The sequence below is a fragment of the Barbatula barbatula genome, assembly GCF_947034865.1.
Source record: "Barbatula barbatula genome assembly, chromosome: 10".
Classification (NCBI taxonomy): Eukaryota; Metazoa; Chordata; class Actinopteri; order Cypriniformes; family Nemacheilidae; genus Barbatula; species Barbatula barbatula.
This window is the reverse complement of record NC_136773.1, coordinates 22,550,304-22,622,392: the sequence shown is the minus strand read 5'-3', so window position 1 is coordinate 22,622,392 and position 72,089 is coordinate 22,550,304. Positions and strand designations below refer to the sequence as shown.

The following is a 72,089-nucleotide window of genomic DNA, read 5'->3' as shown; positions in this document are numbered from 1 at the left end:
AGATATTTTGAGGCAACGTTGGACCACGTCCATAACAAAGACATTTCTCAATTATCTCCTTTTGTGTTCTACAGAAGAAAGAGTCACATACAGGTTTAGAAAGAATAGAAGTACTTTTTTTTACTTTTAAATCTTATTTGAAAAACAGATATATACAAATATTACATATAAATGTTATATCATATTCAAATGTTCTGTTTACAAATGTGTTTCTAAAAGGCAGCAAAAAGCAAGCCATCAGAAAAACATCCATTTGGTTGAGTCCTGGATGGTGTTTCTACCTTTCCCCGTATCAAAATGAAAAATTGTTGTTCTTGATAACTGGTTTTGACACATGGCCACCTGCACCAGCGCCCACTCGAGTGACATCCATATACTGTACCTCTCTCTCTCTCTCTCTCTCTCTCTCCGTTCCTTCCACATCGAGGAAGAGTTAGTTAAGAGTAGGCGTTGAGAACTGGAAGTTTTGACAGCTCGGGAAGGAGAAGTCACTGGCTGAAGAATGGAGTTTGTCAATAACAGAGCATATTTTTTATTTATTTGGACTTTTTTCATCTTTATTAGGGTTATTCAAGGTCTTTCATTGACTCAATAAATCTTTACCACCACAGTCATTAGACAGCGGAAATTGATCCATTATTTTAAAGGAATTCATTGGCAGCCGGCCACATCTCCATGTCCCCTGATAGCACGTCCAGAACAGTCTGCCGAAGAAAGAATCCTGACGCTGTCTTGGCTGAACTGTTTCTCCATACAGACTCAATCACATCTTTTTGTACTTCTACTGTAATGTTATTGTGTGACTCTCAAAAATAAACGAGTAACTAGACCAACAAAAAACGTACCCTACGCAGTTTAACCTGATGCACAACGAGTCTTTAAGTCGGGTCTAATGAGAAATGTTTAGTGAGAGAGTGAAGCAAGCAAAGAGCCCACAATAAAGAGGATGATAGACAAAAATCTGAATCACAAGTTAAGCTTCTAAATCTCAAACAGCAGGCAGACTTTGGATTTACCCCTTCCAACTGTAAATATTACTGTGAATTAAATTCTGACAGTCAGAACACGACACTACTTTGAAGGTTCCAAAGAATTCTGGGTGCACATGTAAAGTTTACCGTACACAAAAAATGAGGACATCCATTATCTACATTACGGAAGAGCTGTGACTGAACCTATTGGAGGATAAGAAAGAGTCCCTCCCACTTCCATTGTAGGGAACCAGAAATGATTCATCAGGGAGGAGTTTCGCATGGACGGGTGCCCATCGGCTATATAAACATACGAGTGTTGGAGAAGTGATGCATGACGTCGTAACTTGTCTGATTGCTCCGCACCATTTCGCTGTTAAACATACATGCCGTAGAGACACGACCGTGTAAATCACAGGACCTGTTGGGTTAACTGAGGGAACATAAAGTGAAGTAAATTAATGTGGTTTTTCATCACCACAGAGCTTGTTGGGAAGCAGTTCGCTAGTACTGACAAAGATGTATTAACTTCTTATATGGTGCTCAAAGACTGGGGCCAAGGGTTTGATGGCTGAGTTACATTTGTACAAAGCTATGAAAGGGTCTGCTGATGTAGCGATGTGAAGACACACCTGAGGTGGATGGGGTTGTGTTTTAATTTGACATGGCCCTCGGGTCGTCCTGCTTTTTAATGAAGCGGTGCAGACTGGAGCTATTTATGGGCAATAAAATGGTGTCGGGGTCCCACCGAGGCACAGACTGTTCTCCACACTACCGTTTAACTAGCATCCTCTTCTAATTCAATTAGAGCCGTCCTCCTGTCTGTGTGGTTAAGTATATGTGGCCCAGTATGTAAAAACCCAGCATGCTTTTTTAATATTGACTGAGCACGGCAATGTCAAAGATTAAAATCAGAGTGTAATGGTTTGATGCTTTGATCTCAGAATTAGATTTTGAGACTTTAGCCTGGTTTTCATTTTTAGAATGACTCTTCAGTGAAGTGCATTGGTAAACCATGACCTTGTTGATATGACTAAGTATCCGAAATATAAGAAAGCAAGTGTACAGTTATTTCTAATTATTGCCATGGATGGATAACAACCCAACATCAATTACTTGAAAAAATTCACGAGATGTTTTATGTTTATGTTCAATGTCCAAACCATATTTTGTGATTTCTATTTTTTGCAATAAATTTGCCATTATGATTCATCCTTTGTGTTTGTCACTGGGTTTTGCAACTATCTAACCATTACGAACTATTTGAAAATGCTTGTCATGTGAACTACAGTGAATTTGGACAAACAAGGTTTCGTAAGGACAGCAACGATATACAGTATGTAAAGAGTATATAAATATGTTCTACAAATACTAATTATTATCCCCCAAAAAATGAATTATGTTATCATGCTTTTATTGTGTTAGTTAGCTGTATTTTTTTAGTTATTGTTGCTTAAATCCAAGCAAACCGACTGCAAATTTAATCTATTGGAAAAAATGTGCTGCCTTATATTTAGAAAAGCATGTTGACTTAACTTAACATTATATTAGAACACAAATACTAACAAATGTACAGACGTAAGTCGTTGGATAAAAGCATGCGCCAAATGCAAAAATGTTAAAGAAAATCCATAAACTTTTAACCTATCTTTTGCGTTCTAAAACCAACAATAAAACATTAAATTGCATTTTAGTTCACATACCTCTTGTCAAACTGACATGACACTTCCATTCAAATGTGCCCGACGTCTAATGAAGTGATTAATAAACATTGGGAATCAGGGTGAGGTCCCAAATAAGTATTTTCAATGCTGAATCTATGTACTTGCTCAATAACTAATTTGGTTATCTTTTTGCAGCGTTTAAGTCTTTAAGACTTTTGTATAACATTTTGTATAACTTCAAAAACACACGTCCTTGTGGCAAAAAGGCATTTGGAGTAATGATTTATAAATGGGATGCTCTGAGTATGATGTTTGCATTTAAATCAACACATGTTTTCAATTAAAGTATCAAAAGTTAATTGCAAAGTAGTAACCACATGGGGCCTAAAACACACACAAAGGACTCATATCATCCCTGCAGCTAATTAACGCTGCTAATTTGAACATGTGTGTATTCAGCCCAGCAAACACAAACCCACTCTGTCTCCGGATTCCCATCGACCAGTAGCAACACAATTCTATTCTTTAAAAGCTGAAAAAAATCCATCCGTTTGACACATGGTGGATTAGTTCAATATCCGCAATTCCGCCACCATTGTTCTCCTGCAGGAACGTCCCGCATTAACATTCCAAAGAAGAACGCCTTTGATTTGTGGAGTATCTGTCTTCAAACTGGGAAATGCATTTTACATATTAATTGGAATCATACAACTGGTGAAGAAGAGACCCGTTCAGGCTCTGTTGCCCGCATGGTCCCTGTCCTTCAACCCCTGGCACTTATCCACCCGGGCTTGCACATAGCAATGAAAAACATGAAAGGAAGAGGAAGCTTAACGGAAAATTAACAGTTAGGGGATGTAAAGGCAAATTTCCCCATCACGGGACGCCTACCATTCACATTAAAAATGAGTTTACCTGTTCTCCTTTGCTCAGGTGTCCCAAACAGGTTGTGCGGTCCAGGGAACTGAGAGACGGGCGCTCTTCATTCGCTGGTACCTTGCAGAAATTCTTTTGTTCCCATCTGGCTGGAGAGTTTCTCTGCAGCTTTAGCAGTCTTGAGGACACTTTTATAGCTGGGAGAGCTCAACAGCAACATCCTACCAGCTCTGTGTTAACATGCAGAATGTTGCCACCAAAACAAATAACATCATATGGTGCTTAGAAAGGCATGCAGAGGATTTGGAAGTGATCGGACTCAATAAAGAGCAAACTTCTTCAAGTAAATTGGGACACTTTCGGACATGGAGATGATGGTCAAAAGTAGGGATGCACGTTAAATGGTCATTTTTAATGTTATCGGTATCAGCCGATAATAAAATTGATGCCGATATATCATAGCCGATAAATCATAATTGCCTCTGGTTAAACTCTGTTAGCTGCAAACTGCTCACAGTTAAAATACAGAACAGTACAGTCAAGCAGTTGTCCACTTTATGCCTTTTGTTTCAGACTTAGGGAATTTTATATGAATATGTTTATGCCATATATCGGCCACATATCGGTTATAGACTTCCAATGTTAAAGAATTATGGTTATTGAATTTCGCTGAACCTTAAAAATACTGTATCATAGAGACTGCAAGTCCTTGGACCATTAAATAACAGCCTACCAACAACAATACATTTCGTTGCACTGTACTTGTATGTGTGTATTGACAATAAATTGAATCCAAAAAACACACCGTCCATATTTTGCACAACTATCTTTTTTGGTAAAGTACATATTTCGTATAGTAAGTACAATGTGTTTGCACCATAATGACATGAATACAATACCCACCTACCCCCTTGGCTACTGTCAAGTGCATGAGACACTAAAAAATGTTCTTTACTACTGAACTGCTCCTGTTTCCTTCAGGGAGAGACTCAGCACAGCCACGGCTGTGATCTAAGTAATAATTTGTCAAATGAGGGGAAAGACTGAGCCGAACACTTTGAAGGTGACCCTCGTACAGCATGTGGACTTCACTCATGACTCTGCACACTCGGAGGGCTCACCGGAAGGTTGTCCTCCAGAGGCCACGCCACAGGACCGGCTGACAGATGAGAGTTCAAACAGAGAGTAGAGAGAGAAGACAGACGCAGGGACATCAGGCCTGCGAGAGCGGGTGAAACCGAGGACGAGCGAGCAGAAGCCATCAATAATGAGTGAGTGGCAGTTTTGACAGCTACACAGAGGCTTGTAGGAGAAAAGGAAGCAGACCTGGTTCATTCCTGCCAGGCAGTACATTCTGAACAGTAACTTTTAAAACGTGAAGAAGGTGTTTTGTCATATATGGAAGGGGAGAATGTTTCTTCTGACGTTCAGAAATATGTTAAATAAAGCTCACAAATCATTATTAACAACCAAAATATTTACACAATGGCAAGGAATGTAAAATGCTTAACAAGATTGAACCGACAACACCAGAGATAAAGAGCCCGCTACTAGTGAGTGATAAAAAAATAAATATCACCAAAAATGATGTAACTTCCTGTATAATGACGTCATGGGGCTTTTAATAGTCAAGATATTATAAAAGACCTTGTGGATACAGAAAATGTACCAGTAAAAATAAACCGATTACCAATGAAAGCAAAGGTTGGCAATATTTTTCAAATACCGCTGCTGTCCTTCTGAAACCGCGTATTTCGTGAATCATTATTATTAGTCATCCTTTATGTCTGTCACTGGGTTTTGCAAATATCAACCCCTAAAAAAGTATGAAAAGTGCTTTACTTTCTAAATGATTAAATACTGTGTTGTCCTGAAAAACAGCAAATCTGAGTTTTTGAAAGGACGTTGAAGATATGTTTTATTTTTATAATGGTTCAGTCTCTTTGCATCCTGATAGCAGTCGAGAAGTAAAGTGGTCTAAATATGAATATATTATACTTTACTTTACTAAGATTGTCCCTTTTTGACTCAAACATGGGTTGAAAATAACCCTGCGTTTTTAAGTGTGTATTCTGTGGAAGTCTCAGTATCATAACATTTTCATTCAATCATTACATTCGGTCCACATGCAGTGACAGGATATCATACCTTTCCGTCAACCGATTCATTTGTATAATAGTTCCGATGCCTTTCTCCCCTCACGTCTCTGCGCAGGTGTGCACGACACACAGCAGTCAGTAAGTGTGATGCATACATGATCGACACATCGCAGAGAACTGCAGAGTTGGCTTCGTCTTGGTGTGCGCTGAGTGATGATACAAAATATTAAGCTACCAGTGCCTCGAATTTACAGCTAATTATCCCAAACATAAAAGCAAAATATGAGTAATTTGTCTTCCTAGTAACTCGCTACCATTTAATAAGTTAGCTAAAGTTTAGCTTCCGCAGCCTTACATCTGGCAAAACAGGCTAAAATGAGCTCATTTTCATACATTTGATGCAAGGCATTGCAGATGAATAGGATAAACTAAATAACTAAAGCACATCACCTCAGAACTTCCCAAGTTATCAGTTCCATTATTTCAGTTATCAAGATAATTTTTCCTTTGAATGTTGTTGAAATATGCATATAGCAGGTTTTGGTTATTTAAAAGAAATCCACAGAAGCAAACAGATAGTAGGCTTTTAAACAAACACCTTCATTTGTATTTTTGTAATTTTGCAAAAGAAGAAATGGAAAGTGAATCAATGTATATACCAAAATCTCAAAACTGAACACTACACGAAGTGTGCTGCCTTAAAGGCATGATTAACGGTGTAATAAAATGTGTTTTACGGTTGAAAAAACTCAATATCTTTTACATTAGATAACATTAGAATATCTTTCTAAAACGCTTGGATTTTGACCAAACTCATCGCTTTGAAAAGTGCGGTGTGCCAGTTGCCCAGTGCATTGTTATTGGCTGAATATCTCAAGCGTGTGGTGTAAATGTTACGCCCCCGGACGAGACCGTTTGTCCGTGCATCTCTCACTCGAAGACGTGGAACGGATTATTTTGAAGACATCTGTTGAAAGATTTAGCAACATGAAACAATTGGAGTGTGGGGGAATTAAATTAAATTGGTAAATTAGAGTTGTGTTAACATATAACAATATGTTTAGTAAAATAAATAAATAGGAGAAGTGCCCATTTTCCAATTGAGCCCCTGCCCCTTAAAATGTTTGTGCATATCCCTGCACACCATAAGCACGCAGAAGCAACAAGCTTACAAACCAAAAATGTAAATAAGTTGTTTTTGGTCATTATTGTTGTAATATTAAGTGTTTTGTCTTAAAATGTTGTCTCACCGGTCTAGTTAGGTAATTTAGCGCCATCTAGCGGTGAGGTTGCCAATTGTAACCAATGGCTCATTCCGCCCCTCCCGTTCGAAGCACTGCGGAGGCTGACACAGGAGGAAGATGTGGTCACGTTTTAATAACATTAAATAATGATAGATAATGTCATTACAAAACACGCTCTGCAGGGCAGTTTGTCCATTAAGTGCTACTGTAGAAACAACATTGCGAACTCCATGCAAGGGGACCTGTGTTGTGTGTGGATAGAAACAGCTCATTCTAAGGTAATAAAAACATAACGTTTCATTATATAAGCGTATTATGTTCATTATACACATCTGAAGAAGTAGTTCATGTAAATGATATTGCATTTCTGTCAATAGATCCTCCAAAAAATGACACATTGGGTCATTAATGACGTGAGGTAATTGACATGAGGAAAAGCTGTGGATGGCCTTTCTCCTTTTCATTCTTTCTAAACTAGCCTTTACAAATCTGTCTACCCTACCCTTAACACAACATACCCAGAAAACAGTTTTGTTTTAAACATTTCGTGACATCAGACCAGATTGGGAAACCTCCACAAGTATCCCTGCCAAGTTTTCATTTTATGAAGTCATGCGGAGCACCTGGGGCAAAATGGCAACATCCGCTCGAAACAAAGTAATGATTTAAGTTCACCCCGCGATCACTTAATTGTGACATTCTGCTTAAAGAAAAGTAATATGATTTACATCCTTAAATATTTCATTCGCAATATTAAGACGCATGTGATGGGCAAATGAAAATGCACGGCACAGATGCGCCCACAGCGTGAAGAACAAGAGTCGAAAGACAGAAACCAGGAAAAAAGGAGAAAAATAGGTGCGTTGAGCTACAAGTATACTAATGATCATCCCGCTCACAAAAAAAGAATCTCTTGTTGGCTAAATCTAACTCTTTTCAGTGTGATGGTGTTAAAAAAGCCATTCATAACTCTTTTACAGCCATTACAGTGACACTGCGTTTTATCACGGTGATGAGTGATTTCCATCTCATAAATATGATGACAATAACAACTACAGTATTATAGCAGCCACCGGAATGATAGCGCTAATGTGAATATTAAGAAACGACACCAGCCATTAATCATTCTCCTTTCAGCTCATATTAATTTAAGAAGCAGGACAGCGGTGAAATACATCAGCATTTTGAGAAGATTCAGAAAATACATCTTGGTGAAAAGGGGGATGGATTATTCTGAAAGCTCACAGTCAATTTGTGAGGAGTGAAATTCATTCATCTCTGTGGGAATCGAAATGGAAGACAAGATTGAAAAAAAGGATGTTGAGGAGGACAGATGTGACGCTCTTAACAATTCGTTCTTCTGACAAGAGTGCGTGAAAACGCAATAAAAAAAATACATCATTCACAAACTGGTACATCGTAATATTTTTTTAAATGCACCTGGTCCCGAAGATTCCTGAAGAATTCAGATTTTCATACGGAGCAGAACAGAGACAAACAATAAGAATGAAATAAATTGCTTTCTAGTTCTCAAGATTACGGAGTGTGTGCGTGCAGGTGAGTCTTCTCATCCCCGCGGCTGCTGACTCGCCGGGTTGTTTCATCAGCGTCCTAGCGTTCCATAATGGTGAAACGGCAGGAGTGAAACGTTCAGAGACTGAACACACAACACTGACAGAGAGAGAAAACAGCCAGACGGAAAGGAGAACCGCACTGCGGGACTGCACAGCGGTGAATGCACAAAGATATTTACGAATAAAGAGAACTGGGATATTGAGACCGAGAAAGAAATCGAGGGGATGGAGAATGTGGATGAGAGCCGATATTAAGACTGAACGGAAAACGTTACAAAAATTATTTCATCAAATGTGATCGCAAGCCCTATCAGAAAAGAAAACCACTTCATAATAACAGCATAACCCATTTCATGTTCTATGTGGTGGAATAAAGATGTTTCAATGGGTTTCAATGTGGTTTACGTTTGAACAGTATTCTTCTAATTCTGATTCGATAAAAAAGCATTCGCACACGGGCCTGAATTCCTGCTCTGAAACCCACAGGCTGAAAGAAGATACGTGTGAGCGGCACACGGTCGCCTCATTCATGACAATTGGTGAAGAATGGTGAATGAATCTGACAACATGGATACGAAAGATTTGCTTCTTACTTGTGACAGCTGCATGGAGAGTATTTGCACTCAACACCGTAACATCTGCAGGAAAAAGAAAAGATCGCTGATGCAGCATATGGATGTTGAGTCATCGGCATAAGAAATGAAGTCAACTAGCCGACAAAATGTCTTTAAATAAGTAGCCTTACTTTTCTTTACAAGGTGTTTTACATGCACAGGTCAACAAAAACATGAAAAAAGATTTTTACAACTTAATGGTATTGAAAAATTGCCTTTGCAATGTGCATCAGCAATGATCATTTACAGACTTTATAACATACAGTAGTGATATCCGAACGCATAGCTGCTGATATTATTTAATATAATATTGTGTAATATTGGCTGATATTGGTAACTTGGTCGAGGGTTTTATTTAGCAGTTATTTGGCAAGAAATAAAAACAGCGTATCAAGGGTTTTATTCTAACATAGACCTCTTTGGAGGACGTAAACAACATTGGTATAGCTCTGGTCCAGAAGAACTTCCTGTTTCAGTTTGTTAACACTTCGCAAACATTTGAACAAAATACAACCAACAAGATATTTATAACCGATTTAAAATGTGAAGTCTCTTTAAAGAGGAGGTCTGATGGAATTGCTGTTCTTTAAATTTAGTTAGTGAGTAGTATAGATCGTTGAGCATAAACAACACCTTCCAAGTTGTAACACTCAAAGTTCACAAAAAAGGAAGATATTTTCTTTAAAAGAAATCACATTTTAAAGACAACAATGAAATGTTCGGGACTTTTTCATGGGATAGTGACATTATGAATCCCAAAATGTACATTGACCGATGAGCGTAATGGGTGGGACATCTCAAAACACACTCTAATCAGAAGACCAATCACAGAAGACTTGCTCAGCTTGATCAATCAGAGCATTTCGGTAGGCGTGACTTCATAAAACCAGGAACTCAACAGCCTGTGTTCCGAGGATCGAGACGACGGTGTTAAACACTCCTGTTGTTTAGCACATCATAAACATGTTAAAGACTTATTGGCTAGATAAGACCCCTTTTAACAATATTAAATAAATAAAGACTAAACCGGAAGTGCTCTTCTAGACCAGTGTTTACATCTTGCAAAGTGGTCTATGCAAAAAAATGCATATAAAAACAAACATATATTGTAAATAAAGCATATTTTGTTGATCCTCTCGCATGATTATATTGTATCCATTTACCTGGGCAAGTCAGCCTTGTGCTTCTGTTTACACTCCAAACTACGAATAAGAGGTGAAGATGTCAGTTTTCCAAAGTTGGACATCACTTCTGGCTACTACTGTACTTGCACACTTCATATGTATTGTTTAGGTATAACGGCAGCTAACAGAAAACCAAAGCTTCACATTTAGACTAACAAAGCATCAGTCACAAGTCCCTCATTTATTAGCACACAAGAGTAATGAAATAAAACATCATAAAGAACATAGCTGCGATGGAAGAGTGTAGATTAAAAATGTCAAACGCTCTTGCGCTTTCGGTGCTCAGCATGAGGCGGTCTGCCATTACTAAATTAGCTCTAAATGAGAGGTTTGTTTCATAGATGGCAGCCGTTCCGCTGCGTCTTTTGCAAATCCCCCATTACGCCAGCTAACTTTTATCATCCAGCGTTCCTAATGACTCTCAGATTGTGTAATTACCAGGAGACTGTTAATTAAAACCCAGAATGCCATAATGAAGGACCTCGAAAAGAAATAATGGATTAAACAAGAGGGTCTCGAAAATGAGGGATGTTGAACCCCAACCTAGCGTGTTTCCTCGCAGGAAGGTCTCTAATCAACGTGGTGAACGTCACGGCACATTTGAAAACATTTTCCCAGAGTTGAGGCAACATGTATATCATCTCGGCATCTAGGATATTCATCTGAAGAACCAGAAGCATGCTTGTGGCCTAAAATAACCAAAAGCATTGGCTAATCGCTCATTTAATCCCTTGTTATCGCTAAAGCTAACAGCAGCACTTCACAAAAAACGTATATAAATACACAAACATACATGTAGCCTACTCTATAGAGATTCAAGCAGACCAATCCCAGTGCTTACGGTACATGTCGAGTTGGTGTGTTGTTGAATTTTATAGGTGCATTTCTGGCTACATTTAGGTCTAATGTAGGCCATTTAGTGTTTATAAAGCAGAGAACTGGACACGTTTAAATTTTTATATAATTGTCAAGACACACTTCATGACTCTGGGCCGTCTGACGCATCGTAACCTCTCGTCCAGACAGAAAGGCAATATTTTGTAAATCGGGCAGAAATGCATTGGTTTTTGTCACCCAAGGAGGCATCATAAATCACGAAGGACAACGCTGCTGTTCAAAAATGGAAATAAACAAGCAGTTGCCTGACTGTCCGCACGTCCTCTGCGCAGCTGCTAATTGTCCTGCTGTAGTTGGACCGTACGTCCATCCTCTGACCCACTGCAATGGTTCCCTGCTGACGTGGATTCCGTTGAGCTATAAAGTAGAATGTTGATCTCAAAAATGAAAAAAATCAATAGAGGGGATAATTAGCGAGGGCACAAGAGAGCAATTCAGAGTAGACGTTTTTTTTTTATTTGATACGAATGAAAGAGGCTGCGGATATACAGTCCATTTAACAAGCTGAACTGAGTTCAGTTTGTAATTCGTATTCTAAATAAAGCTTTTCTGGGTAATGTCAAATAGTTAACAAAAAGGCACTTAAGGGGACGGTTCACTGAAAAATGAAATTTCTGTTATGTACTCGGCCTCGTGTACCTGTACGACTCTTTCTCACCGGAGCACAAAAGAAGATATTTAGAGAAATGTCAGTTTCAGTGTTGTTTGCTGACCAACATTCTTCAACATATCTTCTTTGTGTTCTGCAGAAGACAGAAGGTCAGGTTTGATAAGGGCTAGTAAATCATGAAAGAATTTTTGACACGTGTGCGTGTGACACAAACACACGAATGAATGAATCCTCGACAACGTGTACACTACTGTATTAAAAAAGCTTATTTCTGCTGCGTGATGAGTCAGGATCACACACACACAAACACACACTTGACCCCCTTGCCTTCAATAGACTTCAACGCAAGTAAACGTCCTCTATCAAAGCAACAGCTCAAAAGCTCCACGCACAAAGCATTTCCCATGAGATCTTCATCCATTATTTAGCAGTACAGGCTAGAAGCACAATAAAAGCAAATTATTTGACACCGACTGTATCCAGGAAGAGGATGCGCTGGAGGGATCTGGCCTTCCTGTGTGTCCACTTGTACATCACAGCATTAATTAGATCTATACTGCCATCCTCAGGTCAGCCATTATAACAACATGACAATAACTGCAACATAATGGTGCCAGACGGCCGCAATTTTCAAACAGCGACCACAAATTTGGATCCAGTTTTGAAATCGATTTCAGAAATGTATCTGCCGATACCGTATGCCCTGTTGGCTGCTTGTCACCAAATACTCATGAGGGGAAAATATCAGTGTGGAATTACCATTAACACTATCAAATCGGTCTTAGACACAATGTCCACTCACCCTACAGTATTTTACACATCGCTACATCACTGTCAGCGCTGAACGAATATTCCGGTCGGAGGTGGAGAGAAATATTGCTGCTTTCACACTCTCCTCTGAGACAGAAGAAATGAAGAAAAAATAAACAAATATTAATGAGGATAAAAAAATGAAGCCACGGGTTAGAAAGATCTGGCACAACATAAATCTACAATGAGATTACATGAAAAACAAAAGATCATTATTCATTAAGTGTTTGGAATCAGCGCCCATTTATTCTAACATAAAATATTTAGGATTTTGATAAAACGGTGGCAACGTTCACTTTTCAGTTATTTCATCAACAAAAGATGTCAATCACGATGGCATGTTACAGTAATATCATAAATGTTTGCTCATATAAATATACAAGAGGATTGCTAAAACATACACAAAATTCGAAGAGGTTACGTGCACATTCAAAATCTTTCCCTTAATCAAACCAACCCAACTGCAGGTTGATGGATATTTCTTGGAATGCACAATTAAAAGTTCTAATCAGTTTTGGCAAATGAAAAAAGCAAATTACAAGAATAATAAGAGTACAACATTTTCACTGTGGTTATCCATCTCCCCGCTCTCAGAGATATCTGTCTCCGGGCATCACGCAGGTAAGGCACAAGGTGTCTCGCTCTGTGCTTGGAGACCCGCCTCTCAAAATTCCTCCATTCTTAATTACTCACCAGTTTCCTTCCATGTGCCGACACCTGTTCACAGCCCTCAGAGTCAAAGTGTCACGATCAAACCTCCCCCCGCAGGGCTCCAAACTCTCGGCAAAGTCAGAGCTGATAGACTCCGACTGTAGATTACCGGTTGCTGAGTTGTAAGACTATACATACGTATATAAGAATCTAAAAGCCGTCATTATAGGCAGAAACCACACAAAAGACAAATGTCTAGTAACATCAAAATCTCGTGACTTCAAAATCCTGCTTTCATTTCTGATGTGACAGGTGGCGGAGATCGCCAGCAGGCATGTATGTTATCTCAGCGGAGACGGTGAATGACACCACGCCACCGGTTCTCCTTACGGACACATAAAGCACCCCTTAGTGCCATCGTAAAGCTTGGAGTATTGAGATGTGCTTAATGGGGGGGGGGGGTTTCGTTTTCTGTGATTTGTGTTTGTCATCATACATCATCGTGTTCTTTGTGCAATTGTTTTTTGTTTCTAAAAAGCCAGTCTTTCTCAAACAGATGCCGACATCGCTGTTATGACTAAACCTAGCAACTCAAAGCAATAGAATAGATCCAGTCAAGGTTTCCTGAGAAAAATGAATGTTGAGGTCCTTTAAGAGGAATGCAGAAGGGCGGTGTGAAAACAGCAAACTTTACGTGCACAATGTCAGGATGATAAAGGTTCTTTCACACCCAACGAGAAAGTTCAAATTCAGCAAAAAACAGAGGGCTGGTCTGTAGAGACTCGTTCACTGGATTCAAAATGTGTTAAGTTAGCCTTAAACAATGCTTACCTAGTGGAGATACAGTCGATATCTGCGGCCTGTCACGGGGGACTCGGCATTACTCATTGTCTGTGCCTACGATTGCTTCTTTTTGCATCTCGTCTTACTTTATTCTGTCTTCTTTGGTTCTTACCTTCTTGAATGAGATGCATTTCAGTATCTCCGTGTATGATCTGGCATTTCAAAAATGAATGTCTCTAAATCAACATGCTTGTTGGTTGTGGAACAACACTGATATCAACAAATACGATTCTATCAACCATTCTTATGAGATAATTCATCCAAAACTGAAATCGGTTCATTATTTACTCATTCTCATGTCGCACAAACCTGTATGACCTTTTTTCTGCAGAACACAAATGAAGATGTTTCGAAGAACAATGACAACCAAGCAACATTGACGCCCATTGACTTCCATTGCATGGCACGGAGACATTTCTCAAACAGACAAAAAAACTCATAGAGGTTTTGAACAACATGAAGGCGAGTAAAGCATAACAGAACTTTTATTTTTAGATGAACTATCCCTTTATCTTGACAACATTTTCACCTTAATGTATGTCCTATAGTTGCCAGAACACAACCACACATCAGAGAATTGTTGGCTGATTGGAAAATTGTTGAAAATGTCATGTTGGGTGGGCTGCGGACGGAAAAACACAATCGCTTGTTTTATGTGAATCTCAATAAAACAATGAAATTTTATGTGTCACACTTGCAAAGGAGCCATTTTTCACAGTCATTCGCATCTGCTAATTTCACATTCCACTGGCATTATAAAATCAGCGGTTTCATCTGTGATCATAGTTATGTACTGAATGCAGTTAAACAGACGCGTTGCCGAGAAAATGTGAAGGATAATATTTTGCAGTCTGAGAGAGCAGTTGAAGGATATTTTAGCATTCGGCCCCATCAACGGAGAGCCTTGCCTCGCTGTCAGTTACCAGCTAACGATTTCTCCCCTCTCTCGATCTTTTCTGCTCACTTATTTCCTTTTCTCGCCGTGACTTTGATATCATCAATCAAGGGGAATGTGCGCGAGCAGTCATTTAGAACAGCATCGATAAGATGCTAATACTGTCATTTCCAGACAGGAATTTCAGATGGATTCCTCTTCAGCAGCTTGATTGGAAAATAAAGGAACGGTGGGATAAAGTCTCGATGGATATGTGAGTTACAGCCGGCTATCTGAGCGAAAAGATAAGCCGCGTACCCAATCGGTTATTTACGTCACTGTGTAGATGTCTGATATAAACAGTAAACGCAGCCGAAGGTGCACCACTGAAGCATTTACGGTCAAATTAATTGAAAAACTTTTATCCAATGCGGCCAAGGATTGATCTCTTCACTGAGGCAAACAACGTCTGTCAATGTTCTTTAAAGGAATATTTCACTCAAAAATTTAAATGACTCTTTCTTTGGAAAGCAAAAGAAGATATTTTGAGAAATGTCACAGTCGTTTTGTGTTAATTCAATGGAAGCCAATGGGGTCCAATGCTGTTGGGTTACCAGCGTTCTTTAAAATATCTTGTTTCGTGTTCTGTAGAAGAAAATAGTTATAACGGTGTGGAATGACATCAGTGTGAGAATTGTATTTTTTGAGGACGTTCTTTCCGGCGATTTGTATAGATTATGTTTGTACTGTCTATCGAAATGAATAAAAAAATAAGAGTCCATTCACAATTTTCATTCATATATATATATATATATATAGAGAGAGAGAATTTTTGAACTTTTCCTAAATACAAGCACAAATGTGACTGCAGTATTTGAAGTCTGAAAAATACAGAGCATCTTTTCTGTTATTTTCACCTGTTTCCCGAGTTTTCATTTCTTGCAAATAAATGCAAATAGAAACAATATTTTCATTTGAAACTTAAAAATATTGTTCGTAGTAAGCAGAATAAAACTAAAATTATAATTTTACCTATAAGGTATTTTACCTATAAGGTTTATATATAAGGGAATTTCTATAATAATATAACCCATGAGTAGTAAATTCAGAAAAAGTGTTTTTGAATTTTGAAATTGTAGTTTCTTTCTGCAGCTGTATATGCATTCCTACCGTAACTTGATTTGAACATACTCGCAGGTATACATTAAGCATATTTGGCTTTCAATTATACATCTGCAAATACACACAAAAACACATGCACATCATTCTGCTGAATACTTAAAAACACAAAAACTCAATCGAGTAAAACCACTTAAAATATTCAGAACCTGAGGCGATCCATCTCTAATGTACTCTATCAAATGAGCACATTCGAACAAAGCAGACGGGTTGTGTGCCGTTCAATTCTGGCCGACTCAAGTCAGACACAAATGCAGCGGCTCGTGGCGTATCCACCGGGCATCATTTAAGATAACTGCACTTGAGAAAAATAGCACCAGTGGCATAAACTGAGGTAGTGCGTCATTCATTGATTTGTTAGTGACGGATGCTGGCATTTCTCTGATGAAGGGCGACTCACGTTTGGTGCGTAATCGATTTTAAGCATTAAACATCTGTATCGCTAACCGGCACACGTCTATGCTAAAAGTTGGCAAGGGGTTATATTTGACACCCAATGACGTTGATATAATGCAGGCCAGTCAAGATGGGGTCATAGTTCAGAGATAACCGCTCTAAGCCGTCACGGAGTAGTAGTCAAGGGCGGGATGATTCACTGTTCGGTTTGGCGTGTAACTGGAAGTGAATGCTGTTCATGTGTTTGTCTGACAGCAAACAGATCTTTCGACGTTGTGCCACGTGTCACAGTGTCGATACGAGTGTGACAGAGCGTCTTGCTGATGTATGACTCTTAGAGATCAAGAACATTTTAATCTCACCAGCAGGCGTTTCATAAACCTTCGCAAACTCATAAAGGACATTCCACGTCTTAATCATATTTTGCCGTCTCCCTCGTCCTCCGCGCGATTTATTAATTCAGTCTACTTGACCTTCTGCTCTTCTCTCTCTCGGGACTTTAGTATTGAAAGCTATAATTAACGGCTTCCCGGATGTGCGTGAATACGGTCCTCAGTTGGATCTCGGTGAAAGGAGACTCTATTGACTCTGTGCCGTGTTTAGACACCCGAGTCACAGCACACAGAGGAAGGCAGCGACGCCAAAGAAATTGACTTATATTCCACCTTGTACGGTTTCTCCCAACAAGTGTGACTCCGGTTTCAAACGCTGAAGGTCGCGTGCTTTGTTCTGTAAAAAAAATGGATGATGAAAGAATTCAGTGTACCGTCTTTTGTGTGGTCCTTTTAAGGCCGTCTTCTCATTCTTGACTTTCCTTTGTCCATTAGACTTCTTTTCTTCCTTCGGATGAGCAATTGAGCTGGGGGAACATCAAGGTTTGGTCATGAAGGTTATTGGTTAATACTGAAAAGTCACTGCAGAATGTTGCAGAATGAGTTTATTCATGAGAAAACATTTTCCAATCCGGAAAACATACATTTGCGTGCATTTCTGCAAAAACAAATGTACGTTTTTAAAATAAACTCAATATGTCTGACTTCTGGTAAGGTAACACAAACCAACAAACACTATTCAAATCAACCCAGAAATACATGTTAAAGCTCACAATGATACGTTATTAAAAAGGAAACATTTACCACAGTCGCCCTAAATTAAATTTCTGTCATCATTTACGTTCACAAAAGACCTTTTATAAACGTGAAGCCATCGAGCTGCAAACATGATAAAAAGCATGCCTACATGAATTTCTGCATTCTTCATTGAGCATTTGTTTCCACGTTAGAATGTTCTTTTTCAGTAAAAATCATCATCATTATATCATAATTTACTCATCCTTTTGTCATTTCGAACCTGTCTAACTTTCTTCTGCAGATCACAAAAGATATTTTGAAGACCAGCGCTGTTGGTACCCATTGACTTTGGCATTGAATGTGTTAGTTTTTCGGTCACCTACATTCGTCGAATGTGTTTCGCTGAAGGAAGAAAGTCATACATGTTTGAAATGACAAGAGGGTGAGTATATTCATTTTTGGGTGAACTACCAGTTTGAGTTGAACCTTTTATCATCATTATCGCATGTTTATCAAGAACACGGCTGAAAGATGGACTGGAAAAATAGCGCTAAATAATGTTCGGTCCACCATGTGGTGAGACTGGAGTGATTTATTTAGACCTTCACTTCTGTTATCAATTCAATCTCTGCTAATCTCTCAGCCAAACAACAGTCATCAAAGCTCAAGTGCCATCGATCGGTAAGTTAGGTGGAGCAGTCGTCTGTGATTTTATATTTGCACAAACTCACAATGGAGTTTAAAAGTACTGTCAGGCATTGCAGTACAAAAACACACACATACACATGAAAACGAACTCAAATGAGCGAAGCTTTTGCCTATGACGTGTGACTACATTTAAGGTAAGAAAGTCATTGTCAGTGTTGGTTGCTAGTAGCCGTTCCTATCTGACTGCAATATCCCACATCATCAGAAAGTTCAGCATGTGATCTTTACTATCTACAAAACCATCGGTAGTCATGTTTACATTATTAACTCTTTATTTTGTCACATCACCAATCAGGGCTGTCACACAGGTTACTCGCATGTTTTATAAAAGATGGCCGTAACGCTAATGCATTAGCTAAAATCAACTAACAATCAACAATACTTATACAGCATTTATTAATGTTAGTTCATGTTAATTTCAGCATTTACTTACAGTACATATTATTAAAATCAAACATTATCACTGTGAACATTAGTTACTGCAGCACGGAATAACTGTTTTGACATGAACAAACATTAACAAGGATTAATAAAGTGTTACCAAGGTGGCCAACATTGGCAATACCCCAGGGCATCTATTTCACACAAGTACAGCCCCCATCCACACTCCTAAAAATAAAGATTCTTAAAAGGTTCTTTGTTGGGATGTATTGTTCCCCTTAACATCCACAGAACGTTGGTGTTGCAATTCAAAGTGGAAAAACTATAAAATAAAAGATGGAAATGTGACCCAGTCTGTGAAAACCAACCTGATCTCAAAGGAATTCGTAGCTTTTTTCGAGCTGGCAAATGTATATAAATGCGGACGTTGTGCCATGCTGTATCGCAGTCGCTAACCCTGTCCCTAAACCTAATGTTACTGACGCGAAAGCAAATTGTACTAAAATGCACGGATGAGATTGTATGAATTCATACGAATTAGCCAAAATGACCCAACTTGTAAAACAGTTTTTAAATGAATGAATAACATATGTGAAGATATAATTATAAAATAAGTATTCCATCTCAAAGACTTAAAGCGATGTTACGGATGCTAACTTTCAGCTTTCTGTGCAAAAATAATCATAAATCATACATTTCAAACAGAAATCTGTCTGTAAAATCAATTTTTGTCATTTGTATGGCTATAACTACTTGATGCTCCTAATCTCATAATTTCAGAGACAACTGGATATTTTACAATCCTTTGACCGAAATGTTCTTTGGAAAACATAAACTCTTTGAAAATGAACTGACTTGACTGAAATTACTTCCCAATTTGATAACATGTTTACAGTGTGGGACAGTTCTAAAAACACTTTACGTTTAGTGTACATGGCAATGGGAAAAGACTAAAATGTCCAAATCGGTCTGCCAAGGTTACACGCATTTCAACAGCAATACTATCCGGCAACAATATCACACATTCTGCTTATTGTGCTTATTCCTTGTGTGCAAAAACATTGATAACAATCATTGTGTTACAAGTGGCCCGTCTCGACACCTTATAATCTCTCCGTTTAGTCTCGGGCAGATGGCTGTTGTTAGAGAGGTCCTGTAATTTTCTTAAGAGCTGGACATGACTAATTTAGCAGCGTGTTAATTTGTTGACTCGTTGCATTAAGCATCCGAACATTAATTCAAAGCTCGGCTCTCGACTCGAGCGCCGTCCCGTCAGCAGGTCTGATAGGGTCTAGAATGACGGTTACAGTAAGTTATTGTCTAGCTCCCTGTGGTCCTAATTAATTGGCAATAGAAGAATACAATATGTGTTGCTCTCGCTTCACACACTCTCCTGCTGGTCGAGCTGAATTCAAGTCACTGCCTTCTTTAGTTCTTCTTTCAGTCAGAAGGAAATTACACAACCAGAGGCTGTCTCGCAGCATGAAATTCGTGCATTAGTCAAGAATAAAAGGGTAGAAAAGCAGGGGGGAAATTCAGCGACGCTGTTTTTTCTTCCGCCGGGCGTCTTTGTTTAAAGGCGTTTGGTGGAGTCCCCCAGGCTATCTGCGAGTGGACTGCTGATGTTCTGACATTAATGAGGCCGGAAGGTTCCGGCATCCATCCCACGCTAGAAATCATCATTTCTTCAGCTCTTTACTGCCACCGCCAAGGACGAGATCAGCTTTTCAAGAACAAGAGGACAAATTAAGCATTTTAGCTGCGTGCTGGATTTTTCAATTTAGTGACGCCACAGTGTATCTGAGAATGAAAAGATTATTTTTGGCAGATAAAGGTGAGTTGGATTCAATAGTGACTTCTGAAAAGGAGTTTGGGTCGAGTGCAATCGCATGATGAAAAGAATTTCACCATGAGACTTATCATTCAAATCAATGTTATCAGAATGTAAACCTCTCTCTGTCTTGGCTTATAATGGTGGTCAGAGCATTTGAGGTTACATAACACATTTACACTATATATGACCAATTTATTTCCATGACCTTAAATCACTTTACCAGTTGATTTTGACTCTTGAGATTGAATGACTTATATTTTCAAGTTTTTCATGACCCTGTGAACCCTGTCATGAGATCAATATAAACCCTGAACATCTCCTCCGCTCTTCGTTCACCTCCTCCCGTTCCTCCATCAGCCAGGTGTTCAGAGGTACACTCAAAACGTATTCCAGAAGTCGACCGGAGAAGTTGTGTTCACTCTTAACATTAATGGCCGAGCTCCATTCCGCGTGCTGAATATTTCACATGATACAGGAAACTGTTCCCGTTTGCAATTAACGTGCGCCTGTAAAACAAGAGGTGAGATGGAGATGTCAGCCTAGTCATCTCATATACTGTAATCTGATTCATAATTGATCTGTAAGTAGTTTCCTCCGCATTCCCAAGATAGAGGACACGTGCTTTGACATTTTGGAAATGAAACAAACATTAAATTTATAATTAAGTGTATGTGGAGTTTTGTATATGCTATATATTACTATACAGACTATAATGCAAATCGTAGCAAACCCGAAAGAGTGAAAATACAACCGATGCATTTGTTTTTGTTCTCTGAGCACACGTGTACAAATGCGTTATGAGTGAACTTTATTTAAACGTAAAGAAATAGTTCACCCAAATCTAAAACAAATTCCATGACCACATAAAAAATTACCCCCCATATGAAGTTATGTGAATTATATCAGATAACTCTGTTTTAAAGATCAATGTATTCAAAAATCATTTATTTTACTGAGCATTCGAATTAATATCATATAAACTGCAGTCAGGTTGATTTCATTATACAATAACTCAAAAATACAGCTAACTGGCACAATAAAAACATGATAACATAGAAAACATGATATCTGAACATTTAGTTTTTGCCAATAAACTCTTTATGTACAAAAATTATATACAATTAAAAAATATAAAAAGATTTAAACTGAATACAGGAAGGCATATACAGTACATCTGGGATGGGACAGTTTTGGAAGGCAGCAGAGATGTATCCTTTACTGCTTATGATATCCCACAATTCTATGCATGCGTGTAAAACAGGTGCCTGAAATAAGTAAAGCCTATATTTTATTATAAAAAAATGGTCATTTTGACTTGGTTTATATCATGGGATGCAACGTGGCGCTTGTAAACCCAGGTTTTTCAAAGCTGCCGTCATACAAAAAAATGAGGCCTGTTAAGTTATTGACCGTCTGGGCATAAAGGCAGCTGCCTACAGTTTCAGACACCGTCTGTGTTAACCGGCCAATTGTGCCGATATTGACGGGAAACTTTCTCTGTGTAGGTTTTATCCGTAATACCGCATCCTATTGACAGGAAAACCGCCAGGGCCAATTCTTCTCCTCAAAAATCGAATGCGCGTCTAGCTGTATTCGCACGATACACATCTGAGAGGTCAGAAGAGCTTCAAGTGTATCGGACAATAGGGGGAAAGCGCTGGCTGTTAACTGACGTCCACAAAACAGCAGATAATGAGTTTGGTTATCTGAACTAAAGGGCTCAGGTGCGACTCAGAATTGCCTAAAAGCACGAGTGGCATCCTGTATTTATTAAATGAACGTTTGGCAAGCACAAGCTACTGGAAATGAGACCGATGGAGAACAATAAAACAATATATGAATGTCTACAGCTGGGAACGTCAGGACATTTTCCGTAACAGCATTTGGAGGGAATAAATTCGGGTTGAGGTTGAAAGCGCCAGGGAAGACAGCCGAAACATTCAGGAAGATGCTTTTCGTGATGAGACAGAACAGATATGTTTGGCGAGGTTAAACTAAAGATGCGATGGCATATCAAAGAAATCCCAATGCACTTCAACTCACATTTTTCCTGTCTCCCAGATGACACACTTGATTTCTTTAAGCTGAAAGGCGAGCAAAGTGCTTATGGGACCATAACTGAAATGTCCGTCTATTACCTGCACGGCTGGGCTCGCTGTGGCTTCAACAGTCCGCTGGTTCAGTTGGGAGTTTCCCTTTCGGTTTCTGCCTGTCTGGACGTCTGAATGATGACTTTTTTCTCTTCTCTTATATGGTTGCTAGATATTTTTCCTGTTTAAACTCATTTATTAAATGAAATACCAAAATGTTAATGACATCCATTTTCTTTGCCACATAAACCATTTTTTTATTGCACCGTTCTTAACTACAACATGAAAAATAAACATCCATTTCTTACCAGCTAAACATTGGCCATCTATAATCTATTAAAAAAAAAAGATTATATTCACTGTGTGTTAAAATAAGATAATACGCCACACTTCAGTATGGAGGCCAATTCTTGCTATTAACTAAACCATTAACTACGATTTTTTGCTCCAATAAACTCTTCATTTGTTGCTTATTAATAGTAAGTAAGATAGTTGTTGGGTTTAGGTATTGGGTAGGATTAGGGATGTAGAGTCTGGTCATGCAGAATATGTGCTTTATAAGTACTAATAAAACAACCAATATGCCATTAATAGGCGTGCTAATAATAACTAGTCAGTAGTGAGAATATACTGAAGTGTTACCGATAATACTCGGTGATCTTCATGAGAGAGGTCAAATAATACAATCTTTGAGCCGACATGTTGTGAAAAGCTCAACAAGTTCAATGTAACGACAGACGCTTCAATCTATTCATCTTTAACTTACAAAGTTTATAAATAGGATAAAGTCAGTAAAAACATTCATGCAGTAGTGCTTTTGTACAGTATATTTACATACCGTAAATAGGCTTTAGCCGTGCCTGTCGCAAATCAAATCACTATTTTATGTCATGTCACAAAACACTATGATGCATTAAAATGCTGTGTATGTAGGCCCTAGGTTATAAAACATACACAGCAGAATTTTAAAGGACAAAGGGAGCTACAGGAGGTACTCTGGAGTGTTTTCTGTCGAGAAAGACGTTTGAAATACTTCCTGATAAACAAAGACAGAGACAGGGCTCATAATGCCCAATACTGTACGGTATCAGCGTGTGTGAATGGTTACTGTACAGAGACAGTATGTGTAGAAAGATTTGCAATAACTACAAACAGGGAAAATAAATCATAGCTGACAAATGATTGTTAACATAGTTCAACAAATGAACACATTTAATCCTGTACACTCACCATACCAGACAACACGAGCACAAAAACATCCGCGAACACAGAATGGGTTCTTGTACTCAAAAACACCTAAAGAGGGCACAAACGGCACAAGTCTTTTTTAGAACGTCACCTGTTTAACCTTCACACAGCGTCTCGAAAACAGATGCGTTAAAGGGGACCCAAAAATCCTTTCATAATTTACTCACATGGGATATTTTGAATCTTCAGATCCGCTTTCATCAAAGTGTTTTTTTCTGCAAATATGAACAAAAGCAGATTAATTCGACTGTATCACGAATCTTGAAATGAATGAGACTAAAATCAGCATTGATTAACAGCCCTATTCGAGGCCCACTGATGAATGTGAGTGATCGCCCATCGCCTCATTGCCCCGTCAACTGGTTTTTGATCGGGCTAATCACAAAAGCGCTTCGCTTTCTACTGTGTAACACTGACCAATAGACCTCTCATCTAATGTCACAGCCGGGCATCACAAAACCACTTCAACTCTCAATCCACACAATCTCTCTCCCTCAAACATTCACATACAGCGAGTGGCGCTCTTGTGGGCTCTGGCAGCACACATGGCATGGCCCTTTCCTGGCACCGTACCCAGTCTGAATGAGGTCTCTTAATTAAAATCTCTCCAAGCTGTCTGGTTCCTCAGGTGGACGGCTGTGTTTTAAAGCGCTCGATTGCTCGCTCAAAGCGGCCCAAAGACGAGGTTTTCCAGATTCTTTATAATTGCGATGAGAGGTGAAACGCAGCGAGTGGGTGTTAAGGATCAAAGGTTGGGTCGGGCTTAGTGACGGTTTGGACGGAGAGCCCCGCTGGTGCACGACTATAAGGGCTGAGCTGTTCAGTCGATAGCACTTTACGAGTAAAAGTCAATCGATGAACCACAGAGGTAATGTAGTGCATACTTCTTTCCTGCAGAGATGGACGGATGACCGAAAGGATTTAATGGAGTAGATGTTGCAGATGGACTATGTTGAAGGTTTTGAGGCCACAGCATGAAAGCTATTTCGTGCCAAATATGCGATGCAAGTGTGTGTCGAAATCACTTCTCATTTTTATATGATTTAAGATTTGATTAAATAGATTAAAAAAGGATTCAAAATCTGTCTATTCTGCGTCAAGTGTGACATCATCGTATCTGTAAAACCAGAGCAGAACTGTGCGTGTTTGTCCGTTTGCTTTGTGGCAGACAAATCCAAGTGCCACTCGTCTCGTGTAAAACTTCAATGGTAAATCCAAAGGGAAAAACACTTAAAAGTGAAGCGTGTCATTTCAGCAGCACCAAGTAAAGCGGGATGAAAAGCTGACAGTAGTGTTCAAGTCAATGACGCAATGGTACTTTGGTACCGAAGTCAAAAAACAATGTGACAAGAGACCTGCGTGGGCAGAGGGTGGAATCAAACTCGGGTTCAGACCAGGCAATCTTACCTAACCTAAAAAAAAACGTTTCAAGTAAAGTCTGTTACTCGAAATTACATCATCAAAGTACCGCTGTGAGCGTTTTGCGTCGCTGGGTCGAAACACATCAGGGTTTGGCATGTACCGGCCCCCTTAGTGAGGGTGATTAATGACACCTTTTAATTTTTATAGGGTCTGTCGGCCTAACCAAACATTGGCTTTACACGCACTGGGGACGACAGCGCTGACCCCTTACTAAACAGCTCTGTGTATGGTACAGAAGGGCACTCAGCGGTGGGCCCTGGACCAAATTGATTTGATCCCTGAGAAGCGCTGGAATGGAAGGGAACGAGTGGGGAAAGAAGGGTCCTTTAGAGCCGATCTCCCGGAACGTTTGAGCGGCAGAAAATGGCGGACTTCTTTAGATTCAATTAACAGGACTCAATTCAAGTTCGTCTTTGTGTTACTGCACAACCTTCCTCTGCAGCCCCTGGAGTTTTTAATTAGATTTCTGCCGTCCTTCAAGCCTCTTATAGTCAACTGCCTTCTGATGGATTTTGGACCGAGAGCCGGATGGGAATTTCGTGAGAGCACTTGACTCTCAAAACTGACAATCGACGCCAAAGAGCTTCAGGACATTCAGAAATACAGCGAAATGGAAGATGACCATCCGGATGTTTCGTGTTTTTAAATGACATTTTAACATTTTCAGAAAATGAATCGATGAACGTGATTTTAGTGCAGATCTTTAAAAACTCACCGGCTTTATCGTGAAGGGACAGTTCAACCAAAAATGTAAATGATGTCATCAAGATTGTTCCAAACCTGTATACATTTCTTTGCTCTGATGAACATGTGGTGTAGCGGGAAAAGAGTGATGAAACTGATGAGGTTTAAAGAAATGAATGTGCAAATTTGCCTCATTATCTTGTTATTTTAACTGTTTTTATTGTATTCAAAACGTTGCATTATTTGTATTATACATGAGTGTAAGGCATTTATGCGTGTGGTTGGTTACGTTGATTGCCTTACGTGATCACGTACCTGCGTGTCGGTGTCGTCAGATGCTAATATAGCAAACGTGCCGAGATGCGATTTATTCAAAGTAAAGCATCATAAAGGAAGCACTGCATTCGCTCGTTCTTTCAGTAACTGCTTTTCTCTCCTTTAAGGAGTACTACAAACACAGAGAAAGATTTTTTGAAGAATGTCAGTAACCAAACAGATCTCATCCCCCATTGACTCCCATAGTAATTATTTCTCCAAATATCTTTCTCTGTGTTCATCCGAACAAATGACTTAATACAGGAGGTTTGGAGTAAATGATGATTGAAATATCCCTTTAATGTTCCTTGTTTTCCAGTTCTGGTTTACATCAAAACCCTCTTATCATGAGATGCACTACACTCACCTCACAGACAGTAAATACATATTTGGCATCTACAGGTCATGTCAGAGTCTGCAGACACACCAAATCCATATCCAGATACACCTTGAACAGAATATCAAGTATACTGGGAGTTAAAGAGCATTAAGTCAGAGAAACTCCTGCAATATATGGATCGGCATTTTGAAATAATTTCATATTTCAATATTTGAGCTCATAAAAAACTAATATTTGTTTATTCAAATGACGTAAATAAAAACTTAATTTTTTACGTCTTCATTTAGTCACAATTTAATATCAGTCTTATAATTATTTTAAAATATTCTTTATGTATTATTATTACATCCTGTCTATAGTTTTTTATGTTGATAAGATAAGCAACTTAGAATTCAAACCTGCGCAGAACGGTGTAATAGAAAATGAAAACACAAAGTAAATGAAAACATTCAAGACAAAGCGCAATGTAAACTGACAGTCTTTGGTATGTAATATAATGTATATGAGATATGGTTATCTTGTTTATTTTGATTTGTAAAATAGCATATAGGCCTCAAGTTCCTTAACACGTGATCTGGGCATCCGGTGTGTAATGAGTTAATTTAGGAACACACAAATGATTTTTTATATTTTCTGTATATTATAAAATCTTAGCAGAGGAAGTGAAGAAGCGTCAAATAAGACGTGACAACTCGAAGGTCTTCTGTAGTGGCTACTTAATCCTGTGGTGACGCAATTTTTATTCTTATTAAAAATATGAATATTCGAATAGCATTTTAAATTTTCGAATTGTTATTTTGGATCGAATATGCGAACATTCCTGCACATCCCCAGTGCAATAGTGGCATTTGTGCCCTTAATTCCTGGTTAATTTTGCATTTGTGCCTTGAGATACATGATTAAAAAGTCATTCAAAGGATTTAGTGTATGGGGTTAAAACTATGCTTGAATCCAATTATAACATTTCACACTTTTGGTGTTCTCCACATACACTTTTGCTTCTCGTATTCTGTAGTAACAATTACATAAATAACACTGGTTCGGTTGACACAAGGTAGAATGGATTTCTTTGTGCTGCTGGAGATGAGAGACTTCAACAGGATTGCCAAGTCCATTGTCTTATGTTTCTTTTAAAATACTATCTTGCTTTTTTATTCATAGGTTAAAACAATGCACAAATCAGATCTGAATGTTAAGGTTTCTACCTCAAAGCCATGGGTGGAATAACCAAACATAGACAAACCCCAACACAAGGTCGGGTCAAATTTGCCCATTCTTTGGGTTAGTTTAACCCAACGGTTGAGTTTGTCCATATTTTACTCAACCGTGGGATTAGACAAGCCAGCACTTTTTAGACTTTAGTATCAATTATGTTTTATAAAAGGACATTTTGTAGGCAGAACTAACGCTTAGTTTTATCCAAATCTCTGCACTTTGAAGGAACAAACTGATTTAACAACAAATACTATTAAGAGAATCCTTCAAAAGCTCTTTTAATGAGCTGCAACATCAAAAGTTAACATTATGCTACTTACTTTCAACACTGAAAATAGCATGTCAGGTTATGTTAGTGGATAATTACATTCAGCATGAGAAAATTAGGACACATATATCTCGCTCAGTCTATTTTAAATCCTCATCTTTATCTTTCAAATATGTACATCGTTTCAAAACATCATCTTTTCTAGTTTCTCTTCACACGTTCAGGTGCCTTTGTGTTTGCACTGAAGTACCTTTAAAAAGACCAAAGTTTTCTGAAAGTTCTTTGTTAAGAAGAGAGTAAAGAGAAGATAAAGCGGTAGAAAGTGGAAGAAGGTTGTGATTCTCTCTGGTGGTTGGAGTTCAATATTTCAGGGTCTCATTAGAAGCGGCGCTGTGTGATCTGTATTCTGGAAAAAGATTCGACGAGGTCAGAGGGCAAACCCAGCAGCTCGGACACTGAGTCAAGTAGAGATCATGGCCTCTCGCTGGGCCTGAAATGAAATGTGTTGTCTGCACTACACTTGATTCTTCATCTCATGTCAGATTAATGCAGCCTTGAGACAAAAAATTGAAACATTTGGATTTCCTTTACCGCTTTGTTGCTTTCTTCCATTGACTTGTCTTGGCTACAATGGTTGTTTTGTTTAAATGATCGTTCCTCTGATTGAAGACCCATTTAAGAGCAAACGTATAAATATCAAGATATAAATTGAGTAAGATATCAGCTTTAGCTCAAGTCTATTTAGCTGTACAGAAGTTTGCGATGCCAGTAATGACAGAAATTATTTTTACTAAATAACACCACAACAAAGAAAAACACACTTTTAAAGGTCCAGTGTGAAACTTTTTTGAGGATCTACTGACAGAAATGCAATATAATATTTATATTAATAAGGCTAATTGAAGCAATTAAACCAAGCCTAGTCCAGTGCTTATATGACAGCGTGCTTTGTAATACAACGTTTAATAACAGCAGAGTCTGAATAATCGTGACTTTAAATCACAACCTTATATAATGAAGCGTTGTGTTTTTATTAACTTAGAATGAACGATTTCTATCTACATACACCCGGGTCCCATTTCGTGGAATTCACCATGTTGTTTCTACAGCAGCTAAACGGACAAATCAGCAAAGAAGCAAAACGTGGCATTTAAAAAAAAACTAACGACATTTTAGTTCTGTGTCAGCCACCGTAGTACTTAGAAAAGGAGGGGTGAGTAGTGGAGTGAGCCATTGGTTGCATTACGTAATCTCACCGCTAGGTATCGCTAAATGTCATACACTGGACCTTTAAAATCTTAGAGTTAGGGTTAAACTTATACATTTCATATTTAAAGCTTAATCACAGTTTTTTGTACAATGTCGATTGTTAGTTCAGAGGAAGGTCAATCTGACTTCCACAGCTTCTAAAACCGATGTCTATTTTCTTTCTTCACTATATCTTTTTTTATTTGGAAATGCATTTTAGTCCAAAAAGGTCAAAGCAACCAGGAGCAAAGAATCTGTCTCTAAAGATATTATCCTTTTGTAACACTGTACGCTCAGATCAAAGCACAACCCTGCGATAACAGCTGGAGACACACTTGAGTCAAATGAAAGGAAATAGAGAAGGAACATTATAAAACATTTCAAATAAAACACTAGCAACTAAAAGAACCATCATTTGATGTCAAATGTTTTATGGTAAAACTAAAAATCATAATGCCGTTTTGCATCATGGCATCAGTAACCAGCTATTTTTATACTAAAAGACCCTGATAATGAAACGTAAGTAATCAAAACTCCATTAAGAAACATTTTGGCTAAATAAATAGTTTGAGAGCGAGAGCGAGAGCGAGAGCGAGAGCGAGAGCGAGAGCGAGAGCGAGAGCGAGAGAGCTAGAGAGATAGAGAGCTAGAGAGATAGAGAGATAGAGAGATAGAGAGATAGAGAGAGAGAGACAGACAGACAGACAGAGAGAGAGAGAGAGAGACAGAGAGACAGAGAGACAGACAGACAGACAGACAGAGAGAGACAGAGAGACAGAGAGACAGAGAGACAGACAGACAGACAGACAGAGAGAGACAGAGAGACAGAGAGACAGAGAGAGAGACAGACAGACAGACAGACAGACAGACAGACAGAGAGAGAGAGAGAGAGAGAGAGAGAGAGAGAGAGAGAGAGAGAGAGAGAGAGAGAGACAGAGAGACAGACAGACAGAGAGACAGAGAGACAGAGAGTAAGACAGACAGAGAGACAGCGTTCTATACATGTTTAATCAAATTAGCTCTGGCTCACACATGCCGCTCTCACATGCACCCGTCCACCCGCTGTGACCCCAAAAGGCATTCTTATTGGTCCACAAGGCCAGGTTGGTAAAGTGAAGCAGGTGCATGGGTCATGAGGTTGAGAATTGCCAGAATGAGTAGGCCTATGTGAGAGGGGTTAATTGTCAATTACCAGGTGGTCATGCTGGAAAAGGCAGAAGTGATAAGGCCCTTTGGCATCTCTTAAAGGTCCAGTCAGTGAAATCTAGCGGCAAGGATGCGGATTGCAAACAACCGCTCACTCCACACCTCCCTTTTGAAACACGACGACACTTGACAGAACATGGCAAAATACATGCAAAGGGACCCGCGGTGTGTGTAGAAAGATTTACTGTAGCTCCTTCTAAGGGAATGAAAAATTGCGTAAGCTCTTTATACACCTCTGAAGACATAGTCACAGTATCTATATTATTTTGCATTTCTATCAATATACCATCCCAAAAATTACACACTGGACCTTTAATCAAGAAATGATGAAAATTCTTAATTTTTTCCAAATGAGCAATAAATCTTTCTAGTTATACATGTCATTTCTGCAAATCACTGCAGAATTTATCGCAATTAAAAAGACATAAAAAAAGAGCTACAGCGAGTCTTAAGAAGCACAGGAATATTTGTGGCAAAAGCCAACAAAACACTGTATGGATCAAACTTTTTGATCCATACAAAAAAGTTTTTTCTTTTATGTCAAAATAATTAGGATAATAGGTAAAGATCATGTTCCATGTAGATTTTTGGAAATTTTCTACCGTAAATATATCAAAACTTTATTTTTGTGAGTGGATGCAGCAAAATTGCTAACAAATGGGAAACTTCACTAGCTGCTGTCCGCTCTTTGGGAATAACCCACTCAAGTTTGGTGTCTATGTTAATCTTAGAATTAGATTTGTAAATACCTTTCTTAATTGACATTTTATGTTCAAATTCTGTTATGTTTTTCCATTAACAGACCTATTCAGTTTGTATTATTTTACATTCATAAGGTTCGATTCGACTTTAGAATTTTGTCAATTCAACAACTAGCTGTATTTACGTGCAGTTAAAATTGACTAAAGATGAAAAATTCTCCCTGGTTTTTACAAGAAATAAAATCTCCATCACAGCTATGTGAGGTCTTAACCAGCAGCTAAAGATTTAGGTCAGAAATGGAAGCGTTATACATGTTTAAAAAAAATAACTAATGCAGTAAATTCCAAATCTTTATCATGAAATATACATATTGTATCAATGAGCAAGATGCAAATATTGGTGTTAACCTAGTGGTTAATGATACATGCGTGAAATTTATAAACCAAGTTAAACACCTCAATGGTGGATCCATGAGTGATCCCCACTGCACCGCTCCTTGACCCCAGTGTCCTGTAATGAATGCACGGTCTGCACCTTTAAATAAAAACATCAGCTATATGCCAAATTAACAAACAGTTCCCATCCATGGGCTGTGAGATCATTTATATTATTGTGACCATCCAGTGTTTCCCCCCTTTGTACATCACTAAAATTGTGTGTTTAACCAGATCTGCCCCTCTCATGTACATTGGCACAGTCCAAGTTACTGCCAAGTGAAAGGAACGGGGGAATCAAGGGTTAATAAGCTGGACTGGACATTATCTTGGCAGGAGATACGTCCATCCAACCATGACTAGTTATGGTTAGGTCAAGAAAAATCATGTAAACATAAAGCTCTCCTTCACCAGGTACAGTATTTTTATAAGCAATGACCCCAAATAAATCGCTACACCAATAGTAAAAACAGCACGGTACAAATGAGTTTGCTGGCAGCTGAAACACATAGTTCTTCTCTTTCATGACATTTTGTTTTCTCGTGTTCGTCTCTGTAATGAAAGGCACCTCTGTCTTCAGGGCCCATTATGCTGGCACACTTCAGTTACTTCAGTCTAAAGGGAATGCCAAACGTCACACACCCCCGTCCATTAGCTCTTCCTTCCTAGAACACCTGATTGAAGGAAAATGAGACACAACTATTCGCGGTCATCTCAGACAAATAAATCGCCTAAGTGACCTTGCAGTAAATGTGGTTGCTGTAATGAAAAAACGCATAAATCGCTCCTGTTCTTATCCAAGTTTGCTGAAAGCATTCGGAACCTTGTGACTTTAACCCCTGAGATTTCAATAAATGCTATCCTTTCAATAACAACTAAATGTACAACTTCCTAGATCTGTAAAAACAGATTTCATTCCAGTACAAACGTTTATTGAAAATTGGGACTTACAGGTGAAAAAGAAGCATGAAGACGCAGCAGAAGACTGAGCAATGCAACGTGCAGACGTGTCTCTTATCTAACAACATACAGGTATTCACGTGCCTGACAATATAACAATTTTACATTTGTTATTACTTCAAACACTGTGGTAATGATTCGTTGAATACTGTCTACGTCTCCGCCATGTTAGTCCGGTTGAAGTAAACTGCTCTTGCCAGGTGTTCTGGGAATTTATGCATACTACTGTTACCCATCAAAATGGACTTGGACTCGCACTTGGACTCGTTCCAATGCAAAACGCAGTTGAATCTTTAAGTGTCCTTTAAATATGAAATAAAACAAAAAATAGCTAGTGCTAAGTGTAGAAGCGCAAGCTTACCGTGTGAAGTGCACTGGTGACTGTCCGATCGATTAACCTCCGCCGTCGTTTCCGCAAACTGAGCGTCATTCGAAAATCGCTTGAAATTATTCGTTCTGTCGAGTCGTTCAGTCAGGTTGGCAAAAAAGTTCAATTTGGGAGATGATTGATTCAGGTCAGTCACCTCAAGGGATGATAGAGTATCTACCTATGAAGGAATGGAGCTGTTCTTCAATGACAACACGTCAGTCAAGATTGGATGGATAGGTCTTATACTGTTTTATATATTGTACTTGGACAGGGTTTTATAAAACAAATTATAAGTAAACAAAGAAAAACGGCTAAAAAAGACTTGGGATTTTATTTGGATCAATACGCTATAACGCTATAATGTACCTTCATGTAAACATCTAACAAAACCTGTGGATTATGGTCTGTAGGTGTGACTCACATCTGCCAAAGTAACAAATAACAGGCCTGAACCTGCAAAACACATGAAACAAATGAATGCACAACAACCCTTATTCATAGACATCTGTGGGTTGAGAAGGCAGAATTTCTATAAAATTAGGAAAGATTGTTATGACGGATAGCTTCAATTTATTTTCTTTAATAATTTCATCTTAATTGAAAAGTGCTGAAAGATTAATCGCACTCATCAAGTTTCTCCGAGAAAAAAACGTCCTTCTTGGTTATCACAGAAATGAGAAGTGACTTTGGAGCACATCTCTGCTCAAGCAGCAGTTCGAATATCAAAAATGTAATTAATTTAAGGATTTTCACACCGTGATCTGTGAGCTGTATTTGAGAAATCAATTTTTCAGCTAATTGAGTGAATAACTTGCGTTCGCAAGTCCGAGGCTTATCCAACTTTTCTCCAAAAAGTGAAAAATATCATTATATATATTCACAAATATTCACTTCACGTTTGATTAAGGTCCATTTTTCCTGGAGATAACGTTTGAAACGTAATGACATTCAAGACATTTCATTTTTCCGGATTTATTGTCACCCACTGAAAAATCAATCAGATAGCACCGGACAACTACAGAGCTACAGTAAACATTTAACCCAAACATTATGGATAATTTGGTCACCGTTGGTTCTGCATGTCGTGTTGCAAATAATCTATGCGGTAAGCAAGTCCTGTGGGCCAGAGACCAATTTCCCATAATGCACTGAGAAGTGAGAAATGAGACTGCGGTAAAAGCACAATGGTAGTGTTTTAAGATGTAATAGTGTGTATTCCTCACAACAGCGCTCCTGGAAGCCCTTCTCTGATAGGAGTCAATGGAGCAGGTCATGGGCTGCATCTCTTGTGTCTGCACTGAAAAAACACGTACCCGGCGAAGGGTGAGAACTATAAAAGTCATTATTTTCAGAGAACTCAGATACACAATTGCAAGAGTTAACTGCCAAGGGAGAACCAATTTGGCCCAGCACTTACACTGGTTTTGCTGGTATTTCAATATAAGAATTGACTCTTTTGGGCAAATGTTCTCATTTTTTTAATTGCTCCGATGAAGCGCATCAGTTGTTTTTCTGCCGAAGGAACACAAGACAACTCAGAAATTGTGAGCTCCAAGCCTCTAGAAGCTCTCTGTATGTGATTTAAATACTAGTAATAGATTTGGCAGTTATTTTCAACAAAAACTGTATGCTTTTGACATGTGATGTTGAACTGATTTGGTTCAATTGGAGAATGTTGTGAAATGCTTGTGGAGAATTTAATGGGTACATTTATTTTCAGAAAACACCGGTCACAGTCAATAATGTCACATGGTCACTGGAAAGAAAGCCTCGCTGAATTCAAGTGAAAACAATCAGCTCTCTGCTGTCCTTAAATGAGCATTTTTCCGTTTCTTCCTCTTACCTCCCGTGGGAGCCCTTATGTTTCATTATTGACATTCTCTCTCTCTCTCTCTCTCTCTCTCTCTCTCTCTCCTAAAGAGGTTTATCTCTCTGATTTTGTCAAACCTTCATTTGTAGCCTGTTGTTTGTAAAGTCCTCTATTCATCTTCACTTTGATATGCAGAAAAGCGTGTGGATTTGTCCGGTACGTGGCTGTAAGGACGGATCGGTTATTTTTCACGAAATGTTAAGTGAAATGTTAAGCCACGTGAATCTGGAATCTGAGGTCTTTTCAACGTGTTTCTTGGCGGATGCCTGGGTGTAATGAGTGGCTGCTTGGTGACCCAAGTCAAATTCTGGCAGTTCTGTGTGTGTTTGGGGATAGAAGACATGGCAGAACGCTCTGCTTCTTCTCTTCATCTGTGTGACCTCAGAGCAGCAGAGACACAGAAGAATCAGCTCCTGGAATCTATAGCTTTATTCACATGTTCTCATATACATGCAAAATACGTCTTCGTTCCTGGATCATACTTCTTACAGATGCTACAGATAAATACATGCAAACTCAATATGAATATATGTAAAACATAAACATCGTTTTTATCTTGAGGTTAAACATACTCTGACATTTCTTGACAGTTTTTGAAAGATTCACACATCGGCTGCCCTGCCATGAATAAAACATGAGCAGGGTAACATAAGTATTCAAATTCTGACACTTGTTTCTGAAAAAACTTTGCAAAATACATGGGAAAAAGAGTCTAGCTGACACGTACCTGTAAATATGTCTTTTGTGTGGCAGTGTATGTTTATGTTGAGTTCGTAGCTGTAAGGGGTCGATCTGAAAATGTATAACAAGCCGCACAAATTCTCAATGTACTGTAGCCCTTATAATCCTATTACCACAACATACAAGCAGCATTCGGCCTTCAGCTGAGATTTCTCTGTGTAATGCACAAACACACACACACACATAGCACGCAAACACACAGAGATAAAACCGTTTCGCAGGCGACGCTTGAGCCACGGAAGATACAAAAAGTGCAACGAAAATATGCCAAAGCCTTTAGACATGCTTCCGTTACATTAGACACATAATGTTGTCAGGCAAGGTACAGCAGCAGCACTGCTGGAGGACCAACATGTACCATCGACACCATCATTACCGCAACACGCACACACAGTAACACTCACAGTGTTGCTTAAAGGAAGCTGTCATGGCTGAAGGTTTCACAACTGACGCGTTAACAAAAGCAATCTTGAATTTTAAGAAGATGTTGTCTGATGGATACAGAGGCAGGAGGAATCTTGAGATGGTGAGAGAGGGATGAGAATAAAGCTCTTTACCAAAGCCTAGGGACATCAATTTACAAAACGGCAACAAGAAATACGATGCAGTGTTTGTTATACATTTATTAGTTGATACGTCCTAGCACTGCTCATTTGGACACGTTCAATGTCATCGCTGCATGTCTCCCAGAATGCAATGCAATAAATCTCAAATGCCCTTGAGTTATATATATATCATTACAGCATTTATATCTAAATCTTGCAGGACTTTGTGTTTTGTAAAGCAGTGCGTGCATTTGCGTTAATGTGTGCGTGACTGCTGAAACAAGCAAATGATTCAAAAGTGGGTGTGTTGGGTTGGAGAGGCTTTTTTTAATGAGTGTGCAGTCTGAATGTTAATGAGCTCACTTTAATAACGGATCTAATGAGTGAGTTGCCAGGGTAGCAGGTACCCAGTGTGTGGTGTGTGTTGCTGCCCGTGTGGCTTGCCCGTCCTGTCTGTCAAAGTTGCTAGTGATGTTCTGAGAGTAAAAAGTATGGCAATATTTATTGAACACATTTAGATAACAGGTCCAATAAAAAGAAAGACTCATAAGCAAGTCACTAACAAACATCAAGAGCTTAAGCTGTATTGTACATGTGCATGTGGACCTGAGTCATTTCTCAATCCCACCCCCTCCTACAAAAATAAACTCAAAACCCCACCATTAAATCAATAGTTTTATTTCTCAATACAGAGACGATATGAAGCGCATGTGTGCACAGATGCTATTAGCCTACATTGTTATGAAAATGTGCTATGATTATCATAGAAATATTAGTAGATATGAGAACTTACTATGGATTATTACTCAAAAGGCAAGTTTTTTTCAATTCTAAACTTTTCAAACTGTAGATATCTTCAATGTAAGCGTATAAGTCCTTATATCAAACTATGTCGTTTATAAGCATTTTTATTAAAATAGATTAAAACACTAATCTAGAAATCAAAGTCATTTGGGTTGTTGTATTCATTCTGGTCACATGGCGTGCAGCTCATGTTTCTGAACTCTTCCTCCAGGCAGGCCAAAGCCAGACAGTCCTCGTCTTCCTCGTCTGAATTCCGGGCTTCACTCTTCTCTACGGTTTGGACCTCCAGGATCTCCTGGGCTGCACGGGACAGGGGGCGTAAAGATGAGCTGGGCCGATGAGCGCTGGCGCTCTGGATGCGAGAGGAACTTCTGCTGGAGATATCTGCATGTAGCAAAGAAAAAAACACCATAGATGATACGTGCAATGCCGAGAAACCAGAAGAAAATCACATCTTCACATTTTGTCATTCTTTTGATTCTTGTCCTGTGTCAAAATAACAAATGCTAGCGCTGCATATTCTCCTAATGAATTTCAGGAGAATTCTTTGAGAAAAGTTGTATTATTTAGGTCTTCTGAGCTATGAAAGAGCAACACAGAAGCAACAAAAAGGTCCTCGGGTAGTGTTTAGCAGAGGTGGCGTAACAGGAGCGAGCATGCATCAGCTGATACGGTTCCTCCAGGTTTGGGATCAGGGGCCATCGGCTTTGAGAATCCCCTGAGGCATAAGGTTCAATCTGGCATGTCTAACCTGACAGGGTTTCGTGAGCTATAGAGAGAACGAAGGCGACAGAAAAGAGAGCATGCGGGGATATCTGACGATTTGATTTGCACCAGCCGAAATCTGAGCTGTCATGCTGTTAAACAGATTATTTTTTCCTCCTCTGCAGACCTGCGATTGATGACCAGAGAGACAGAGAGGAAAATATGTTGAGCTATAGAGAGAGAGAGGCTGATGAAGCCAGCGAGCTAGCTTAGCTGATCCGAGCTGAGCCGAGCGATTGAGGAGCGCTCCGTTGGCTGCCATCCCTCCACTCTGCTCGCACACGCACTGCATCACGGGAATCTCTTTATGAAACCTCTGGCTCTAATTACCGGCTTTGGACGCTAAATCACGATTATTCCGCAGTCACGTTATTGGTGTTTGCTTGTCCAGCGGGGTGGTGGAGACGTCTGGTAAATGACCGTTAGCCAGTTGGATATACTGTATAAAAGATATGATCTTTTATCAGGCCATTTATTTTATATTTTGATATATGTTTGTATAGGCTGTGTGGTTTTAGGGGAATGCCCTCTTTGTAAATAAATAAAAAACTACTGATACATGCAAACAGCAAATGTAATGTAACAGTTAAAATGTGATATAAAATCTTAAACAGACAACTTTCCGTGCCATTGTCACCTTTTTTCTTTCATACAGAACTTCTTCTATCTTTAAATAATTTCCCAATTAAAACGTTGTTCATGACAAAATGCGAACCTGCTTGTGAAAACCCAGCAAAAGTTGTTTATAAAATCATCCTACAGAATATTCTGTGAACATATAACAATATCTTCAATATTGACGGAATAATACCCAAATCTTAGTGAAATAAATGCTTAAAATGAATCGTTGATGCTTGTTATAATAATCAATTAGATTCTGAGATGTTAGCCTGGGTTTCACAGGGTCACAAATGTTTACATGCCGATCAATAATGCCAATGCTAAATGTAGATAAAAACGTTATGGTCAATAAAATATCACAAATCTGGTTGAAAGGTTGGAGACATATAGCAAACAGTAAACAGACTGACGGATACAAATGCTTTAATATTTGCTGCATTTTGTTTACTGTTGTGTGTCCATTTACCTGCTCTGCGTGTCTGCACTAGTGTTGTTAAAATAAGCATGTGTTTGCTGCTCTTCATGCGGGAGAGAAGCAGCGCACGTGGAGCGGAAAGGGTTCAAATGTAGGGCGTTTGGCGCTAAATAAAGATATTAGAGGATAAAGCTGCAAAAGATTAAACACATAAAGTGATTCTCCGTTGTGAAGACGCGTGGCTCCATTTAAACCACCAAAATAGTCAAAAGTTTCAAATGGTTTATTAGGCTATGTCTGGCGGTCCGGAGGGAACGAAGCAGAGATCCGCATCCGCCTATCGAGGATGACTGCTCTAGGGTGACATCTTAAGCACACGTTCAGCCTTATAAATCTGGATTAAGCTGGAATTCACACATAAAATGTCTCAACTACCTGACAGATGTCAGGCGTCTTAAAGGGACACTTTGATGAAATGATGTCATCATTTATAGAGTTGTAAACAGGTTTTTCACGACGTGACGGTGACTAAGTGATGACAGAATTATTATTTTGGGGTAAACTATATAAAAAAATGTTTTCATCAAATTACCTTGATGCCTCTGTGATGTGCCATGATTTGCAGAGACCGGATGAAGGGGACTTCTGATTGGTCGACTGTTCACCAGCACATTCACTAACCCTTCCTCCGCGTTATGCCGAAGACTGCTGCTGGGTCTCCAAAAATGTTGGACTGCAATGAGAATGAAATAAAAAATATTACAGTGATGAAACAAATTTTTTAATAAAGAAATGACAATGGGGTGGAGCTTCACACTGACAAACATCCTAATGGTTCCTAATGGTGAGATGCACTCATTTATTTCCATTAAATGACAGTACACTTTTAGGTTAGACCTTGTACTGTAACCTGAGGTTAAGTGTCTTGCTCATGGGCACAGTGGTGATAGCTCGTGTCTCACTCTTAATGGGGTTGGAAACAGAAATATAATTACCAGCCCTGAGCCCTGAACGCCAGTCCAACACACACCCTGAATCTCAACACTAACACAAGCAGTCAGACATTCAAACATTGAGTGTTTGAAAGTTAAACATTTGTGGCTTCTAGCTGCATATTAAACGCCCGCTGTAAATTAAGCCTCTTTCTAACCGAAGGACCGTAGGCTCCGTCACCGCCCGTCCGGGACTGCAGATGCACAGACAGAGACGTATAAGCCAATAAAAACCGAGATGACAGAGAGATGGAAGTCGAGCGGGAATGTCATTAAGGCTTATTTTTCCTCTGTCTTCACTTGACGCCAAATGAACCAAACGAGACACTTTATATTTATTTACAACTGCCTCATCTGGATTTGTATTAAAATGACTTTATTTATTCAAAGAAAGGTCATAAAACAATCGAGCACATTTTGAGATGCTAACAGATACGCATTAAATAGAAGATGACACCAGCATCCATTATTTTGAATGTTAGGAGTTAGAGAATTTTGGGGTTATATTAGTCTTTTGGTTTTGATATCAACTCTTAATTGTATTTGGATTTGACAAAACAGTGAGTTGATGCCATGCTGAAACATGTCCTGCGATTCTGACAGAACAACAACATTTCCATCAATAACAACAACAGCTTGGAAATGTTCTTTCAACAAACTCCATCTATCCTAATGTGAGAGTTAACCCATCAAAATCATCAAATAAACGTTGCAGAATAAGTCTCAAACGTTCTTAAAAATGCAAATGCATTCACATTCACGGCCTATTTCAATACAACGACTCGGAATTGATTTGTGACCTCTGCGTATTTGTCAAAACAGTGTATTATATAATAAACAATCTGTAATTCGCAGCACTCCTTCACGAGAACCTGTCGCTGTGACTCAATTAAAGCGAAATAAAACTGACTTATTCAGACACACGCTGTTGTTGTCTTCCTCTCATCCTCCGTTCCTGTGCATACTTTTACATTTCCAGAAAGTGTGGTAAGAACTCATCATGGGTAGGGAGGTTGTCACGGCACTTTAAATCGAGCTGTTTAAAGAGAAATATTAGTGTTTACACTCAGTCTAATGGCCTCGGCAAGGTACAGCATTAAATCTGAAGAGCTAAAGGATAATACCAGCAAATAAATGAAAGTGTGAGGCATAATTTACACTCATCTGTGAGCCAGTGGCTCTCTTCAATGGCCAATCCATCTAAGTATGGAATAATTAGGTATCTAAATAACACGCGCTGAACAAATGTACTGCTAAGAGAGATGCTCTTTATGGTTTTCATTAAAGCGCGCACACATATTTGTGCTGGAGACTGCATCCCTGTCTTGCTTATAAAATCAAAGCATAAGGTATTATTGCATTTTTATTTATGCATTTGGCAGACTTACGTTTGATCGGTTCGTGGGTTACCCGAGAGCACTGCATTAGCGGTGTGAAGGTCATGGGTTGGATTTCCAGGGAACGCACAAACTGATTTAAAAAGTACAATTTGCTGCAAGTCGCTTTGGATAAAAGTGTCTGCCAAAAGCATAAAAATGCATTGGAACCGAACACACGCTATTTAAGGTGCAAACAATTTCACCAATATTCACATCTATGTTTCCAGAAGCTGGTTTTAGAAGCCGGTTCTGCTCCGGGCATCCGAGTTCAGGAAGAAGTTGTGAACCTCTGAACTATACCCTAAGATGGGGCGTTTTAACTCGGGAGAACTCTAACGTAACTTCAGTCCGCCTCAAGAAGATTTATATTCTGTACGCTTTTATAACGGTGAACAGGGGGATGACCTGCTGTGAGCTTTATAGAGAATAATGTGCCGTTTGCAAGATCACTCTTGGCTACAGTGAATCTTGCAGTCACAGTAGAAAAACTTCTCTCTGACAATAAGGCTCATCAATCTCGATCTCAGATGTCACGCCCATGGACCGCCTTCTCTCACATGCATTCTGGATTCACGAGAATGACAATCGTTTTATTCTATAGGTATAGCCCGAGTGATAAAGAACGGCGGTAGTAGTGTCATGGTCATGGGTTCGGATCTCAGCATCTTTCAAATATTTTCAGACATCCATCACACCTGAATGTTCCGTCGTGCTTTAAATCCAATTTCAAATATCCATACCCGCCTCTAAACATCAGATAACAATAAAGTTGTCCCAGTTAAGTGGGTGTTTTTTCAACTTTATGTTGACGGTCAGACGTCTGGCAACACGCGGCGTGAAAACAACAGAGGAGAAAATACAACCTTAAACGACTGCCACCCGATGCATAAAACCTAGGAAGAGGCGCTTTAAATTGTTTCCAGAGCTCGAAACAAAATCTTTCCCCTCTGCAATCACTACAAAAATATATTTCACCACAGGCGCTTTAAATTGAGTGCAACTTGTGGCAACCTTTAGGCCAAACAATGTAATCTTCCAGCCTTATCCTCTGCAATCACGGATATATGACTTTGTTTTGCCAGAATGGAACTCTTATCTTGTTTGTGTACACACCCAGAGTACACTTCGTGCTGCTCGGTCTTTCTCTGGGGGTCTGAGATGTAGTCGGTCTCAGCACATCTCCAGTCTCCAGTCCCAAAGTGAAGAACCCCTCAAGGCCTCGGTCACGTTCGGGCTGGACGTCCCGTCGCTGGGCTATGGAACGAAGAACCTGCGGAGAGAGGAAACATAATGTACAACGTTTGTGTTTATTTATTTAAAAAGAGATTAAAACTCCACACAGATAGTGTAGTGATTAAATCTGTGTATTCATATGTTCAAGTGTCTAATATTATTTTCATGGTTTTATGAAATATCTACAAATCTTAGGAAAAGTTGAGAAATTGAGGAGTCGGTCATGTTTTATTTTGTAAAGGCCATGAAGCAGTTTTGTTTGAAAATATTGTATGATATGGTATAACCCGCACGTATGCTTTGTAGCCATGAGACCCTAATACAGGATCTTCTGTGGAATAGAAAGATTTCATTTGTTAAGAAAATTGTATATGCGCTGACACACGCTAGACTCTTTTCCATCCGTGACTCTTATTTGTCAATTACGGCGGCATTGAATGAGCGCTGCCTTTTCTCTAGTGCACTTTAAAATAAAGGTCAAATTCTACTCGTCACATTCAGACGTAACATGCGGGCAGACAGAAATTATACATTTTTCACCCTGAAAGGAAATGAGAAACAATTATGTTTGATTGGTTCCCGACTGCTGTCATTTAAATAGGAAATGAGGGAGAGGATAAAAAAATCAAACGGCATGGTAATTAAGGACACAATTTTCTGATGGCCGGACAAAAGAGAAAAGATAAGGCAGCTCTCCAATCACACATTTAATTTCAGGTGTTTAATATAATTCTCTCTCGCTCTCTTTCTTTCGTTAGACTATTGAACTCTGATAGTCCTTTCAGGGTCGGTCTGACAGCTCCGTCTCCGGCGTCCTTCATCAGCTGCGTGGATGTGAGGGTAGTCCGGGTCTCTCCTGCTATTAGCTCTTACGCAGCATGAAATCTGCAATTAAATTGCATATGAGTAATATCTGATTGATTAAGTCTTTAGTATCCCAGAGTTTCCCGCAAGGCTATTCAATATGGAATTCTCGTTTCTTACATTTTCTTGCTTACTCTCCTCTTTCTATGCTATATTTCCAGCAGAGTTTGGGAAAGCTCCATTTTCTAGAATCATATTAATGGCTGTACTGCCGGCCGACTAGCAGAAATCCCCATCATGAATCGGAATCACGGCTTTCGAGGACTGTAAAGCGTTACGCAAATCAGATGATTTAACGGCTAACATACAGTAAGTCACGTTACATTTTGAGTTGACTACCGAGTCAAACCTTATAATTATAATGTCTAATTCGATTTTTTTGTATATTCACGTTAGGTCACATTAGCATGTGTATGCCCGTACGCATACTGTATGGTCTATATGCAATATAAAGTTCTGGAAAGTAAAGTTGTGCATCCGGTCACCTGGGAAGATTGTGTTAACAGACCCGCTTCTGTATTCTCCCGACACTGGGACGCAAAGAGAGAATTTGAGCAAGGGGTCACAGCGGGACAGGCAGTGTTCCTCTTCACTTCTGAATCATTGATACATCTCAGTTCTTCATCTGAGGAGTCTTCCTCGCTGGGCACCAGGCAGACGTCCTCACCTGTCACATCTTCTTCTGAATCTGAGCAGTGACAAACAGAAAAATGGTAATAAAGCAAACAAAGAGAAGAAAACATGAGGACAGGAGAGAGAACATTGAGGCAGGGAGGAGTTTGGAGTCGTGCGGTGAGGATGCAAACATGTGCCTTATCTAACGGCTCGCAGCGAGCAGCTTGGACATGGTCTGGCAGAGCTTCTCTCTCCTCCCGGTCTCCTGCATTAATAATGCTTATCCTACACAGCTTGAAGTTTCCATCATTCTGCTTGTCAGCAAATAATGGAAAAACAACCGCTGTTTGAATGAAGGTTGAGGTTGTGTCTGTGGGTTCACGCTTGGTCTTCACAAGTGACGGCGAAAAGTTTATTGTCATTACTCAATGTTGGAATATCTATTTGGATTCTGATTGGTCAAGACAAGAACATAAACAAACTGCTTTATGTGAAATCCAATAAAATCCTACTGACCTGACATGCTGAACTGGAAGGAAAGTGTCGCGGTTTGAGGCGACATCCGTGTGCCCTTTAACCATCTGGAGGGCAGGGCTGCATTACCCCCATCAGTATGAGAACTAACCTCCATTATAGGAAACATGATGGAGTCATGGGCAGGTGTTGATGGTGATGCAGTGCATGGAGAAGCGATGACACGTCTTGGTGTAGGAATTAATTTCTGATCAGAATATGATGTCGTATGTCTACTGTTCATGGGCTTCACTGGTGACAAAACGAGTCTTGACCTTGAGGATGGAGAATCTGGAGGTCTTGGACTTCTTTCAGAGTCGAGAAATGCAGGCGACTGACTTTGAGAAGAACTGACTGATGGAAAGCTGGCAGGAGAAGAAATGACGTCAGAAGCACAGTCTTGGTTTAGGTGGTTTAACTTGGTTCTGGGAGACAAAGATGATGGTGGCACAAGATTTGAGGAGTTGATCTTTTGTGCCGTAGAAGATTGTGTCCATGATTTTGGAGAGTCGGTGAGTGTGGTGAATGGCATGACTTCAGAGGAATATTCAATATTCTGCCTCTCCCTTGGCACATTTAGAAATGATTCTGAGCTTGCTGCCATAGCCGGGGAGGGATGCGATCCTCGAAGTATCGTGTTCAGTAAAGGAGAGCTTTCTGGTCTTGGCAAAGGTGACAGAAATTGGCCAGGCTCTTGTGATGTGCCAGGTGAAAAGCTGAGTTTTGAACCTTTGCTCATCTGGGACAAAGATGATGTGGAAGATGTCATCGAACATCCTCCTCCATTATTGTGAAGGGGAAAAGGTAAATCTGTATGCCCAACGGATGCAATCCTTCTGGAAAACAACAGACATTTTGTAAAAATACTGAAACATTTGTTGACAGGATGATCTTAAATGTATTTATGTAAATTGAATGTAATCCACATAAAATTGACTCAAGTGTGGCATGACGAAATTTTCAAATTAAGTTAAAAAAAATCAGTGTAAAGATGTGTTATGATCGATATACAGTAAGTAAAAGGAATGAGATTAATGAAGATTTCCAGTCTGGATTTAGAGCACATTACAGTACAGAGACTGCTCTGATTAGAGTTACAAATGATCTGTTTATGGCGTCCGACCGAGGTTGTATCTCCTTATTGGTGCTGCTAGATCTTAGTGCTGCATTCGACACCATTGACCACAGCATGCTCCTACATAGACTTGAAAATTATGTCGGTATTAAGGAAATAGCTTTGAAATGGCTTAGATCTTATTTATGCGACCGTTTCCAATATGTAAAAATAAACAATGAGGTATCACGCAAATCGCAAGTCCAGTACGGTGTACCACAGGGCTCAGTACTAGGGCCTATGCTCTTCGCATTATACATGTTACCCCTAGGAGATATAATAAAGCGACACGGAGTAAGCTTTCACTGCTATGCTGATGATACGCAACTTTATATTTCCTCGAAGCCTCACGAAACACAGCAATTCCATCGAATAGTGGAATGCATTGTCGATATAAAAAAGTGGATGAGTAGCAATTTTTTATTACTGAACTCGGACAAAACTGAAGTGTTACTTATCGGACCGAAAACCGCCCTACGTAACAACCAAGAATACTGCTTAACTATTGATGGATGTTCCATAAAACCCTCATCTTCAGCTAAGAATCTTGGCTTTATATTCGATAGTACTCTGTCATTTGAGAACCAGGTCGCCAAAACCTGTAAGATTGCGTTTTTCCATCTTAAAAATATATCTAAATTACGTCATATGCTGTCATCATCAGATGCGGAGAAGCTTATACATGCCTTTATGACATCAAGACTAGATTACTGTAATGCACTATTAGGTGGTTGCCCTGCAGGCCTATTACAAAAACTCCAACTGGTCCAAAATGCGGCAGCTCGAGTTCTTACACGTACAAAAAAGTATGAGCATATTAGCCCGGTTCTGTCAACCTTGCACTGGTTACCTATAAAGCATCGCATAAATTTTAAAATCTTGCTTATTACCTATAAAGCCTTGCATGGTTTAGCTCCTCACTACTTGAGAGAACTTCTTACGTATTATAGTCCATCACGTGCACTACGCTCTCAGGCGTCAGGTCAGTTGGTAATACCTAGAATTTCAAAATCAAGTGCAGGCGGCAGATCCTTTTCCTATCTAGCGCCTAAACTTTGGAACAGTCTTCCCTGCAATGTCCGGGAGGCGGACACACTCTGTCAGTTTAAATCTAGACTAAAGACGCATCTTTTTAATCTTGCATACACTAGATTATCATAATATATGTATTTCAAAGATCTAGGCTGCACTAGTTAGATCAACCGGAACCAGGGACACTTCCAATAACAACTGATGCATTTGTTGCATCAAAGAGTGCAGAACAGTACTCTACTCTCAGCCAGTCTTGTCTCATTGTTCCAAGGTTACAAGAGCGGAGCGGGCAGGGCGCAATCCATTCCTAGACCTGACAAATGCTGGACGAAGGAAGTGACGTCCCTACAAAACTTCAGCCACTATTAGATTATTAATGATAATTTTAAATCTAATTTTTTTTTATTTTCGCCTTGTTGTGCAAGCACTGTTGAGCTTGTGCAGAGGCTGCAGTTTTTGCCAGAGGGGAACTGGAATCCCCTGGTTAGGCCTGGTTTCCCTCCGAGGTTTTTTTTCTCCTCCAATGGAGTTTTGGGTTCCTCGCCACCGTTTGCAAACTGTTTTGCACTGTTTTGCCTGGCCGGGGGGGCTGCTAGAATTTGATAGTCTTATTTAATTAACTCTGCATATAGTAATTTATTGTGTGTCTGATATTTGACCTGTGTTTTGAATTCCATAACCTTTTATGTTTTACTTATAGTCATTTTTTCTTGTACAGCTGCTTTGTAACAATGAAAATTGTAAAAAGCGCTATATAAATAAAGCTGACTTGACTTGACTTGACTTAAAAAACAGCCACTTTAGTTACAAGTGAGTTCTCGATTCAAGGTGACATTCCAACTGTAAACGTTTCTGTCAATGCCTTTCAAAAAGTCTTACATATTGCTTTCATTTTCCTCCTTGACTCCGAAGGATCTGTGTACCGCAGCATCTGTATCAACCTTGAAAAATGAAAGAGCCAAAAATCAGCAAACAATAAACAGGACACAGGAGAAATGTAGGGTTATACAGAGTCGGTCATTGGCCACAGTCCAGCAGTACATTAAGAGACAGATTCAAAATTACCTCATCTAAATCTACCATGCGCAAGCAGGATTCCGCATGGTCGTTCGGTTTCCCAGCATCCTCAGCGGGAGCGACTGCGAAGAGAGAAGCGAAGTACTTACGTAATTCCATCCGGTCCGCTGCAAATCAGAGAGACCAATAAATGAGCGGATGATCTGAGCGGCAGTAAACCAGATTTATATTCCCAGTTAAACACTGAAGCATCACCAGCGCAATAATCAGCCTTACTGTTGTGAATGTGCCTCTTTAATCATAATGCAAAGTGACAGATCTCCGACTAAAAACTCATGAAGATTCGTTAGCCGACGTGAAATGGCTTTCGCAACCCATTTTATTTCCCTAATGTGACGTTTCAGAGTGAAGCGTGATATTCAACAGGGAAAGAAATGAGGTGCTGGACTCCATTTCACCCATCGATCGGAGTGTAAAAAACTGAATGTGAGTTTGTGGATTGTGGACGACTGCCGCACTCCTGAAACACAGCTAACAACCAGAAAGCTTTTTGACACAGAGCCAAAATGGTCACATTCAACCGAGACCACATCTTGACCTATCCAATGTCACCACTTGTTTTTTTGTTGAATCGATCATCGGCAAATCATTATTTGCTAATTCAATTAATGTTTTAGATGCAATCTTGTGCATTATATGATATTATATGAATCGATAACATAATCCATAGTTGCACAGCTAGGAGTCACATCAATCCAAATTAATTTCACTGGATAAAATAAACTTCCCCCTCCATCATTTGATTTTTTCACAGAGATTTGTGGGACTGTTAGAAGAATTGGTTGATTTTATCAGTCTTTGTTGCATTACATAAAAATGGTGACACTTTGAAATAGAGGAAAGGGCACTTTTCGTGTAACTGTGTCCAAGTTTGTATGCCTGTAAAAAAGTTTTAAAGATATCTTAATATTATTTTAGATTCCGGTTCTCTATTAACTTGTCTCGTGACATCTATATAATAAAGCCCTGTATGGAATAATCTGGAGATATGGGGATCTCATTGTGGCTACATGTGCAAACTGTAGAATGGTCCTCCTTGTACCACACAACGAAAATTTGGTTGATTTGACACAGCATGACCCACATGCAATTTTTCATGTGATGTATTTCTGAAAGAAATTAACATTAAGTTCAGTCGGACATAAGGTAATTTTGGAGCTGGCATTTTTTCAAGTCATTTTAATGCCTCGTAATTTACTTTGAAGTCTAAGGTGCAAACTGTGATTTTGACCCACTTCTACATAAAAGAGGATCGCTCTACAAACATTCAACCATGACTTTAAATATTTGGTCTAGGCATCATTTAAGCACTTCTTTTGCCACGTCAAAGATTATCAACCTCTGGTTGACTTGACACAGAAAGACCCATTTCATGTTGTATTTAGGAGCCGTTGACAGAATGGTTGTGGGTAATCAAAATCCTGCAGAACAAATCAGACGAGGCATCAGAAACACACCCTCACATGTGGCCGACTGAAAGCGGTCTGGACGTGAGGATCATGAAGGTGGGCTTCAGAAAAGAGTGACATGGGCTGGTACAGATGAAGAGAGACGCCCCTCATCATGGGTCTGTTCTGGAGAGGCTGAAGGTGGTCAGTTCCCTGACAGCCGTGATCAACCGCCGTGCCCGCCGGCTCCTAGAAGCTTCTCTCAATCAGCTTTGAGAATGTTCTGTCAGAGCATCAACCTCCCGGTGTAATAAGAGCTCTGTGATTACCCTTCAGGAACGCGGTGATGGATCAGAGCTCTGAGAGAAGAGCGCCTCTCACGGCATTCACTCACAAGAGTTCATTTCTCAAACTTTTGAGAGTCTGCAAGTGTGTGTGCCTTTGTGAATGGTACCTGCTCGCTGGTACACTACCCGTTTAAAGTTTGAGAGAGAGAGAGATTTATGAATGATTTTGTAATCATTGTGAGACGGTTGATCATAGTTATTTTTGTATTGCTTTTTAAAAGCACTGTTAGATTATTTCAATCAACCCATGTGGGCTTCCGAACTTTTAATGTTTTTATATTCTTTTAAGATGATCCAGTGAATGAGTCCGATATGACCAAGACTTGAATTATATTTCACAGATTAAGAATTGCAGACTTTGGTTCCAAAATGACATAACTCATTATGTGATCATGTTTTGATTGTGTTTTATTGCGTAAGTAAGCTTTTTTTTTATTATGGCTTAAATCAACACAAACCAACTGCAGTTTGATTGATATTAATAAAATAACATGATTTCTGATAAAAAAATATGGAATTATCTCATTTTGGAACCAAACCAAACGAAAAGGAAGGTCAAGTTTTTTATAATAACATGCACTAATAGAGTGTGCACAATAAGACCAGCAATAAAATAAATGATGGTAAATATTGTTTTTACATTGACTTTAAACCGTGTGAGGTGTAAATGTCTATCATCCATTTACAGTTTAAGGACTGATAAGAACTGGTGTGTGTGTGCGATGAGAAGGGACACACCTGTCAGTTTTTGACTCACTTCATCTGTCTCTGCGGGTGGAGGTGTGGTCGGGTCCGGCCGCCGGCGGGTATCAAACTGTGACTGATATTGTTCAATTTGGCCTCTGAAAGAAAGAAAAAAATATAATAAATGATTATTCATATTCGTTTTTTCTATACCTAAACTCAGCATGAAGAATCAAAAGTAATCCTTATTTACTTTCAAAATAAATGTCTTATTATAGTGCATGTTATTCTAAAGAAATAATTAATTCGGCAATTCAAGACGGAAAATAAGAAAGTTAACCATTTGGGAACTTGTTTTACTCCGTCCCACCCTATATGTCATGATTCTCGAGTGGTGAGACACGGAGAGAGGACCCAGGTGCAGACAGCGGGTAAGGGGTTAACAAATAATTTAATAAATAATAAAACAAAGACCCACGAGGGGGTAACAGAACAAAACATGGATACATAACATGACAGGACTAAGACTAACTACACTGAAACAAAACTTAAATTAACTCTTTGACATAAACTACACATGACTAAACTAACATAACACAGGAACTCACCACACAAACCACATGGGACTGACATGATCCTGCCACAAGACTCGAAAACCAAGACAAGGAGAGGCAGGATCATGACAGAGCGCCCGCCTTAAAGAACTCCTCCAGGAGTTCTTCAAGATCACACTAAACATGACAAGACTGACAGACACCATAAAGACAGAACAGAACACACTAAGGGCAGGGCTAACATGACTAAAAAGGGATTGGGGTTGGACAATAAAATAAACATCAATGGGAAGGGGGGAGGTGGAATGGGTGGGACAAACTTAGGAAAATAACTGGGTGGGGACTTAGGAGGGACAGGACCCTGCTTCCTAGAGCTGGGCGGAGGGGTGGGGTAGGAAGGTCTGGGCATGGAAGGGATACCTCTCTTGGAGTGGGAGGAACTAGAAGGGGTAGGGCATGACAGGACGGCCGTAGTTGGGAACGGCTGGGGCAAGGCTGACTGGGTTGTAGGTTGGAGGGCCGGCTGAGATGGACTGGGTGCAGACGGGACCACCGGACTTGACGGGACCACCGGACTTGACGGGACCACCGGACTTGACGGGACCACCAGACTTGACGGGACCACCGGACTTGACGGGACCACCGGACTTGACGGGACCACCGGACTTGACGCCTGGGCAGGGCTGGATACCGGCTGCTGGGCAGGACAGGATGGTGCCACTCTCCTCTGCTTCTTCCTCTTCGACCGGCTCACAGGACGTGTGGCCGGCTGCAGAGTAGCGGTGGGGGACCCCACTATCTCTGTGCTGGATGAGTCGGACGGGGAGTCCCACGACTCCCGCCGTCCACGCCTACCACGGAGGCTAGCTGGTGGTGGAGCAGAGTGTGTGGTGACGCCCAAAACCCCAATCCTCAGGGAACGACTCTCTGGGATCGAAGGCAGGAGAGAGCGTGCAGCCGAGGGGCAGCTGGAGGCAAGACTGCTGACCAGTTGCTGAAAGGACCCCCGGATCAGCCTCTCCCGTTCCTCCAACGGTGGAGGCTTAACGAGGCCCGCCAGGAAGTAGGCATTCATGAGCGTCTCTGGCAGAAAACCCCGTCTTGCCACAGACGCTTGAGCATACTCACTAAGGGATCTATCTCCCTGAGGCTGGAAAGGACCATCGCCCCGCTGAATTAAGTCAGCAGTCGACTGCCACCAATGCTGGTGGTCCTGGCTGGCAGAGGACTGCTCACGGTCCCTGGCTGCCTGCTGGGTTCTCTGTGGTCTGTTCATTCTGTCATGATTCTCGAGTGGTGAGACACGGAGAGAGGACCCAGGTGCAGACAGCGGGTAAGGGGTTAACAAATAATTTAATAAATAATAAAACAAAGACCCACGAGGGGGTAACAGAACAAAACATGGATACATAACATGACAGGACTAAGACTAACTACACTGAAACAAAACTTAAATTAACTCTTTGACATAAACTACACATGACTAAACTAACATAACACAGGAACTCACCACACAAACCACATGGGACTGACATGATCCTGCCACAAGACTCGAAAACCAAGACAAGGAGAGGCAGGATCATGACACTATATTGTAAAAAATGGACTAAGGAAGCACTGTAAATAAACTGCTTTAAGGTTGTGCTTTAAGAAAAACCCTGCAGAAATACTTTACAGAGACACCAATTTATGAAGTATGAAACACACTTCATGCGTAAACAAAATAAGTCAAATATTCTTTCATTTCAATATTGCCTCATGATGTAGCTTAAACTGTACATGAGTTGCATTAGTAAATAGCGAAGAATATTACCACAGTCGTGTACTTGTCACTTATTCCATCCATACATCCTAAATTCAATTTATTTTTATTGCGTCCATCACATTATCAGAGTTGTATGTGTGTCGTGAGAGCTGTTTCATGGTGACCTTTGAAACAATGTCAATACACAGAGAGAAAGCTTCATCGTTTCAAGCCGACGGAAAACAAAAGAATCAGAATAGAGGGGACGACCCAGACTTGCTGTTTGAAAGGAAATCCCCGCTCAGCCAGATTCCCCTGACCCACAGGTTTAGTCCTCTAAACCCTTTTCCTTTTCTCACTGCTAATGTACCATACAGACGCATTGACAGAAAAGCTCTAAAACCCAAAAACAAACCCTCTCTTTCTCTCCTTAATTATGCTGTTCTCTTCTCTCCCTCACCGAAACCAACCCTCAGCAGGAAAACCTGCTTTCCACATTGTGTGTTTGTGTTTGAGAGGATTAGACACCCCTATCACACACTCCATTCCTTTAGAATGCAAGCTGAAGCCCAGGGCCGCACGTCTGTCCTCCCTCACACAAATCCATAACACACACGTGTGCGCGCGCGTCTAAAATCGAGCTTTCTGTTCTGTGATTTTTCACACACGACACAAAGAAAGACAATTTGACGGATTCACAATTAGACTCTTTTTAAAATGGCTGACGTAAAACAACATCGCTGCCATGGGAACCATAATACTTATAAAGACTAATGCACAGTTCCATGTACCTGAAGATGTTTGTAAACCTTTGGTGAGAATTGCTAACTTTTGGAGACAACTGTGTAGTCATATGCCTTGTTGCATAAGCATCTTCCTGGGGCCATTCACACAGAACATTCATTTTTTCGTATTATTCTATATTCATCTACGCACGTCTTTGACTAAACTTGTCTCACTATTTTTACCATACAATGCACCATTTCTTTTAAACGTTTAAAGCTTTTTCCATATACTGTACATGCGTTCTGTTTCAATCTCTTTCGAGTCAATTTAAAAGCAAGATCATGGCCGGCGTGAGCAGATCAGGCCTGAAATCAGACCTCGGAAGAAATGAAAAATGTGACAGCCATACGACGTTTGGGGTATTGTTGTATTGACATTTTCTTCAGGCTTTTGGCCTGCACAAGTTCTTTAAATGCACCACATGACACTTATGGAGCAGCAGCTAATCACATGACAATAATTTTGATCTACAGAAAAATTTTGGTCGAATTTGAGATTTTCATAATAAATAAATACATTGCCCTCGCGATCCCAATACTCCAAGTTGTAATTAAACATCTAAAAAGGTCTTCGTTTGTCTACTTTTTTTGAGAGGTGCACCCTCCTAAGTCTTTCATTACACAAACTGGACGCTTGTCCATTGGAAGAAAAGGTGGTGTTGGTTTTAAAACATGCAGGATTGAGAAAATAAAGTGCGGGACTGATGTTAAGAGAGATATTAAGAGAGATAAAGTGCAGGACCTGATTGATGAGAGTTATGAAGAGCTTTCATAAAAAAGAAAGGATAAAAGGCAGATACAAGCAAGACAAGAGTTATCTGCACGGCTCCTGATGACATATTAATGTATTATGAAGCGAATTGATCGGTCTCTAAAATAATGATTGAATATCATCTGAAAAACTACAGCTTCTATAACTGAAACTTCGGACGAATATCAATCGCACCCAAGTGCCTTACTCACTTAGAAGGGCAGAGAGCTCTAGAAGAAGAAATTCGAAAGGGAGACTGGCAACTGTCTCTCATAACATAGCCGTTTCCATCACACGGGTGAGCTGAATGATAAATATCAATGCCCAATCATCCCTTTCAGCAAGGTTCAAGGGCGCATGATTCTGGTTGGCCCAAGGACCAAAAAAGACGATGCTGTTAGCTGTTATCTTGATTCTGGTTTGCCAAATGAATCCAGGTGCTGGACCAAAGATGTTTCAGAAACCCGAGAGTAGACGCCTAAGAAACAAAAAACGATGTGGATTTTCACATAAATGACCTATTTTTTATTCAAAATGTTGTATTTCGCCAAAAAGCGACTAGTTTGCAGGTATCTGAAATGAAACCTCATAGGTGCCATATTTAACACTCAAGCATCAGGAAAAAAGTCTATTTTTAATCACATTGAACTATTCCATTCTCACTTTTTCCATCGTCGATGGATTTTTCTATTAGGCTCACTGCGATGCATTATGGGATTGACTATCCAGTGAAGGATCAATGCTCTGCCTTCGATTTTGGCCGAAAGAAGGTCTCTTGGAAGACTTATACTTCACGTCTATGATGCCTATGAAGGCAGCTCATGACTTTGGAACCGAGACGAGTTTTTTCAAGTAGCATTTCTCAAAGCCTGAAACTGCTCGGGAGCAGATTAGCAAAATAAATTCCGGCTAATCTTCGGTGATGCCCCTGTAAGGTGAGGCTTTTGTAATTAGCAAGCATAAGTCATCAATTGACCGTAAATGGACTTTAATTAGGACCTGAGGAGGTAAATGAGCCTTGTAATGCTCTTTCGATGCGACTTCTGTTTGGTCGTGTAAAGGGTTAACCTGCGGGATTGTTTGAGAAGGAGTTTCTCCATGTAGCTCAGAGTGTCCTCCTTGAACTCCAGATGGATAAACTGCTGATGTTTCTTCTCTGTCTGTGTTTCCATTGCAGATACTAAGGGAGCGTGAGAGAGAAAGACAGATCAGTCAGTGTTGTTTGTGAAGAGATTCAGTGCAGAATGACACATTGTATAATTTGGTCAATTTAAAATCTGAAGGTTTTTTTAGGTGCGTATATAATGCAGGAGCCACTCACTTTGGTTAATGCACATATACAGGATTTCACACTTCAAGCAAACCACTAAAGAATTTATATTAGACAACAAAAGTAATAAGCCGTCTAGAGCAGAATTTCCTGTTGACATAATTCTGTCTTGTCTGTTTTGAGTGTTCACTCTCTCTGTATTGAAGAAGTATAAAGAGACTTCAGTGCTTTTGAAACCCCCATAACACAGCAGTGATTATCACAAGCCATACAGCTCTGCAGTCGCATGGATCGCCTGAAGGCCACGCACAAACAAAAGAGATAGAGATTTACAGACAGAAGAAATATCAACCAATACATTCAAGAACTTTGCGGTAATGTATGTCTATTTCCTTAAATAATGGAAATTACAAGTACATACTTAACTACTTAAGAAAATGGTCTATATTGGCCATTAGGTTTTTATGACCTATCATTTCATAAGAACTCTTGTTATTCTACACTGTGTCTACACTGGACGCGATTATAATGGGTTCTATGCATTTCTGATGTCTCTTGTCATGTCACGTCGTGCCGGTCGCGTCCGGTGTAGACGCGTCTAGGAGTATGAAAAATCACAGACGCTGAGGTTATTTCAATGAGATGTCATTAAATGGAGAGCAAATGGAAAAAGTCTTTAATGTCTCAGATATTTTTCCCGAGAAAAAGAACCAGAAGCCTCACAAATATCTCTGTCAACAAGAGATCGTCTCAAACTGAGCTCAGATTCATCAAGTCGGCATTCAAAAGTCAATATTATTGAAGATCTCAATATGATTTCAAACATTTCTCATCAAATTTACCCAAATCCAGATTTTTACATTCTACATTCATTATACACCTCCATACTCTTCGTGGATTTTAGCACAGAAACAGCTGCGTTTTTACTCAAATGAAACATTACTGAGAACCCCATTAAAGCTCTTGAGCTACGAAAGAGCAACCTGTTAGCAATAACATTTTCCTCTGGGTATGAATGGTCATCTTGAGGGTCATAACGCAGTAATTATTATTTGGAGGGATGGACTTTAGCCAAATGTACAGCTTTTGTAATAGCCCTTATGAACCTGGCTTCGTTTTCATTATGCAAAACAAAATGTCTTATTTCTTCCACAATTCCAGTGGTGGAAATATGACAGGTGTGTTCTTTACCGTTCCTTGAGATTCACTCCATGCAGAGCCAAGCGTGAGAAAACATGACATCTGCTCTTATTTACCTTCAAATCCTTCAATTCCAGCCGTTTGTTCTTTATTAAAGTCCTTTTCTTAGGACCTTGACTTAACTCATGAACCAGGCACATCATTCAAGTTTCTCAGAATCAAACTCATGTCCTACGCTCTCCAATCACGAAGGAAAACGTGCACAGCTGGGCGCACGCATGAGCCGTGGATGATTACATGTTTGTGATGCACGCGTGTAGTTACCTGGCAACCAATCAGCGAGAGCGCTCTCAGTGTGTTACATTACTCAATGCCTCACACGAGCGTGCCTTTTGGAAAAGAATGTGCGTGTGTTCTGACAGCTTGCCAAAAAATACACGTCACAGCTCACATGCACCTGATAGCATGCCTTTAAATTACTGTACTTGGGCTGTAACACATACACACACAAACTCACTCAGCGGAGGTGTGTGTTACCTGGCCGTGCTGCTGTTGGTCCGGCTCTGAAAGCGTCTCCTGTCCGCCCTTTCTCTCTCCATTCCTTCAGAGCTTCATGGAAGGACCTTGCTGACTCTTCTTCGTCAAAGTATCCTCTCAACAGAGAGCTGTCTTCTACCTCGCCGCCCTCCTCATCGTCAATGTCAACTCCGTCATTCACAAACAACACCTGAGGCGGTGATACAGAACACACGTGGGGATGAGCGAGTGAGAGAGACAGACAGATGAAAACGGCCATGCAGGCACACAGAGCAGAACGTTTCTAGGAATACGTCTCATATATTTACAGTGCTACCCCACTTAAACATCCAAACCTTCCATCTCCAGCAAACTGAAATTGGTCATAATTACGTTATTACTCTGAATGTTGAAGATGATTTAGTAGAGCACCTGATGAGGGTCCAGTTACTTACTTGTGTGTGGTGTGTTTGTTCATCAGGCTGTTTTATCTTGATTTGCTCTGGCGTCTCTCTTTCTTGAGCAGATTTAGGGACGGTGTTGTGGGTGGCTTGGCTCTGCTGGTGTGGTACCTGCTCCTGGACGCGGCCCAACACATCTCGAGTGGTGACAGGGGTCTGGAGCTCTGCCTGCTCGCAGCATGGGAAGTATGGTAGAGTTCAATCTGACCTTTTTATGTTTCTAAGTGCACAAATGTATCCTGTTCGTGATTAAATGTCACACCGTAGAGCTAAAATATTCATAATAGTTCCGGGTTCAAAACCAGTTCAGCTCGATTAAGAGTTTCTGTGTCATGCTGTTAATACCCAGAGACAATATGTTTGAATCTTCTGTTTATAGAAGCCTAACCAAACTGAGCAGACATAGAAAATGCATTCATTATTGACCCTACCGTGACCTTTTTTGAACTTTTACATTTAGCAAACTTTCTGAAAATGTTCAAATAAAATCTCAAAAATGTTTCTTTATTGAGACATATTCAAGGCACTGAAATATTATTTTATAATTTAATTAATTATCATTTATAATACAATCATTTATAATATAATGTCAATCTAAATAATAATCATATAACAGAGGATTTAGAGCTTTACACGCAACTAGTCTATATTTTGTGTCTATAGTTATTTCTCCAGAGGACTTTTAATAGAAATATCAAACACAAAATAAACACTCAAACTTTGAATGCAATTTTATCACATTCAAACCCCGGCAATTGCTCTTTTCTCTCAATACTGCAAACATTGTCAAAGCTCGACATTAAAAAGTGAATATGGATAACAGCTCCGGAGAAAAGCGCGATTAAATCGCATAATTCACCTCATAACCGGAAGGCATTCAACTAATTCCTCTCTATGTCATCCTGTGCTTAAGATAACATTGTTATTGGCCATAACAGTGGGGATGTCTGCCGAATGACATGAGACGCGCTCTCGTTCCCCGGCAGATAAGACAATCTTTTGAATACACTTTCATCACATGCTCAAGCCATACTCCACATTACCGCAATTAATTCATTTACTGACGCTTATCGCCGGTTAACGTTTTACGACAACAAGAAAACAATAGAAAACTGTGAAAGAGTAAGGAAGTGTGTGGGAATCTAACAGAGACGAAAGTCATCAGACAAATCCAGACTGCAAAGAACGAAACCCGGAGGACAATAATATTTATATTTGTTCGCTTTCAATCACCCCATGGAGGCAAATTATCTGAGCGGAGTAAGTTTTAAATGCGATTATCGTATCCTGCCAACCCTGTGTATTCCCTTAAAGATTGTTTTTGCTCGCTCCGTCTAGATTTTCTCTCTTTTGCTCTTTCTTCCTAAACATGAGCTGTGAAGCGCATTTAAGACATCATTTGAAACTTCAAGGCTGTTCGGAAAGGCAGCCGGGTTCACAGTCAGTGTGAAAGACACTGAGGCCGGGAAGAGGTTGCATCAGTTCTTATGCAGCTGGACATGCAGGCAGAAGCAGACGGCAGATCGTAATATTTTGGATAAGAGCCTTCGAGTGCTTTCTTTTTCTCTTCCATCTGGGCTTGTTTGCTTGTGTTTGTGTTACTACATTAACGTCTTCTGCGCGGCAGGATGTAAACATGAAACAGATGCAGGGAGTTCACGTAGGTCACGTGCGAGGTCATCTTCACGTCACACCCTGCCAGCAAACCTTGACCTCGCAGTAACAAGAGAGCGGTCTACAGTAACACGAGGATGCAGACGTACAAACGTGCTCGTGCATATGCTCTTTAAAGCTAAAATTTACAGAAAAACTCCTTCTATACTTTTGTGAGTTTGTGTCTCTTCTGCAGAACACAAAAGAAGGTATTTTGATAACCGAATGACATTGGACCCTGTTGACTTCAATTGTATGAACACAAAACCCCTGAGACATTTTTCAAAATATCTTCTTTTGTGTACCGCAGAAGAGTCAAATACAGGTTTTGAACAACATGAGGGTGAATAAACGATGTGAGAGAACCTTTATCTTTGGGTGACCTAAGGGTGAGCTTATGGAAGTTATAATGAGGTGATTTTTTACGACAATCACACAGTAACACAGACTGATAACAGCTCTTACCACGCATATGAACAGTTTAACACCAGAGAGCAATGCACTGAGGTTTATTGGACTTTTTATGGATGTTTTAAATTACTTTCTCTTATCTTAAAAGACTACTGTATATACATTCCAAGCACAGGTTCATGCCAGTTGTTACTCAGAAATCACAAAATAACATTACCCTTTAATTTGTACTAATTATGCAAATGCATATTAAAATCACATAAAGCTCATTTAATTTATGCACATCTGCATAAAAAAGAAATAAGAATATTTTAGCATTATGCTTATCAAGAGGTATTTTCTAGGTTATTACTGTTCATGTACCTCATGACATGTGGTTTGTGGAGGAGAGACGTTCTGCGGACTAAAGCTTTAGACCAGAATGGGATGGACACGGGGGGCATTAAGCAATCACCTAGCAACCACCAAGAGCATCCAACTAACTGCATAACACCCTGACAACCACCCACACCTGACTGACACCCCAGTACTGAACTCACAGGTTTTGGCAGGATTTATTTTCTCAGAAAACTAGAAAATAGAGTTGATTTTAACGACAACCTAACAAATATTTTCATCAAGACAAAAGCACTGCAGTCATTTCATATTTGCATCTAAAGCTAACGTATAAAGCTGCCGTTTGAGCTGGGAAAGCGTCCGTACAGCCTTCTTCTCAGAAACTGCTGTTATAAAACATGAACGGCTCTGATGGTCAGATCCGGTGCGATGATGGATGTTATTGACCATCTGATAAAAGCTTCAATCAAACACCTCACCACGGTGCCACTCGAGTTTCTAAAACAAACTCCAGATGATAGGTGCGATTGTGGGTGTGAACACACATCTGTTGTCTCCCACGTGTGTGTGTGTGCTCTCTAACCTGAGAACAGGTGCGTGTAATCAGAGTTGGGTTACAGTGAGCAGATTGTCCGCTAATGGTGACCGGCCATTCGGCGTATTGAGAAACGGGATCTGCTGTGTGGCGGCATTTGCTCTCTGTTGCAGCCGCAGGCAGTTGTGTATGCGCGGTTATGTATGTTTGTGTGGGATAGACGGAGGTTTACAAAACACCTCCTCACCTGTATAGGTATCATTCGATGGCGCTGCAGTGCCCCCTTCTGGTGGAATCTGACGAAGCAGCCCACGCAGTAATCCTCTCCGCATTCAGAACACATCTGAAACAGACATGAACAATTAAACGCAGAACACTTCAGGCAAGGTACTGTTACAATAACTTTAATATCAGCATCACATACAGTATTTAAAAATATTGAACTTTTCTCTTTTTAACATGCACAACACGCTGCATGATAAAATGAAAGATTGGGTTGTCTGAATCTTAAGGGAGCTTATTATTTTGTGTGAAGGACGATAGGAGAGCCGTTTGATGGACATCTGAACATCTTTGTATGCGATGATATTTTAAGCTTTGAAAGACGTTTGGAACAGCATACTAACAAACGCATACTACTTTAACATCACAGTATGTACTGTATGTAATACCTGGATGAGCAGAATGACATTATTCTATGGAATTTTTAACATCCTACAACAACATGTTTATTGACCTTATTGAAATAAAAAACTATGAAATTGCTTAACAAGGGCAGTTTTCACCTAGTGTTAAAACTAGTAATAAAACCTCACATTTGTGTGGGAAATACTCAAAAACATGAATATTTTAGGACTGTATTTCTATTAAAAAAGACTGCAAATTACAAACGTATAAGTAACATATTAACATGCATACATTTGAATTAAACCTAAAGGACATTGAGTAAAACAAAGAACAAAGTAGACAACATGCATGCCTTTCCAAACGTCTGTATGATGCATTTTTGGCATACTATTTAAAAACATTAGCTAGTATTCACTGTATAGTGCACGGTAGGCAGTAATCAGTACTCGTATTCCATTCTAAACACAGACCGCCAAAGCTTTCAGTCTCAGATTAGTTCCCGCGGTGCTGCTCCAATGTGCCTTTAGGGTTTTGTGCGGTACAGAGGGAACCCTTAGGAACTCTCGGTTCTACACATCCATAAATCCACTGAAACACACACTCTGTACTTGACAGCTAAATGCCACCGTGCAAACTCCACAGGTATAGTTTCCCTGGAGACGTTAGATCTCAAAGCACTCGAGTGCCCAAGAGTTATCCCTCCTCGCACACACCCGAGGACCGCACGAAAGCCCCAAATCTCCCACGGGTGACAGGGTTCCCTTTAATGCGGCGGCACAAACACCCACACGCGGTGCATAAAGAAAAGGGAAATACAGTGCTGCTCTGTGAATCTACAGCTGTGTCCATTACTGGCACCTTTAATGGCCACATAAAAACGGTCAGGTTTCAGCCCACCACCATTGAAATAAATGACCCCGGCACACCGCTGTGGCATTCGACATAAACTGTTTTGTGAAAAGGACTTCTGTGCTACATGACCTATAGAATCACGATGTATTTAGGAACGGTTTAGTCTACCGCTGCTCGTCATGAATCACCCGATAAAGGTTGGGGCGCATTTCCTTAAATTTGCTAAAAAAAACTTCCTTAGTCTTCAATGTTGCAGTTACCATTTGGAATACAACGACACTTTATGGAAATCATGATGATTTAATACATGACGAAAGACACGACTAATGTTGAATCAATACTAAGGTTTCACCTTGTTATACCAGTGTACTTTCATGGTAACTCCTCGGGAACTGTCAGCTCAATATAAAATGTAAACAGTCACCATGTCATTACACTGGTATAACAAGGTGAAACCTAAGGTATTGATTCAACATTAGTCATGCCTTTCGTCATGTGTTAAATACATGGCATGCATGTAGAAATCGTCATGATTTCCATAAAGTGTTGTTATATTAAAAATTGGTAACTCGATACACTCCCCCAGCGTTTGTATAGGTTTCAGAAAGTTTTTTGGACACATGAAAATCTGTTTCATAACAACTTTTCTTAGTCTGTGTTTTGTTGGCAATGGGTGCACATGTGCTTTAGTCCCGGCCCCGTCCCCCCCGCATGCCTCATATGTTTTCGGAAATAATCGTACAGCTAAATCTATCTTTTATAAATCAAACTAAAGACTCTACGGATATTTCAATTGTGTGATACTATTCTGTAAGTACTCAAGATTAACATGAGATATGCAGAAACTGTCTGAGTGACGGCCACTTTAAAGTGCAATTGAGTACGCTGCGTGTTTTGATATGGATCCGTTTGTAACCATCTACTCGAGAGTGTCGAGAGAACGTGTTTTTCGAAATCTTAAATAAAGATTATTTCCCAAACACTCAAAAACCAAGTGAATATCCAATTCTGCTTGTGAATATCTAGTTGTCTTGCTATTAAATCTCTTTAACTAAAGTCTAAAAATCGATATCTTAGCATGATGTCATGAATCTAACAAACTCTGGTAAATCCGGTTATCGGTTCTCTTTCTGAAGTGCTCAAAGCAGAAGTCTGGGAATTTGCAAATGTACCTGATAAAAACCTGCACTCTCTGACTCTTTGGAATCGTGTGCGGTTGGGCAGACTGGGTGTGGATATTTCGTTTCATTTATTTTATTTATAAAGCACTTTTACACAACTGACCAGCAAAGTGCTGTACAATATATAAAACACATCACAATCATAAAAACACATCACTAAAACCAAAAAATAAGATAAAATAACTGCGAAATAAATGGCTCAGTTTATTATACATGTCTCAATATACAGACAGTTTCTATACCCCATTAAATGCTGATGCGAGTAGGTATTCCTTAAGCTTGTGCTTAAAAAGACTCAATGTAGGCGCCGATCTGAGAGGAAAGGGTAAATAATTCCAAAGTTTTGGAGCTATCCAAAAAGCTCGATCTCCACTTCTCCGTTTAGTCCTAGGAATCATCAAAGCCAGCTGGTCAGCTGACCTGAAAGACTGCTTTGGCTCATATTTCACAATCAAATCGACCAAATACGATGGGGTGATACTATACAATGATTTGTAAACAAAAAATTTGTTTGAAATTTTGTGCGTGATACACATCAGAACAGTCGTAAATTTACTATACGAGACAGATTTCACATCGCCACCATGTTGCAATCCAAAGCGAGGGAGAGGTGGGAAGAAAACCGTAAGGACAGATACAATGCATTTGTTTGTACAACCAACCTGGAGTTATTAAAATGATTAATGATATTAAATGTGAAAATATAACCATAGGATGCATATGTCACACAAGCTGTTTTACTTGACCACTTAAGCCGTACCATCACATATTAGTGACTGTTTAAACTGACATAAGCGGGTTTCGTTCGCCCACACAGCCAATCTAATGTTGTTTTAACGTCACAGACACCCGATGGTAGTCCAAACCATTGCAGTCTATCTGTCCTTCCGGTTTTCTTCCCACCTCTGCCTCGCTATTGATTTCAACATGGCGGTGGAGTGAAATCAGTCTATGGTTTGTATGAGGAAACATATGAGGACTCACCAGTCCAGCCAGCTGAACTTCACACTGTCCACAGACTTTACCCCTCAGTCTGAGCTTCCGGTTCGTGTCCTGTGTCTTGACAGCTGGTTCTGCTACCACCTGCTTCTGTACAACTGTGTTTATATAGAAATCAACATACACTCCAATAGGTAAAAAAAGGCATGTTTGGGTACAAATAATCTCAGTTTTTGATCAAATGTATATTAACCAAAGCCATTTTAACGCACATATAGTTAGATATTAAGTTGTTAACTGAATAGCGGCGGTACCCATTCACTTCTTTTGATGGACACAAAACCAATGCAACGGGATGGATACCGTCACTGTTCAGTTAGCAACTTTTTTTATAGGAATATATCTTCTTTTGAGTAGGCCCGAACAAAGAAAATCATACAGATGATTTTTTCTTTAAATTCCTTAAAAAAACATAATCATATAAACAGAACGGTGCTTAATTCTAGTCTAGGTAGTCCACTCACTCGAGTCTAAAATAAATTAACAGACGATTCTGACTTTGCAGCGAACTATCCTGAAACAAGCTTTCAGACTGAACAAATAGGCTGTGCGTTGCTGAAGTAATGCATTTGGAAGCAAAACAAGGTCTTCAAAAAGAGACGGGCGAAACGCATCTCAGAAGTCCACCCACCTGGCAAGGGCTCATCCTTCAGCACTCTAATCTTCATCTTGCCTGGAGAGAGCTGGCCAAAACAACATATTTCAAACACCACATTATCACCAAATCCGGCAGGTAATCATTTTTACACTTAATTTTAGATGGCGTGTCCAAGGTTTTAGACCGTCTCTGGTATGAACGAGGGTGCGGTGAGTCTGACTCACACCAGATATCTCTCCGAAAGATAGACAGACTGTCTTTATTACTGTGACAGCAGAAAAGATGATGTTTGCTGAAAAAGACTCACTGTGTGAGCTGCGTTCTCCTTGTTAGTCTTGGCGTCGTGAAACGCAGGGCCGAGAACGTCGGGCTGCGAGGAACGCCAATGAGCTCTGCCAGTTTTCCTGTGAGGGAATTTCAAAGCATTGGAACGCTGGACTGTAATTAAACCTCAAATCTCAAGAAGAGGTGTCCTATTAGTGACGTGAGACAAGAACAACTGACTGATAACTTTCAATTATGCACATATCATAGTGTGGAAAACAAACACAAACAATACATTACAGCGTTTGTCCTGCATTATTCATACACGCACAGAGACGGAAGTCTGTTTTCTGATTTGTTGTTTTGGTTGCCACATCAAATCAACAGCGTAAATAATTCACATCATGATTGCAGGAGGCTGTTTGTTTAGGACGGGTTGTCATGTTGCCATGGAGCCGCAAGTATCTTCAAAGAAAAGAAATGTATATTATACGCCTGTGGAATATGATTTTATTTGACACGGTAACCATGCTCTTAAAATGGTCTTTCCTGCATGTTGGTGCCAGACATTTCTATCATCTAAAATGACACAGCGTGTGTACTCGCTGCATGACTGAAGGTCATGTGACATTTAACACCATTATGTCCGAATTATAGCGACCCTGATAACATACATGTTTTACTGGCTCATTCGAGTCTTTTACTATTTTTTTCCTGTGGCTTAAGAGGGATAGTTCACTCACAAATACAATTATGTCATTATTTATTCACGTGAAACACAAAAGAAGATATTTGGAGAAATGTATCTGTGATTTTGTTCATATAATGGAAGTCAATGGGGGTCAATGTTGTCTGGTTCTCAACCTCCTTCAAAATATATTTTATGTTCTGCAGAAGAAAGAAAGTCAAACAGGTTTGAAATGGCATGAGTTTGTGTAAATGATGACTGAATTTTTTTGTGTGTGAACCATCCCTTTAAGTATGATAGATTCACTTAACTAGTGATGTTTGCCTCAGCAAGCACCACTAATAATTGAAAACACACATTTACGCAGCTCACCAGCTCACTACAGTCCATATTTGATCATGCAGCCGAAGGAAGTTAGAGAGAGCGTTTGGAATGGGGCCTGCAGGAAGACAGGACGCTCCCTCTGCACGCTGTCCACTCTCATTAAGAGCTGTCCATGTTCTGGACTTTATCAGGCTGAAGGAGACGGGCGCTTGGGATGAGGATTAACCGCGCTCAACACTGCCTGTCAGTGCTATAGAGAAACGTAGCGGTGCTGCTAACAACCGGCGGATTACCATCAAGTACACACGGAGTCAACCAACAAGACAAGAGCTTATCACCTGTCAGATTGTCTATTGTGTGAAGACAACAGCACAGGTGAGAGGTCACATGACTGCACACTTAACCTCATGTTAGATTCAATTTTGGAGTAATAAAAACTACACGAGGTCAGCGAGTTCAGGCTGGTGATTTTAGCTTGGGGCTTCAAAGCTTTGTCTGGTAGCATGAGAAAGAAAAATGACAGGACAGAACGTGGTAATATCTTAATTATTTCTCCCAGACTGTATATCAAATGGAGAGCAAATAGACAATTGCTTAAAGGGATTGTTCACCCAAAATCATTTCATGACCCTCATGTCTTTCAAAACCTGTGTGTGACTCTTTCTTCTGTGGAACAAAATAGAAGATATTTTGAGAAATGTTTTTTGTGTCCATACAATGGAAAACAACAGGGCTAATGTTGTTTGTTTGGATAAAAGCGTCTGCTAAATGACAAAATGTTTGGTTAACAACGTTCTTCAAAATATCTTCTTTTGTGTTCTCCAGAAGAAAGGAAGTCATAAAGGTTTGGAACATACCTGTCAACATTGAGATTTGAAAATAAAGGAAATTGTATAACCAACATGGAATGGCATGGGGATGAGTAAATGATGACCGAATTTCCTTTTTGGGTTAACTGTCCCTTTAAATCTAGCGCATCTCAGATATCTCAGAGAAAGAGTCAGAAATCTCTCAACTGTCTCCATTGGAGTTTCAGAAGAGATCTCAATGACACAAACTAAGCTAGGATTTGTGAAGTCTGCAGCAAAATTAGCAAAGAATACAAAAGTTTTAAGAACGGAGCAAAACATATGCAGGTCATTTCAGCAGATGCCAACAACAATAAAAAAAACAACGCCAAGTTTGCGCAAGCGGGCCACTTTTTCCGAAGGCATCATCACGGATGCCCACTGAGCACACTGAAGGCCAGAGTCTATCAGCTCTCATCTGCTGGTATAAATTCACCTGTGGCCCTTCGATGCTTCGCCTGCACTGTGATAAACAGAGATGGTTCGGCGTGGAGTAAGATAACATCAAGCATTCCCGGCACTGCGCCCTCGACAGAACTTCTGCTTTGATTAATGACCTATGGTAAAAGCTCATCTAAAACAGTTTTGTTAAAAAACTTCCGTATGGAGCCAATGATAATTTAGATATAGGACCTCTAACATCTCTTAATATGACAGTGCCTGTGCGCGGCAGAAAGGATGAAGCTTCGGCTTTGGATCTCAGAGGCATTGAGGCCTGCTGCATCGCCGTTGCATTCATCAGATTATTGCACGCTGCGGCGTGTTATTGATATATGGGGGTATAATTGACGGTGTCAGTTCCCGAGAAGAACTCATAACTATGGCTTCATCGTACTGTCTCCAGCTGTCTTTCCGCCTTTCCATCGGGTTCCATATGAGTCAAGAGCATTTGATGCATGATGTCGATTAACACCATGATTTTGAACCTGGTATCTATAAAAAAATCATTGTTAATGTAGATTGTGTTCTTACGATCATAGTCTGATGTTCCGGAGCTTGTAAAGCTTGTTATTTCAATAAAGCTCTTTAAAGAATTATTTGTGTATTTATTATTCTGTAAAGTGGAAATACTTTTCTAGCTGGATGAACTGGATGTGCATTACTGGCATCACTAATTAAATATGTATTGCCTGCTTTGTATTTAAGTGTCTTACTGCATCCAGTTTTTGCTTTCTGAGAAACAAGTACAAATATTCTTTTTTGTAATCAACGTAAGACTCTAACTTCGTCCTGAAACATTCTTAAAAAAAGTTAATACTTTTCCTTAAGGTTTTCCGACATAATTCACCGTGACCAATTGCATTGCATCATGGTTCTATGAGTTACGAGCTGATACAAGCCATAAAAAACGTCCGCCACTCTAAATTCATGAGGTTGACCTACACAGGTCACATTTTAGCATTAATAATGAAGTTATAGAGAATGGCCTTTTTTCTGAGAGGAAAGAAAGATGTCAAATTAATATCTACTGATGTTATTTTTTTCCGATTCTTTTACTTTGACAGGAAACTAATTTCCTGCCTTCCTCATTTTGGCATAGGGTCCCACTTAATCTTAATTTGTTGGGGAGAAATGGGAAGACAAGCATGGCGGAGTGGAGAGACTGGAGCCGAGATGACTCCATTTCTTTCAGCTCGATGGCTACGCTGATTCCATCACAGATGATCGCTCAGAAACCAAACCTTCTCCACAGATCTCCTCCAACACAGCCCGCATGCTACACACTCTGTATGATGTTCAGATTTGTAAATTTTACCTTTGTTTTATTGATTTTTCAAATTGATTCAAAGTTGACATGCCCACTTTTTTCTATCCTCTTTATTCATCGACTCGCTCATTCATTCATTCATTCTACAAGCTGTCTCATCTCCACGTGTCTTACTCACTTTCTCTCCTCTTTTTCCCGGCTCATGCGCTCTCTCAGCTCCTCCAGTTTGCTCTCCATGTCTTTGGTTTGTTTATCCATCTGCACCTTTTCCATACGGAGTTCCCGAAGGTTCCTGCGGAAAAATGCACAGGTACTTTGAGACACTACATGGCCAAATGCATCTGGATACCTCAAAGTCAAATCATGTCACAGCAGCTTGTTGAACATTTTGAGTAATGGGATCCAGTTCCAATTCATCCCGAATGTTATTTCGTACCACAAGAGCATTGTCATGCTGGAACAGAAAATGTACACCCTATTCTTATACAAAAATGTTTGTCAAAGGATTCATTAAGCTTGATTTTATGCACTTGTAACTTGTAAGGCTACGCTTGATTTTCTGTAATGGATTCAGCCGAACAAGCCAAAACCATAAATTATAAGACAGATGTTTACATAGTTTTGGCCATGCAGTGTACCAATCTCAATCATTCAAAAGTACAAGAACACATTTTTAATTTACTATAAGAAATCAGATTACTTTGCAAATGGTTTTATTGGCATCGCATAAGAAGGAATGTTCTGAACATTTGGAGTTCCTACGTTTGCAAAGACTACGTCTCACATGATAATAATGAGTAAATTCTGGACCGTGACAATAAACCGAAGGGGAGCGACTGTGCAAACCTGACATTTAACTTCATTGACTTCGGCTTGCTGGGAAGAACCACAAAGTTGTTTAAATTCATGGTGCTCTCGGATCGGACTGTAAGCTTCGCAGGCTGTAATTTCCACCCAAGTGTCCTGAGAAAATAGAATTGTGAGTGACACACACACCATACACAGCAGGACACATGCAACTGACTTCATCTACAGTAGATGCAGGGCAATGAAGTCAACTTCAGGCAAAATAGAGTCATTAACAAACTTTTTCAGGTTTTATCTCTTGCACATTTTGATTCTCATGATGCAGTTCGCACTGTTATGGTCATCAGCCATATAGTATGTCTCATTCTGTATAATGCACCTTTTATTATGTATTCATAGACATTTGCATTGAGCTCGTCTCTGTTCACTAATGCATAACCGTGCCCCCCATAAAAACATAGTCATTGTATATAACGTATACGGTATTTGCCTTTCTGGTTAACGTTGGATGCTAACTGCATTTCACTCTGAACAAACACAATAAACTTAAATCTATTAAATATGACAGATTAAATGGAAACAGATAACAGAGAAAGCTTTTAAATATGTTTTGTTCTCCCTGTCAGTACATGTTGTTATCATTCCTGACTCCAAACAAACGTGCAGGCCATTCATAATGAGCTATTTTGAAACGAAATGAAGTTCAATTCAAACATTATTAAGTTGCGATGCTGTTTTAATATTTTTTTAGGGTTTTAAAGTACCGAATTGCCACTTACTTTAAGACGTTGACCACCCGAAACAGCGCTTGTGGAAACGGTTTCGCTTGTCGCTATAGTAACGCGTCCTCTCGCGGTAACTGGCGTGTTGCTGTTGGAGACGAGAGTTTAACTCGCGCTCAGTCTCGGGTGCGCGCAGGTGAGCGATAAAACAGAATATAAACTTTACAAATGAAGAGTTTGTTTCCAAAATAAGATTATTTCGTTTTTAAAAACCATGTTTTTTGCTGTGCATTCCAATAAATAATATATATATATATATATATATATATATATATATATATATATATATATATAGGCTATATATATATATATATATATATATATATATATATATATAAATGAAGAGTTTGGTTCCAAAATGAGAAAAATATCATGTTTTTTTATTGTGAATTCCAATTAATATCAATCAAACTGCAGTTGGTTTTGTTTTGATTTGAGCCATAACAACTAAAAACAATACAGCTAACTAGTGCAATAAAAACATGATAACATAATAAAAAACTGTATTTTTGTATATACGAATACATCCAAGAGCCGGATGAGGTTGTACAAAGTATTTTTAATAATGACAAAAAATGTCAACAGTAGAAAATGCAACAGTAGGAATAGACATACTGTAAAAGAGTTCTGGTAAAAAGAAAAATATCAGAAAAAGAAAAAAAAAGGAATAGACCGTTTCATCAGCCCAGTTAATTTCCGGTGTCTGGTATAACTATTAATATTAAATTAAATTTATGTTCATATACATTTCTAGTATTATTGTACTGTAAAATAATTGTATTAAATAAACAGTTTGTTGAATCTTGTTGTATTTTCATTTTATTAGGGAGGCTTTTGCCCATGAATGAGGGCTCTAATCAAGCGGTCCATTGAGGAATGGTGTGCAATGACTTTTATATGCCATCGGTGGGGTTTGTTTGATTGGGGGGCAGAAGACCACCTGATAAATCCCATTGACTTAACATTGCGCCGAACTTTGACGAGTCGTAGCTCCAAGCGAGGATTTCATGCGGGTTACCACATTTGAAGAGGCTATCAGGCTCTATCTGAACATACATCCCAGTGGGTTGTAAGTTTTACCCCTGGGGCGTAAGAGCCCCCCAAAATTCCCCATATAACATGCCCATATAATGAGTAAAACGTCCCGTATTGAATATTTTCACAGTACAACCTCTTAGAGACTTGTGGGGGTGGGCTTATTTTACTCAGACAACCAATCAGTGTCACAGGGTATTCATTCAGCTATAAAGCCACGCCCGTAGCAACCATTTACAGCAACCTAGTAACAGATCCCATAGACTTCCATTATAAAAGGTCCATATGGATATCTTTGCAGAACAGTGTCGTAGAGACATGTGGTTGGGCTCATTTTAGTCAGGCAACCAATCAGTATCTCATCCCATAGCAACAAAACATGTCAGCCTAGCAACATTTAGCAATACCTATATCTCTGTGTCAGAACATCGTAGAGAGACGGGAGTTGGCTTGTTTCACTCATAGCTTAGGGGATCATCAATTGGCAGATGCTAAGCCACGCCCATAACAACCAAACAGGTTAGCCTTTAAACCAATTAGCAATATGTATATCTCTGCATCACAGCATCGTAGAGACATGGGGGTTGGTTAGATTCATTCGTGGCTTAATGTGTTACAGTGCCTAGTTCCGCAGTTTGTCACAAAGCATAACTAACATTTTCTTTAGAAAATGTACCTATCTAGGTATATATACAATTTGTTGAAAGTAACGTTTGTTTATGTTGTTAAGATAAAACCGTCTATACATGGAATTATAAAATAAACTGCATGCCGAAAATGTTGTTTGCCTAATGTACAGTAGGCCTATACATCCTATATAAGTGAATATCATAGTTGATGTATTCTGATGGTAGTTTACATAGCGTTACACAGCACAAGATGTGAGTTTACTTTGTGTGAGGAGGTGTTGTTAAAAAGTTCACAGAAAGTAAACTGCAGAGTTTGGTGTTTTCTTTGTGTTTAGTGGCTCATGTCTTTGCTAATGAAATCCTGACGTACATGAAGTGTCCTGTGGTCTCCTGACACACAGGAGTGAGACCTCTGTTGCTCCTGTAATTATGGACAGCTTGATTTCCCTAATTAAAATCATTTTAGCACTAAAATCTCATTTCATGTGGATGTTTTGATTGCAGCCATAAGAACCTTCATTAAAGCGTCAGCGCCGTATGTTTCAATTAGTCGACAAGAATTAGTCTACTGCTTCTGTTTTCACAGCCATTTCTGTGTTTTACATTAGACT

At 39.6% G+C, this 72,089-nt stretch overlaps 1 protein-coding gene across 1 annotated transcript; it reads right to left on the bottom strand.

The window, feature by feature from the left end:
• Nucleotides 1-36,801: 36,801 nt before the first annotated feature.
• zbbx (zinc finger, B-box domain containing) lies at nucleotides 36,802-68,507 on the bottom strand. The gene is made up of 13 exons (XM_079466015.1): nucleotides 68,404-68,507; nucleotides 64,701-64,797; nucleotides 64,427-64,478; nucleotides 63,781-63,893; nucleotides 60,384-60,479; nucleotides 57,196-57,369; nucleotides 56,762-56,951; nucleotides 54,883-54,994; nucleotides 50,035-50,138; nucleotides 43,696-43,898; nucleotides 42,227-42,383; nucleotides 39,335-39,475; nucleotides 36,802-37,325 (listed from the first exon to the last, which is right to left on the bottom strand). The coding sequence occupies exons 1-13, from the start codon at nucleotides 68,496-68,498 to the stop codon at nucleotides 37,072-37,074; spliced, it is 1,788 nt and encodes a 595-aa protein (XP_079322141.1). The 5' UTR covers nucleotides 68,499-68,507; the 3' UTR covers nucleotides 36,802-37,071.
• Nucleotides 68,508-72,089: the final 3,582 nt, after the last annotated feature.

Coding starts and splice junctions, on each gene's coding strand:
- zbbx (XM_079466015.1), bottom strand. CDS start 68,498: ATGGAAAAGGTGCAGATGGATAAACAAACCAAAGACATGGAGAGCAAA. Junction 64,479..64,700: donor AGGAGAACGCAGCTCACACA/GTGAGTCTTTTT, acceptor TGTTTTGGCCAG/CTCTCTCCAGGCAAGATGAA. Junction 54,995..56,761: donor ACCAACAGCAGCACGGCCAG/GTAACACACACC, acceptor ACGCTCCCTTAG/TATCTGCAATGGAAACACAG.